The sequence below is a fragment of the Scomber scombrus genome, unplaced genomic scaffold, assembly GCF_963691925.1.
Source record: "Scomber scombrus unplaced genomic scaffold, fScoSco1.1 SCAFFOLD_164, whole genome shotgun sequence".
Classification (NCBI taxonomy): domain Eukaryota; kingdom Metazoa; phylum Chordata; class Actinopteri; order Scombriformes; family Scombridae; genus Scomber; species Scomber scombrus.
In genome coordinates, this window is record NW_026910544.1 from 1 (window position 1) to 60,000 (window position 60,000).

The following is a 60,000-nucleotide window of genomic DNA, read 5'->3' on the forward strand; positions in this document are numbered from 1 at the left end:
CCGTCGTCGCCGTCGGTAAACACTTCTGAAAAATGTGAAAACAAGAAGAAACAAACACACAGTTTAGTTAAATATTCACAAACTGTGCACGAGCCTCCGACGCCGGGACGCTCACAGGTCACAAAGGTCACGTGCACGCCGTGATTCGAGGTGGTTCGAGCCTTGAGATCGCTGTTGCTAGGCAACGGTTTGGAGGTTTCCTTCCTTCCTTTTTTATAAACAGTGAATCTTTTTTTCTTTTAAATCTTAAATCCTTCCTTGAAATATGTTGATTGTTCTTAATGCAGCTGTAATATATGTTTCTATATCAATACTGTGTGTTATGGGTGTTTATCAGAGACTCTGCAGGTTAAAGTATCTATAACATGTATTTCTATAACATGTCTTCTCTGTCAGTGAGCTTTATAGTTGAGTTACATCTCATTGTTTAGAGTCTCTGTACTCTACCTGCTCAGCACCACATCTGACCAGCTGCTGCATTAACTGGTCACAATTATCAGTTTCTAAAAGAACATTTCTGATGGTTAAACTGTGTCTTTCACTCCTGAATTCTGCTGTTTTTACGGTGTTTTACTCGTAGTGATGAACCTACAGAGAATGAGGCCCGTGGGCCAGAACCGGCCCGCCAAGGAGTCCAATCCGGCCCACTCCCCTTCCTGTCTTCTTTTCCTTCCTTCCATCTGTCCTTCATTCTTACCTTCCTTCCTTCTCTCCATCCTTCCATCCTTCCTTCCTTCTCTCCATCTGTCCTTCCTCCCTTTCTTTCTTCCTTCCCTCTATTCCTTCCTTCCTTCCTTCCTTCCGTCCTTCCTTCCTTCCATCCATCCTTCCATCCATCCTTCCTTCCTTCCTTCTTCCTTCCTTCCATCCTTCCTTCCATCCATCCATCCATCCTTCTTTCCTTCCTTCCTTCCTTCCTTCCTTCCTTCCTTCCTACCTTCCATGCATCTGTCCTTCCTCCCTTTCTTTCTTCCTTCCCTCTATTCCTTCCTTCCTTCCTTCCTTCCTTCCTTCCTTCCTTCCTTCCTTCCTTCCTTCCTTCCTTCCATCCTTCCTTCCATCCATCCATCCATCCTTCCTTCCTTCCTTCCTTCCTTCCTTCCTTCCTTCCTTCCTTCCTTCCTTCCTTCCTTCCTTCCATGCATCTGTCCCTTCCTCCCTTTCTTCCTTCCTACAAGTTGGTATAACTCAGATGTACCAACATGTGCAATTAATTCTGCAACTACTGCTCTTATTTATTACTAGCTCCTTTTTTTTATCCATAGTCTCTTTTATGTGTCTTATTGTGTGTTGTTTATTGATGATGAAGGCTGTAAATAATGATATATTTGGGAAGTATAAGTGACACAGAGGAGTTTTGACTCTTCTTCATCCCTCTCTTAGTATCTTTACCTCACCTTCAACTCTGAGGAGACTTTATTCTGCTGAATTCTGTCATCATGTTTAAAAAGCTGTGATGGGTGATAAGTTCAATTATTTCATTCCTCATCTCCCCCGTGTGATGTTCATCTGAATTTGATCTAATCTTGTAAAAACAGAGTCCAGATCACTCGGATACACCACACGCCTCAAAACTCAGCACATAAAAACAGAAACCTGGCTCAGTCTCAGCAGGGATACGTGTGAAAATGTGTTTTATTCGGGTGAAATCCTCCTTTAAAAGATTTATTACCTGTGTGAGTTTCTGCAACCTCACCAGAACTCATGACGTCATCAGCTGATTACAACACGCAGAACATCGTGTCTTTAACCCTCCTGTTGTCCTCGAGTCAAGGAAGGAAGGGAGGAAAAAGGAAGGAAAGGAGGAGGAAGGAAGGAAGGAGGGAGGACGAAGGAAGGAAAGGAGGAAGAAGGAAAGGAAAGGAGAGAGGAAGGAAGGAAGAAAGAAGGAAAGGAGGAAGGAAGGAAGGAAGGAAGGAAGGAAGGAAGGAAGGAAGGAAGAAGGAAGGAAAGGAGGGAGGAAGGGAGGAAGAAAGAAAGAAGGAAAGGAGGATGGAAGGAAGGGAGGGAGGACAGAGGAAGGAAAGGAGGAAGGAAGGAAGGAAGGAAGGAAGGAAGGAAGGAAGGAAGGAATGAAGGAAGGAAGGAAGAAAGAAGGAAGGAAAGGAGGGAGGAAGGGAGGAAGAAAGAAGGAAAGGAGGATGGAAGGAAGGAAGGAAGGAAGGAAGGAAGGAAGGAAGGAAGGACGAAGGAAGGACGAAGGAAGGAAAAAAGGGAGGAAGGGAGGAAGGGAGGACGAAGGAAGGAAAGGATGGAGGAAGGGAGGAAGAAGGAAGGAAAGGAGGGAGGAAGGAAGGAAGGAAGAAAGGACGGAAGGAAGGAAAGAAGGAAGGAAGGTAGGAGGGAGGGAGGATAGAAGGAAGGAGGGAGGAAGGGAGAAAGGAAAAGAGGAATGGAGGAAGGAAGGAAGGAAGGAAGGAAGGAAGGAAGGAAGGAAGGAAGGAAGGAAGGAAGGAAGGAAGGAAGGAAGGAAAGAGGAAAGAAGAGGAAAAGAGGAAGGACAAAGAAGGAAGAGAAGAAAGGGGGTGGAGGAAGGAAAGAAGGAAGGGAGGATAGAGAGAGGAAGTAAAGAAAGAGAGAAGGAAGGGAGGAAAGAAGGAACAGTCAAAACAAACGGGGTCAATTTGACCCGGGGAGGACGACACAAAGGTTAATGTTTCTCCGCTTGACTTTTATTGTGAAACCGATCGCTGATAAGATAGCATCATTAGATCCTCTCTTCATCGCCCTCCTCCTCCTCCTCCTCCTCCACAGAAACAATCACAGTGTTGAAACCCTCCAGTTTGTAGCAGGACACCGGATCAGCCGCAGCTTCAGCAGGAGGATTATCGAGGCCTCGGCGCTCACACTGAAGCTCTTTGTAAAAAACAGAAAAAAAGAAAGAATAAATCCAAATATCACTTTGCTTCCTCTGTTACCTGATTTCACTAATCTGCTGCTAAGTGGATAAGTAGCAGTGCTGGCTGTGGAGGCAGCGCTGGGTGTTTGTCTGCAGGTTACCGGCTGATAATCTGAAGAGTTTTTAAGAGATCAGAAGTTAGTTTCATCATTCATGGAGGATTTTCTCTCCATGTTGTTCTGCAGGATTAGTTTGTCAGAGGTTAACTTCATCAGGAATCCAGGATGTCTTACACTGGAAATGTTTATTGAAGCTAGCCGAGGAGAATCAAAGTATTGTCAATACATCCGTCTGATGCTTGATGCCACCATGATTCAGAGTACACTGTCCTCCGTAAAGAGTCTTTAAACCTTCACCGATACTTCTTAATGAACTATTTATTGGACAAGGGCCTGCAGACTTTGCACACTGATTTTGCACTTTTTGCACACAGCTGCCAACTCTTCTTCTTCTTCTTCTTCTTCTTCTTCTTCTTCTTCTTCTTCTTCTTCTTCTTCTTCTTCTTTCTGTGTTTTATCTTGTTATTTATGAGTACGAGTATGTTGTGGTGCGAGCTGTCAAATGAATTGCCCTTCAAGGGATTAATAAAGTTGTCTTGAATCTTGAATGTTGAATCAATAGAGGACCTTCCAGTTCTGGTGTTCTCTCAAGGAAGGAAAGGAAGGAAGGAATGAAGGAGGGAAGGAAAGAAGGACAGAAGGAAGGAAAAAAGAGAATGGAGGAAGGAAAGAAGGAACAGTCAAGACAGATTGGGTAAACTCACCTGTACAGTAGTTTGACTCAGAGGACTCATAACTACTTATGTCTCACCTGCACAGAGGAAAAACACACCTCACCTCTGCTGTGTGTGTGTGTGTGTGTGTGTGTGTGTGTGTGTGTGGTGTGTGTGTGTGCGTGTGTGTGTGTGTGCGTGTGTGTGTAGCTGCCTCATTAATCAGACGTGGAGCTGTCTCCTTTCTCAGACATTAGTGCTCGATTAGCTGTTAATCTAGTGGCCACTCAGCCCTAATCAGTTCTCTGCTGTAATTAGTGTTCGGTCGTACGTGTTCAGCCTCCACACGTAACAATAAAGTGATGGAAAAGAAGAAAGAAAGAAAAAAAGTACATCTAATGACTACCAGAAAAGGAATAATGTAATTAAAGTTTCAGTGTGCAGAAAGAAAGAAAAGAATAAGAAAATTCAGTTTATATTTTGGGTTTGTGCGTCTGTGTCTGGCAGCCTGTCAAAGCAGAAAGGGCTTCTTTTAAATTATTATTATTTAATTTTAAAACACTCCACACGCTGTTTCCATGTCTTAAAACACCACGAGTTTAAAAAAAAATACACACAAATCGAATGAGCTCTCAGGAAGAAAGGTTTAGTCGCTTTGCACGGACGCATTAATTAACTCCAGATTTATAAAGTTCATGATTCATGTGTAGAAACCATAGACTGTATATAAGAAATGGACGTAACATCCGTGACGTCACCCATTGGTTTGTGGACTGCTGCTCGGAGGCCAATAGTATCGGATCTGAGCAGCGCCATCTTGAAAATTCAGGTGCATGCTGGGAAAAATAAAAACAGGGATTCTACTTATATGGGCATCAGGAGGAGCATGAGGCGCCCTCCTGAACCTGTGAACCAATCAACCTGTCAATCACCACGTAGCCACGCCCTAATGCATACCCTGCTTTATCGTCACATATAAAATCAGGGAGGCCAAAATGTCCCAAATGAACATCATACTGCATTGAAGAAGGCTTTAAACTAGCGATTGAGACCATGAACACATTTTGAAAACGTTTACTGAGGTTAGAAATCAAGTGAGAAGTTGGTGAATTCTCCATTGACTTGTATAGAGACGGAAGTCCTTTTGACACCAAAACGGTCGCCCCCTGGTGGCCTTTTGATAGAATGCAGTTTTAAGTTACTTCTGCGTTGGCCTCATTTCAGAGGACCGGAACTCCCCGCTTGGTAGAAACACCTGAATCAGACTTTTCTAACTTGAACCTGATCTCTAATCGCCCCTTTTTCTTCACAGGCAAAGCAGGTGTAAATAATGACACTAACAATGTTTCTGTTACATTAATTGTCTCAGTAAGTCTTATCAGTGAGTGATCGAACACTCAGGAGTCAGTAATTAGATTCAACCATCAGCACAGAGAGAACAGCCCAGTGTGTTTTAATATATTACTGTTTGTTTGTTTGTTTGTTTGAATTCATTAAAGAATAAAATTAAAACAGTTTCAGGGTTTAGTGTTAGAAGGTAAACAGTGTGACAGCAGCTTATTTTAACACTCAAAATGACTCATAATGAATATAAAGGTTATTTTATTGTACTTTACTTGAGTGTTGTGTTTACACTCTTATCTACTGAGGACTTATGAAAAGTCATGTAGAAGATTTGATGTAATCTATAAAAGATAAAACTTTAGTTCTTTGATAAAGGGGCCAGATATTTTTGTCGGAGGGCCGGATTTGGCCCACATGCCGCTGTTTGTCTACCACTGACATACACAGAGTCCTGGTGAATCATAAACTGACATGCCAGCTAATCCAATGAAACCAAGATGATTTAAAGTATTATTGTATTTTTTAACATAAGAAAACATTTAACCCTCCTGTTGTCCTCGAGTCAAGGATGGAAGGGAGGAAGAAGTAAGGGAAGGAGGAAGGAAGGAAGGAAGGAAGGAAGGAAGGAAGGGAGGAAGAAGAAAGGAAAGGAGGAAGGAAGGGAGGAAGAAGGAAAGGAGGGAGGGAGGAAGGAAGGAAGGAAGAAGGAAGGAAAGGAGGGAGGAAGGAAGGAGGGGAGGAAGGAAAGAAGGAAGGAAGGGAGGAAGGTAGGAGGGAGAAAGGAAAAGAGAAAGGGAGGAAGGAAGGAAAGAAGGACAGAAGAAAGAAGGAAGGGAAAAAGGTAGGTGGGAGAAAGAAAGAGAGAAGGAGGGAGTAAGGGAGGAAGGAAAGGAAGGGAGGAAGGAAGGAAGAAAGGCGGATGGAGGGTGGAAAGAGAGAGGAAGGAAAGAAAAAGAGAAGGAAGGAGGGAGGAAGGACAGACGGAAGGAAGGAAGGAAGGGAGGAAAGAAGGAACAGTCAAAACAGGCGGGGTCAATTTGACCCGGGAGGACGACACAAATATTATTTTATTTTTTAACATTAGAAAACATTTGAGTAAATAATCAGGCAAACACAGCATCTCACATACTGTCAATACAGCTCAGAAATCAGCTGCACAGAAGAGGAAATGAAGCATATGACACAATAAATTACATATGAAAATAATAAAAACAAATAAGCTATAAAGAAGAAGAAAAATACATATATATCAAGGAATGGAGTTTAGAAACCAAGGTGAAAGTTTTGGGGTTTTTTTTGCATCTTTTGCATCATGGAGTTGAGACGTTGCAGCAGTTATTTCTGTTATTTAAGTAAAAGTCTCACAGATATTAAGCTTCATGTATTTTTGTGAGGTTTACTTCTATAAAAGTTGCAACTCAGATTCAATAAACTCTCCAAACCTGCCCAGAACTTGTTGTTAATTGCTCGTTTGAGCCTGATGAACGTCACCTGTTAACGATGAGGTAAATGTCCTAATTAGCATAATCAACACCCCTAAAATGTTAATATAAGGCAGGAATGTCCAAACTATTCTGCAAAGGGTTCATGTGGCTGCAGGAACCGAGCAGGAGCAGCTGATCTCAGTCTTCAGACAGCTGATTGGTCGAATCGTGTGCTCCTGATTGGTTTAAATAAAAACCTGCAGCCACACGGCCCTTAATGGAATAGTTTGTCTGATCTAAGCTGACCTGTTCCTCTTACTCTCTCTCTGTGAGTTTCATTCACAAAAAATGTTCCTAAAGAGTGAAAAAAGAAGAGTTTCACACTGCAGAGCTGAAAGTTAATATTATGAGTGTCAGCAGCAGGAGACACGAAAACAAGCAGCAGCACAGAGCAGCTGGACTGTGACAGAAATGAAGAGATGATACTAAAAAAACACATCTCTACGACGTGAGAAGCATCATGTGACCATCAGAGATATTAAAAGAGAAGATTACAACATGATGATGGACGAAAGCTGCAGAAACAACGAGGCAGCTGAACTCAAAGGTTTAATTTATACCTCAGAGAAAACTGATGAATGCCAACAAAACTTCTCTCAAATCACTTATGTGTCAGTGGTAAATAAGTGTTGGCAAGATGATCAATGGCAAATATGTTAAACTAGATTTAAAAGCAGCATCAGGTTTGTTAAAATGTACATTTAGTATTTTTGTTGGTTTTATATCATTTGAAATGACATTTGCACCATTTTTTTACCAAAAGTAAGACTGAATTCTCCTGAAAATGTCAAATGGTGTAACCACAAAAGAATGATGCATATTACATATTTTATCCATCTAGAAAGAAAGAAAGAAAAAAGAAGGAGGAGGAGGAGGAGGAAAAAGAGAAAGCAGAAGAAGAAGAGAGAAAGAAAGAAAGAAAGAAAGAAAGAAAGCTGTCCCAACCTGGCCGGTAGGACAAAAGATGGAGACCACACATGACTTTAAACTAGAAAACATACATTTATTGAATTAAACTAAAGTAACTATGTATGTCAGTTCATCAGTAATGTATTGGTGTGTGTGAATGTGTATAAATGTAAAATGAAACAAGAATATAAATAACCAAAGCTCAAACAAACCCAACAACTCAAACAGGAGAGAGAGAAAGAGTAAATGCCCAGAACTCTATTTATAAAAGAGGCATCCACACCAATCCAGGTGCTGACCATCTCTCCTGATGAGCCACTCCCCAAATCCCAGACAACCAATCAATTTAGGTTAGACGCCATGAGGCCGTCACATTCCCCTCCACAAGAGCCACGCCCCACCTCCGACCCTGCAACGAAAAATCAAAATAATAAATTTCATATACCAAACACCTATCTAATCCTCTCTAGGTCGTCCTCAGACGAGCCCTCCATCGTTGCTTCCAGTCATCCTGATTCTCCATACATCTGGCCAGTTCATTGGTACTTTGCGCTCCTGCATCCTTCTTGAGTACATCCACATATGTTATTGTAGGACGTCCTCGAGACCGATGCCCATGGGTTGGTTCCCATAGTACCAATTTGTTGGCTGGCAGCTCTTGGTGTCTTTGGCAGTGTCCCGCCAGTCTCATTCTCCTGACAGCTACTTTCTCGCTAACCCTTGGTATTCCTTCATCCTTCATAGGATACTGTTGGTAAAATGTGTACTCTTGCTGATGTTAAGTACTGCACGCAGCATTCTGGTGTAGCACCCGTCTAGAGACTTCTGCAAGGTTGGCTTCAGGGACCAGCATTCGCTGCCGTAGAGGAGAACAGACTCTACCGTTGCATAGAAGAAGCTGAGTTTTATTTGACGGGGGAGGTTGGAGTTCCATACACAGGTCATGCCGTTCAGGGCCCTCCATGCGAGTGCCTTCCCCACCTTTAGGTTCTGCTCGGTTGAGTTGACCCATGAGCCCAGATACTTGAAGTCTTCGACTTCCTTCAGCACAGAGCCACCAGTTGTTGTCAGCGGTTGATGCTCCGGTGAGATGTTGTAGGTGATGACCTCTGTTTTCTTGGCGTTTAGCCTAAGGCCAACCTTGGCGCACTCCAGCTCCACTCTGTTCAGGAGTTCCTGTGCTTGCTCCACGTTGTTGGAGAGCAGGCTGATGTCATCCGCGTAGTCCAGGTCTGTCAGGACAACTGCAGGGTGTCGCAGTTGTCCAGTATTTACCAACAACTAATGATAATTGTCCCATCACCTCCCAATACGTCCCCCACCCCCAAGGCTTGGAACCAGCAACCTTGGAACCAAAGGAAGCACTTTTAAGAGTACATAAAAATTGGGGATTAAGACATAACAGATAAATGGGCTAATCTAATTTTAATGCATCCTAAATCAAAGGGGCACGTGACAGTGCATCTGCAACCACATTTTCTTTGCCTTTTTAATATGACGCGTCCAAATGATAAGGCTGCAAAAATTAGGCCCATCGCATCAATCGAAAGAAAGAAAGCAGAGGAAGAAGGTTCCTGATCTCCATGATTCCCCAGATGAAATGTAATATTTAGAACAATTGTATTCCATTACCTTTATTTAATATAAAAAGTTATAATGTAAGATCATTATTATTATTTATATTTACATACATGGAGGAATATTTGTTTTCTGCTGACACACGTTCACACTCAGCCTCTCCGAACTGTGCGGCTCCGTCAGAAATAGAAAAAACAGGAAGTCCAGGACGACGACGACAGGAGAAACAGAAATATTTTCACCTCCTCTTCGTCTCTCTCTCTCTCTCTCTTTTTCTCTCTCTCCTCCTCTTCCTCCTCGTCTGTCAGATGAAGGTGTTGATGGGAGCAGACAGATAAAAAGACACATGAACACAATCTGTCACGCTCCTAAATATACCTCCAAACCTCCGACTCTCCCTCGCTTCCTACTTCCTTCTCTACTCTCCTTCATTCCTCCTTTCTTTCTTTCTTCTCTCCCTTTTCTTCATCCACTTATAGCTCAGAAAATACAAAATTAATACAAATACATCAAACTATCACAAACTATTTAAATACACATTTTTATCAAAGACATTGAAGTCAGCAAGCAAATATAGTTAACCCTCCTGTTGTCCTCGAGTCAAGGAAGGAAGGGAGGAAGAAGGAAGGAAGGGAGGGAGGAAGGAAGGAAGGAAGGAAGGGAGGGAGGGAGGGAGGGAGGGAGGAAGAAGGAAGGAAAGGAGGAAGGAAGGAAGGAAGCGAGGAAGGAAGGAAGGAAGCGAGGGAGGAAGGAATGATGGAAGGGAGGAAGAAGGAAGGAAAGGAGGGAGGAAGGAAGGGATGAAGAAAGGAAGGAAGAAAGGGAGGAAGAAGGAAGGAAAGGAAGAAGGAAGGAAGGAAGGGATGTAGAGGGAGGGAGGGAGGGAGGAAGGAAGGAAGGAAGGGATGAAGAAGGGAGGAAAAGAGAGGAAGGAAGGAAGAAAGGGAGGAAGAAGGAAGGAAAGGAGGGAGGGAGGGAGGAAGGAAAGGAGAGAGGAAGGAAGGAAAGGAAGAAAGGAGGGAGGAAGGAAAGAGGGAGGGAGGGATGAAGGACAGAAGGAAGGGATCAAGGAGAGAGGAAGGAAAGAAAGAGAGAAGGAGGGAAGAAAGGCAGCCGGAAGGAAGGAAGGAAGGAAGGAAGGAAGGAAGGAAGGAGGGTAGGAAGGAAGGAAGGGAGGAAAGAAGGAACAGTCAAAACAGACAGGGTCAATTTGACCCGGGAGGACGACACGAAGATTAATGATAGAAATGCAATTATTTGTAAAAAAAAAAAAAAAAAAGGAAAGAAAAGAAAAAGAGTCAACAACAGAAAACTGGTAATAATAAATAAAAAATGTCTTTAGAAATATATGTGTGAACGTTGTAAACAGGTTAACATGTCTTGTAAAGTGTATGAGAGTCACAGTAGAAGCTGAAGCACTTAAAACAATTGAAGTGTCACTTGCAGTAAAAGCAGTGGGAGGGTTGGAAGTGTCTGAAGTGTAACAGCTAGAAGAGGCTGATATTTAGTTTTGAGGCAGTTAACTATTAATGTTTTTGTGTGTAAGCAGAACCGAAAGTAACTAAAGTGTGTTTATAGTGTACGAGATGAAAGCAGCGGAAATGTTACGTGGAAAGTGATGAAAAAGCAGTTTAACTGTCAGGTGAAGTGTCATGAAAGTCAGTGAAAGTGTAACAGATGAAACTAGTTGAAGTTGAGGTGTTCGAGATGAGAGAAGTTGAAATGTTTGTAGATATTAAAGAGATGAAAACGTGGTTTAACCCTCCTGTTGTCCTCGAGTCAAGGAAGGAAGAAGGAAGGAAAGGAGGGAGGAAGGAAAGGAGGGAGGAAGGGAGGAAAGGGAGGAAGGAAAGGAAAGACGGAGGAAAGAAGGAAGGAAGGAGGGAGGGAGGGAGCAAGGAAAAGAGGAAGGAAGGAAAGAAGGACAGAGGAAAGAAGGAAGGGAGGAAGGAAAGGAAGGAAGGAAGGATGGAAGGGAGGAAGGAAGGAAGGGAAAGGAAGGAAGGAGGGAGGAAGGAAGGGAGGAAAGGAAAGAAAGAAGGAAGGAGGGATGGAAGGAAGGAAAGATGGAAGGAAGGAAGGGAAGGATGGAAGGAAGGTAAGGAAGGAGGAAGAAAGAAGAGAAGGAGGGAGGAAGGGCAGACGGAAGGAAGGAAAGAAGGAACAGTCAAAACAGACGGGGTCAATTTGACCCGGGAGGACGACACGAAGATTAACTGTTGTTAAAGAGATGAAAGTAACTGAAGTGTAACTGAGTTTTTAGATGTGGTGCGATTACACACAAATCAATGAATTCAGGAAGCGTGAATTGACACATAAACACGTCTGTGAAAGTAACTAAAGTGTGTTTATAGTGTACGAGATGAAAGCGGCGGAGATGTCACGTGGAAGTGATGAAAAAGCAGTTTAACTGTCAGGTGTTAGACTGTTATTTAAGAGAGGGAGGGAAAGCAGATGAAGTGGAAGTTGACAAGTCTGAAAGCAGTTGAAGTGTCAATAAAAATGTAAAAGATGAAACTAGTTGAATAATGAGTTGAGGTGAATGAGATGAGAGAAGTTGAACTGTCTGTAGATGTTAAAGAGGTTAAAAAAGTATTTTAAAAGTTATATGAAGTGTAAGAGATGAAAGCAGATGAAGTGTCAGTCGATGTCTAAGCCGTGAGAAAGCAGTCGAAGTGGAAGTTGACAAGTCTGAAATTAGTTGAAGTGTAAAAGAAAAACTGAGCCAAGTCGTGCTAGAACTGTATAGTGGAAAATGTAAGATAATTACTTTATTACTTAACTTCAGTAACCTTTAAAAGTAAGAGACTGAGGACAGAAGTCATCGAACAGCCAACTGGGAAAGAAGGGAGGAAGGTATGGGGGAGGAAAGAAAGAGAGAAGGATGGAGGGAGGAAAGAAGGAAGGGAGGAAGGAAGGAAAGGAGGGAGGAAAGGAAAGAAGGACGGTAGGAGGGAGGGAGAGAGAAAGGAAAGGAAGGGAGGAAGGATGGAAGGAGGGAGGAAGGAGGGAAGAAAGGATGAAAGGAAGGAAAGGAAAGAAGGACAGTAGGAGGGAGGGAGAGAGAAAGGAAAAGAGGAAGGGAGGAGGGAAGAAAAGAAAGAAGGGAGGAAAGTAGGGGGGAGGAAAGGAAAGAAGGACGGTAGGAGGGAGGGAGAGAGAAAGGAAAAGAGGAAGGGAGGAGGGGAGGAAAGAAGGAGAGAAGGAAGGAAGGAAGGAAGGAGGGAAGGAATTAATTTACTCTTCGGTATCCTTTTAAAGTAAGAGACTGAGAACAGAAGTCGTCGAACAGCCAACTGGGACTTTATTGAAGATGTAGCAAACAGATGAGACACCAACAACGAACATCCAAGAACAGCGAAGAAAACAGCCCCGACCTACCTGACCTTCGCCCCTTCACACTCTTTATACTACCGTTTGGCGTGTCGGCGTCACTTGTTATTGTGTGTTTGCCAGGTCAACCTGACCCAACGTGTTCCAGCCAAGAGTCGGTTTCCTGGAAGCTTAACTACTTTCTCGTAAGTGCTGGCTTCCTGATCTCATTTGGGATATCAATATGGTAAAAACAACTCCTTAAAAAGGCTTGTTGCAACATCCCAGACTGGTATAACTATTGACCTTTCGTCTCTCTTGTTGTTCTCACATTCTGCTTTGATGCCTCTACACATATCTGCCTCTACAAAAAGCGCCATAAAGGGCTGCAGGTGTTAAAGGTACAGGCCATTATCAACAATCCCAAACAGTTGCCAGCAGCCTTTATGGACATTTCTTTCTTTGGGGCATTTTATTGTTTTTGTGCGGATTGTGGCTGAGTGTCGACCCAACGGCAGAGCCAACGGGAGCCACAGCTGGGCCTAGAGTCACTGTACACCAGACAGTTACAGCGGACAGCCAGCTCCATTTCTAGTGATGACTCCCATCTGTTATCATGTGAGCTCCAGCCTCTGCCGTCTGGACAGAGACTCAAAGTCCCGAAGTCTGAGGCTGCGTTCAGACTGCAGGCAAATCTGATTCGTTCTCAAACCCGATCTTTAGGCCTGACTGTCCACACAGTTTTTAGCAAGTGTCCAAATGGGATTTGGCTCTGTTCAGACTGGGCCACATTAATGACCAATCTGACAGGTTGCTGTGGCAACGTCGTCGGAGCGGAGGCGTCATCTAGCGTGTATTGTGTGATGTCATGTAATTGCGACAGAGACAGCAACCACAAACCCTCGAGCTTCGTTTGAACGGAGCCATCTCCCCAAAGTTAAGAGTTTGGTTTGGTCCTCTGTCCAAGGACTGATGTTTTCCTCCATTGGCTCCATTGATATCAGCTAGCAACAACAACTGGAATAAGCTTCCATTGATATCGGCTAGCAACAACAACTGGAATAAGCCTCCATTGATATCGGCTAGCAACAACAACTGGAATAAGCCTCCATTGATATCGGCTAGCAACAACAACTGGAATAAGCCTCCATTGATATCGGCTAGCAACAACAACTGGAATAAGCCTCCATTGATATCAGCTAGCAACAGCAACTGGAATAAGCCTCCATTGATATCGGCTAGCAACAACAACTGGAATAAGCCTCCATTGATATCAGCTAGCAACAACAACTGGAATAAGCCTCCATTGATATCAGCTAGCAACAACAACTGGAATAAGCTTCCATTGATATCGGCTAGCAACAACAACTGGAATAAGCCTCCATTGATATCGGCTAGCAACAACAACTGGAATAAGCCTCCATTGATATCGGCTAGCAACAACAACTGGAATAAGCCTCCATTGATATCGGCTAGCAACAACAACTGGAATAAGCCTCCATTGATATCAGCTAGCAACAGCAACTGGAATAAGCCTCCATTGATATCGGCTAGCAACAACAACTGGAATAAGCCTCCATTGATATCAGCTAGCAACAACAACTGGAATAAGCCTCCATTGATATCAGCTAGCAACAACAACTGCAATATTTTTCCTCCTTTTTAACTGTCTCACACAATAATGCCGTAAATGTTTCTTACATCTTTATTGAGTTTTTAGGCTTTTTAATTTGCTCTTACCCTCATTTTTTAACTTCAACATCTTCGTATATATGTATGTATTTATTTATTTATTTGTGTGTGTGTGTGAGCTACTGGGTATCTGAATTTCCATCTATCCATCCATCCATCCATCCATCCATCCATCTATCTATCCATCTATCTATCCATCCATCTATCTATCTATCCATCCATCCATCCATCTATCCATCCATCCACATCTCTTACACTTTTTAAAATAACTTTTCAACCACGTTTTCATCTCTTCAACATCTTCAGACAGTTCAACTTCTCTCATCTCTTACACCTGAACTTATAATTCAACTATAGTTTCATCTTTTACACTTTAAACTGACACTTCACCTGCTTTCTCTCGTAGCTTAGACATCGACTGACAGTTCTTCTGCTTTCTCTCTCTCAGATGACAGCTCTTACTAACCCTCTTACACTTTTTTTTTTCTTCTTCTAAGAACATTTCTGGAGTCTTAAAGGAGGCAGATGATTGATTTTTAATGAATTAAATTACAGGAAATATTTGATTTGAGCCCCATAAAGAGCATAAAAACAAGGATTAGCTTTCAAAATCTGTATTCCAGCGTTTGATTTTATGTTTATTTTCAATCTTTTTTGCAATTTAACATTTATTTCCGTGTGTTTTGTCAGCTGAAGAGGAGCTAGTTTTATTTTCTTTTGCTCTTTTTGACTCCTCCTCTCTCTCTCTCTCATCCACCCTCCCCCCCTTTTTTTCTCACCCTCTCCCCCAACACCACCTCATCTCCACCTGAGCCTGGCTGTCAATCAGAGGGGGGAGAAGAGGAGGAGGAGGAGGAAGAGGAGGAGGAGGAGACAGATGGAGGTGAAGGAGAGGAGGCCTCGGTGCTGCTGGCACTCAGTCTGTGTGTGTCTATATGTGTCTATATATACTGCGTTGAATATACGATCAGACGGCTGCAGATGGAGGCGACGGGGTCACGTCTGCCGGATCGAGCTCTGTCTGTCTCTGTTTGATGCTCTATAGAAGATATACATCCTGTTTGTTAAAGAACTTATAGAAACCAGGGAAGTCGGTGGATCTTTGTGTGTTTTATCAGCGTCTCAAAAGTCTCAAAAAAACAGAAATAAATAAACAAGAAAGACGATTAATTACTGATTTATGGAGTTAATTGATGACAGGAATAAAAAGACAATTGACCCCAATAATTACGACATATTTGAGAGGAAGTCTGTCCACATATACACTCAGTGAGCACTTCATTAGGAACATAAGGGTCAGTAACAAATAAGTGTTGGTAAGATGAGCAATTAAAAATATATTAAACTAGATTTAAAAGCAGCATCAGGTTTGTCAAAATGTACATTTAGTATTTCTGTTGGTTTTATATCATTTGAAATGATATTTGCACCATTTTTTACCAAAAGTAAGACTGAATGCTCCTGAAAATGTCAAATGGTGTAACCACAAAAGAATGATACATATTGCATATTATATCACCTAGAAAGGAAGAAGAGAAAGAACAAGAAGTAGGAGGAGAAAAGAAAGGAAGAAAGGAGGAAGAGGAGGAGAAAGAAAGAAAGAAAGAAAGAGAGCAGTCAGGTTCCTGGTCTCCATGGTAACCAGAGTAAATGTAATATTTAGAACAATTGTATTCCATTACCTTTATTTAATATAAAGTTATAATGTAAGATCATGCCAAACTAGTTGATATGGTGTTTTATTGACAATTTACTGTTTTTAAGCAAGTTGAATTATTTGGTACAAAGTTTTTATGGTTACACCACTTAGACATTTTTACCATAATCCTCTATTATATTCTCTCTAAATGGATTAAAAGCACAAATTTGATGCTGGGTCCACAAAAAAAGAATGTGTGCAAGTTATTCATACGTTTATTTTCACATTTTAACCCTTTAAATTTAAACTAAACCACATGGACACTGACCCGTTTACATTTGCAAACATTGTGAACAAACAGCTGAGGTCGGTCAGTTGAAGTATTAAAATACAACAACAACAAAAAAGGAAGTAGTTAGTTTCATATTATTTAAAAACTAGTGTTAATTTTAAAAGTGGAACACAAATAAAACACCTGTCATCATGTAGAACGAGGTCAATGTGACATGAAATGTTTCTAATAAAACACATTAAGTTCAGTCGTGTGTTAACATTTCACAACATTCATTTTATCACACACACACACACACACACACACACACACACACACACACACACACACACACACACACACACACACACACACACACTTATCTGTCTCCCTCCTTCACCTTTAACTCCTCCTCCCATCCCTCTTTCTTCATCACCTCCTCCGCCTTTTCCTCCTCCTCTTCATCTCCTCTCTCACCCTGAGCTGCTTCTTTGAACACACACACACACACATACACACACATACACACATACACACACACACACACACACATACACACACACACAGGGAGAGAAGCTTCAGCTGGCAGCAGATGTCAGGTACAGAGGAAAGAAGAGATAAAGATATGAGAGTTACAGATGTATGTATGTCGGTGTGTTTTGATTTTTATTTCATGTACTTATCAGCTTTTACTTTCCTCCCTTTACTGAACCATCATATACAAGAGTTATCAGTATATTATCATTTTCTTCCCTTTTATTTGACACTTTGGGGAAATAAATGATGTGTCAACACAAACATCTTTGCTTCTATTTTCTCTCTTCCTTCATTTTTGTTCCCTGTTGCAGATTATTTTAAAATAGGTTATTAACCCTCCTGTTGTCCTCGAGTCAAGGAAGGAAGGAAAGATGGAAGGAAGGAAGGAAGGAATGATGGAAGGGAGGAAGAAGGAAGGAAGGAAGGAAAGGAGTAAGGAGGAAGTAAGGAAAGGAGTAAGGAGGAAAAGAGGAAGGAAGTAAGGAGAGAAGGAAGGGAGGAAGGAAGGAAAGATGGAAGGAAGGAAAGATGGAAGGAAGGAATGACGGAAGGGAGGAAGAAGGAAGGAAAGGAGGAAAGAGGGAGGGAAGGAAGGAAGGAAGAAAAGGAGGAAGGAAGGTAAGAGGGAGGGAGGGAGAAAGGAAGGGAGGAAGAAAGGAAAGAAGGACAGAGGAAAGAAGGAAGGGAGGAAGGTGGGGGGAGGAAAGAAAGGAGGGAAGAAGGAAGGAAGGAAGGAAGGAAGGAAGGAAGGAAGGAAGGAAGGAAGGACAGACGGAAGGAAAAAAGGAACAGTCAAAACAGACGGGGTCAATTTGACCCGGGAGGACGACACAAAGGTTAAACCTGACATATTCTTTACATCTCCAGCATCACATCATTATCGTTATAGTTATCGTTCTTTGTGTTGTTAGTAAATAAGCAAATGTTGGGATGCTAAAGAAAGATGGTGAGCATGGTCAACTTTATATCTGCCAAACATCAGCATCTTATCGAGTCATCTTTTTAACTATTGGTGTATTATATCTCTCACATCTTCTGGCTATAGGGCCCGACCACTAACTATTGCATCTAAACGTACTTTTGAGGTCCAAAAGGTGCACGAAATCTCATGAAAATTCAGACCCGGTAAAAAATGTGATAGTTTATGGTTCATAGAAATGAACAAGGCCTCGCCTCCAACACTGTTTAATACAGACATGGTTCAGTAAGGTTGAGCCTTGAGTTTTGACTTGCAGGGAGCTTTTTATTTCTCATGTTGTAGAACTTTGACTTTGTTTAATATCCAACGTCATATGTCAAAAATCAATTTCCCTCAGGAAATTAAAGTTTATTTTTTTATCTAAGAACAGTATATAGATCATAAAAAGTATGATATTTTAATAACAATTTTAATTATTACTATTTTATATCATGATTATCAGAATTAGGGCCAGGCAAAAAAAAAAAAAAAGTCCGGCACAATAAATAAAAAACACGCAAAAAAAAAAGCCAGGCAAAAAAAAAAGAAAAAAAAAGAACCAGGCAAAAAAAAAGTCCGGCACAAGAAAAAAAAAAAAGTCCGGCACAGGAAAAAAAAATTAGTAAAAATAGTCTGGTACAAGAGAAAAAAAATGTTTTTCTTTTTTTTTGCCTGGCCCTAATTTTCCGTCCTACATGACTTTCGTCCAATCCCATTCGGTTTAGATTACTATTTCTTGCACTTTTTTTTATTATAATTTTTTTTTGTCTTTTAAGGGAATCAATACTTTGTTTTCTTATGTATGGAAGAGCGAAATGAAAATTGCAATAATAAATGAATCTTGAATAAATCAACTTAAAAGAGGGAAAATAAAGTGTTGAGAGTTAACAAGCTGATGGTCAGTGATGCACATTTATAGGTCAAAGGTCACCAAAGTTGCCCCTGTGATGCTACATGTATACGTCCTATGTTGCAGCTAATATTTACGGCCCTAGTCATGCTGTTTCCTGCAGTGTGGATAGATGTTATGAGACGCTCGCTGTTAGTTTGTCTTGGTCGGACGGTTTCTCTGCAGCAGCAAAATAAAGTTAAATAAACAGTGAAAAGTGACGAGCTGTCAAAAATTACAAATATGAGAAAAAACTACAGAAAACCTGCTGAAGTCCTGAAGTTCTGCATCAGGTTCAGAGTATTTCACTTTAAATATTTATGAATATTTTTCTATCGGCTCTTTCGGCATTTAAATATAAAGTGTTGATGTGACTGTGTGCAGCTGAACCATCATGTATGATCTGAAGAGTTCACATGTTTCCAGTTTAGGTGTTTGTGTGTGTCACCATCTGTTCCTGTGTGTGTGTGTGTGTGTGTGTGTGTGTACGTTATCTCCTGAGTGTGTGTTTATTCTATAAGGCAGATTTCATCACATATGCATACACACATACACACACACACACACACACATACACACACACACACACTTTAAGTCATGTGGATGTTCGTCCAAATCTTCCTCCAGCTCAGATTGCGCTGAGAAAATAAACTCTGGGAGCGTTTATTATTCCTGACCTGCCTGCTGGGAGTGTGTGTGTGTGTGTGTGTGTGTGTGTGTGTGTGTGTGTGTGTTGCAGGTTTAAGCTGTTGAACTTGGCCGACCTCAATGAGTCAATTTATCTTCTTCTTCATCTTGTTCCTCCTCTCCGGTGTTTTTCTGTTTTTTCTCTTTATTCATCATCTTGTCACTTTCCTCCTTTTTATTGCTCATGTTTACCTGCCTTCTATTTCTCTCCTCCTCCTCTTTTTCATTCTTTTTCTCTTTTAAAAATAACAAAGTTTATTGATATAACACTTTGCTAAACCAATATTACAATGTTCTTCGTTAAAAGAAGGATTTTCCAAAGTTAAATAAAACCCAGAGAATGAAATGTCAGCCAACCGGGCCATAACATATAAATCTAAGATGAAGAGTTTATAAAACAAAATGAGACTTTAATCCATCCATCTCAGTGAGGAGGAGTGTAGCTCCTCTTTAGATATGATCACTGGGACATTGTTTAATCCTGCACGTAGTGGATTTAACATTTGATCACTTTCTTCATCTCAGAGTCCTGAACTACTCCAGCTCTATATTAATATTCTGTGTATCTACTGGAATATCTTTTCATGATTTCCAGATAAAAACTCCTTATTTATCTTCTACTGGTCCTTTATGCAGCCGCTCAGTTCAGCCTCTGTCTATTAACAGGCTGTTTAAGCTCCTGTCTCTTTAAGGCGCCGCCCCCCCCCCCCCCCCCCCTCCCCCTGATGAGCCCACTCTGCTCTGATTGGTCGGCTTCAGGAAGCTTCTACATAAACTAACTATAGTAGCAGGATTTCACTTCTTTTTCTACTTCTTTACTCCAAATGTTCAACCTCTCAAATCACATCCGTACATGTTGGAGCTGAATCACATCTGAGGTATGAGAGTGGAGACACCTTAGCAACCGCCTTAGCAACCGCCTTAGCAACCAAGGCTACAGAAACAGACAGCTGTTTATGGATATTTACAATAATCTGACATCACAAACAAAGTGTTCAGAGCAGGTTGAAGCCCTGAGTTTTGACTAAAGATGAAAATCAGAAAAAAGCAGAATATGTCCCCTTTTACTTCTCAGTAACATTTGAGACCAAAAACTCACCTTAAGAACTTTTCTTTTAGCCAGAAATTTGATGACTTTTCCCTGAAGTGACTCAGAATATACAAAAATGGAAATATTTCAACTTCAACATTCCAAAGTTCAGTTTAGTCACTTTTAATATAATTAATTGAGATCCTGTGTTATGTAACGTTGGACCATTATATAGTGTGATTGAAAATGTTTTTTCTCCATCAACAAAAAGTCTAAAAACTGAAGAATAAACTCTCCCTGCTCTCTGAAAGCGTAATAAAAGATCAATCACAAATTTATTAATGACTGATGATGTATTCATGATTGATTTGTGGTTAAGAAATTATGTAGAGAGACTAATAATGAAGGGAATATTGTGAAATGCCAGAATATGAGCAGTGTGTTAAGGTTAAGAAATGAACTGGATACTGTTAGAGGATAAAATACTTGTTGTTCCCTATCAGACTATTATAGCTGCTCCTTTTCCAATGATTGTGTGTGTGTGTGTGTGTGTGTGTGTGTGTGTGTGTGTGTGTGTGTGTGTGTGTGTGTGTGTGTGTGTGTGTGTGTGTGTGTGTGTGTGTGTGTGTGTGTGAGGACAAGTGATGGACAGGAAGTTGTAATTACACAGTTTGACCACTATCTCAAATTGGTTTCCTGGGAGTTTGGTTAAAACCTCCTGCGGCGCACACACACACACACACACACACACACACACACACACACACACACACACACACACACACACACACACACACACACACACACACACACAGAGCAGCATAAGGGAGTTGTCAGTTGTCAAATTGCAGCTTATTTTAATTTAAAGGACGAGTTCAGTGTGTTTCCAGCAGACAGCTATGATCATTCCTCCTGTTCTTACTGACCATTAAGAGTGTGTCCACACAGTCATTATAAAGTAGATGATCAGCTTCTATTGAGCTTCAACAGTCTGAGCTCGTCATATCAAGTGATATCTGACACATTTACTGTCTTTTTAGCATCATTATCTACAATTCAGGGGTGAAACAACACCAGAACCAAAGTTATCACTTCTCATACAGGACAAGCTGGGATCACTGTGTGTGTGTGCGTGTGTGACTATGTATGCTCTTATCACCTCTGCCTCTTACACACTGCACCTCAGGGCCGACACACACACACACACACACACACACACACACACACACACACACACACACACACACACACACACACACACACACACACGAACACTGTGAGAGCACAGATGGCCTCACATTCATGTATCCTGCCAAACAGATGGACCTGGCTGGATTCATTCAACGATGGACACACACACACACACACACACAAACAAATACACACACACACACACACACACACACACACACACACACACACACACACACACACACAGTCACAAGCATACATACATATACATGTGCACACTCATTTATTTCCACACACACACACATAGAGAAACCTCCTTATTAACACAAACAGTGCAGTAGTGTGTCGCTGCTTTCAAACACATTCACACTTACATGAACACACTGCTTCACACACACAGTGGCTGTTGTCCAATGATCAGTGCCCTCAGTCTGTCTCCACACACACACACACACACACACACACACACAAACACACACACACATACACACACACACAGGCAGTGGCCGTCGTCCAATCACAGTGCCCTCAGCATGTCTCTGTGAGTCGGGGATGTGAAGTCTAATTAACAGAACAGCATCAATATTGATGAGGGCCATTTTATTCCATCTATTCCCAGTCCTGCTATTAAATTCACTTAAGTTTCACTTCCTGTTCATAAACACCACGTAGCAAATCAACAGGGTCAGAGGTCGACGCGGCAACGGCGGCGGCGGACACTGTACGAATCTTCTTCTATCTTCAAACTGAACTGAAGCTGGATTCATGTCTGTATGAAAAAGAGCTGAAGTGAAACCAAACTGCTGCAGAAGTAATATAATAGAAGTGATATTATAGTAATTAAAATAACTAAACATTACAACCTCACAGAGTGATGAAACACAACTCAGTACATTCACTCAAGTACAGTTTTGAGGTATTTGTACTGATGCTACTTTATACTTCCACTCCATTACTTTTATTTTACATATAAATCACATATTTATACATTTTTCAATATGTATATTAAAGGGTAATTTCACTGAGTTGATTCCTGTGGTTCTAACATGTGAAGTACCTCCAATTTATATATGAATAACATGAAACTTTACCTCTCTATTCCCTGTATAGAGAGGTAGCTCTCAAGACGCACCCCAAAACCGTCTGTTTACCATGTTGCTTTCTTGCTAGACATAAGGGAAAAGAATACACTACAATATCAGCATATTAGGGAGAATACGAGTTTCATGATGTGATGTAAAGAGGCATAATATCGTGCTGTAGAATCAGACAATCGGAGCCTCGGTGGATTGACTTCACAGCATCGACTGGGCTCTCTGATGGCTGGTTTGGTGTCTGTTGTAGATGAGACACTACAATAGAGACTGAATTAAGAGACTGCAACAAACTTCAATGAGCTGAGTTTCTTTCGGATAAACAACATCGTTCTGTGGAATCAGACACAACAGAGACTGCAGGAGGAAGTCTCATTACAGACACAGTGGCTGAAGAGGCTCTGCAGAAAGTGACACAAACTAATGTTGACAGAACTGAAAACTCTCTGTGCTTTTTATACTGACTCTTATTCTCAGTCAGAGGGGAACTAATTTAATTTCACATTACTACAACATAGGTGACCCACTTTTAAGAAACCATTAAATGTATTCTTTAATATATGTGACCCAAATTTAGATAAAATTAACCAAGCTGTCTGTCGCGATAACTGCTTCTATTGGACTATATATTGTCTCAGAAATAATCACGATAAACGATATTATTGTCATTTGAAGATCAATTTATACCACTGATATAATGATAATATAATAGCATAATAATGTAAAGAGGGTTGGGTGGTGGGATTGGAGATATGGGGCACTACCGTCCATGATGTCTTGCTGCATTCTCATATTATTTTAGTAACTTTTTATTTTCTTTCTCTCTTTCTATTTTTATATATATGATATTATTGTCATTAGAAGATCATTTTATACCACTGATATAATGATAATATAATAGTATAATAATGTTAAGAGGGTTGGGTGGTGGGATTGGAGATATGGGGCGCTACCGTCCATGATGTCTTGCTGCATTCTCATATTATTTTAGTAACTTTTTATTTTCTTTCTCTCTTTCTATTTTTATATATACGATATTATTGTCATTTGAAGATCATTTTATAACATTGATATAATGATAATATAATAGCATAATAATGTAAAGGAAGGGGTGGGATTAGAGATATGGGGCGCTGCCCTCCATGATGTCTTGCTGCATTCTCATATTTTATGCACTATTTTAATCAGCTTTTTATTTTCTTTCTCTCTTTTTATTTTTATATATATAAGATATTATTATCATTTGAAGATCATTTTATATCACTGATATATATACGCGATGATGCTGATAATTACGTTATTGTACGATAAGTCGTAATATGGACGAGATGATATCGATATTTACGATAAGTCGATATATAGATGTGATGATGATGATTGTAGCGTTACTGTACCATAAATCATTATATAGATGCAATGATGTTGATAATTATGTTATTGTATTATAAGTTGATTATTGTGAGTGAGCAGTTAAAGTACACCGACTCCTCTGACTCCACCCGTCTGGCCTTTAGAGTAAACTAAAACAAACTGCAGATGCTGCTGCTCTCAGTTCATGACTCGTGCTGTTTGTGCTGTCGAGGTGTTGAGCTGTTGTTGAGTCTTTGGGTTTGATACCAACCAGGGGGCTTCCCATAATCCATCAGCACTACACACACACACACACACACCTTTAACACACACACACTAACACGCAGTTACCTTACAAACACAAACACACACACACACACACACACACACTTGCCGTCCATCCATCAGTGTTGTCCGTCTCGGGGGACAGATCTGAGGTAATGGAGAACGACGAGGAATTAGCAACGTTTGCTTTTTTTAACAGATTGGTTGCAGACAGAAAAACACACATACACAGATATAGACACACACACACACACACACACACACACACACACACACACACACACACACACACACACACACACACTATGACTGACCACTAAAAAAAACCCATGATGGATTTAATTAGGACATGTTGCCAGTTTAGACACATATTTAAACTTGAGCACAGACGCACTCAGTATGGAGCAAGCTGCGACACACACACACACACACACACACACACACACACACACACACACACACACACACACACACACACACACACACACACACATTCTCAGACTATGATTTAACAAGAAAACAGTTCCCAGCTGTTTGCTAACATGTTCAACTTATCAACTCAGCGCTGATAAAATGTCAGTATTGTGTTCACTCTCTGCAGCTACAGGGGGGCACATGACTGAATTTTAAGCTCATTGATTGGCTGTTTAATTACTAATAATGCACCATGGGATTCATCATTCTCCAGATGTTCAACAAGTTCAACTTAAAGCTGATGATGTGTCAGTTTTGTGTCACTGCTGAAAACTAGTGAACAAAACATCTGTTAATGCAGGTTTAAGTACATTTAGTTGCTCAAACTTCTGTACTGGGAAGTGTGAGAGGAGGGTCAGGTCGTCCAGTGACATTTCTAACTGTGTGTGTGTGTGTGTGTGTGTGTGTGTGTGTGTGTGCGTTCCTGTGTGTGTGTGCGTTCCTGTGCGTGTTTGTCCGGCTAATTGCAGCGTGTTGATTGACGTGTTGAGACTGGAGGAAAGTTGAGAGCAACCTGCAGTGCTCCCTTTCAGTTTTTGGATGTAGATGTGCGCCGGCTGATATCGGATCTTTATGGATGAGAGCGTGTTGGAGCGCCGCGTCCTTTCCCGGTGGGGGGGTCGGAGGTCACCATAAATCCTGCAGACTGAGTTTTCCTGCTGGAAATCCAAGTTTACCTCCAGCGAAACGGCTGAGTTTAGTCTGCAGCGCCGGCTGTGATTACACTGCGGAGATAATTATTTAAATTTAGATGCGAGCACAGGCGAGGTGTGTTTGAACAAAACTGGAAATAGAACAAAAGAACAAACAGTTTGAGAAGAATTTAGATTCAGTGAGTTCAAACTGAGAGAGCGTGTGTTCATTCCTCACAAAGACAGAAATATTAGTTTAATACTCCAAAATGAGGACACTTTGCTGCTCTTAAAGGATCCTGTTTATTATTATAACTGACATGAAATTATGATTAGACTAAAAGGATTATAATCAGTGGAGTTCTTCTGAGTGTTATAATAAAAACTGGAGCTGAAAACATGTATTTCTGTGATTCTGTGGATCAAGTTCAAGTTTAGTTTGAAGGAAGGAGGGAAGGAAGGAAGGAAGTAAAGAAGGAAGGAAGGAAGGAAGGAAGGAAGGAAGGAAGGGAAGAAGGACAGATGGAAGGAAAGAAGGAAGGAAGGAAAGTAAGAAGGAAGGAAGGAAGAAAGGGAGGAAGGAAAGTAAGAAGGAAGGAAGGAAGGAAGGAGGGAGGGAGGGAAGGAAGGAAGGAAAGAAAGACAGATGTAAGGAAGTTAGGGAGAAAGGGAGGAAGGAAAGATGGAAGAAATGGAAGAAAGGACAGATGGAAGGAAGGAAGGAAGGAAGGAAGGAAGGAAGGAAGGAAGGAAAGAAAGACAGATGGAAGGAAGGAAGGGAGAAAGGAAGGAAGGAAAGATGGAAGAAATGGAAGAACGGACAGATGGAAGGAAGGGAGAAAGGAAAGAAGGAAGGAAAGAAGGAAGGAAGAAGGACAGATGGAAGGAAGGAAGGAAGGGAGGGAGAAAGGAAGAGAAGACAAGACAAGAAGGAAGGAAGGAAGGAAGGAAGGAAGGAAGGAAGGAAGGAAGGAAGGAAGGAAGGAAGGAAGGAAGGAAGGAAGGAAGGAAAAAAAGACAGTCTATCTTACAGTTTTGGTTTCACAGTTTTTTATAATCTTAACTCAGTTAATCAGTTTTGCTCTTTCTATGTTTTGCTTGTTTTTATGGAAGTGGCAGTTTTCTAACATTGTTTTGAAAAGTGTGAAATAAATCAGAGTTCAGATGTTAAGAAAAATACAAAAATCTACAAATATTCAGATATAAACGTGAGACGGTTTGACTTCTGGAGGAAACCTGTGAAAATACACTAGAGTGATTTTTAATGAGGATATTTTGGATTTAATGAGGTGAAATTATTTATACTTATTTTGTACGATTGACTCTTTTTTTATTTTTCCAAAAACAGGTTATAGTTGAACAAGTTGAACATGTTTTGGAGCACAGCAGAAGATAAATCAGGCTTCAGATACAAACACAATATGAAGCTTTATTTTCTGTTTGCTGCTCGAATCGGAACGAAATGGCTCCGATCCAAACGTCTAAATTTACTCCTCGTACTGAGGAGATTAATTTAACTTCCACGTATCTGCTCCGATACATAAATAAATAAATAAATAAGTAAATAAATAAATAAATAGATAAATAAATAAATAAATAAATAAATAGATAGATAGATAGATAAAAACAAACATGCTCATCTTCTTCTCCTGGGAGGAAGAGGAGGTGGGGGAAGAGGAGGAGGTGATGGAGGAGAATGAGGTGGAGGAGGAGGAGAAAGTGGAGGAGGTGAAAGAGGTGGTGGAGGAGGAGGATGAGGAAGATGAGGAGAATGAGGATGAGGAGGAGAATGAGGAGGAGAAAGAGGTGGAGGAGGAGAATGAGGAGGTGGAGGAGGAAGAGGAGGTGGAGGTGGAGGAGGAGAAAGGGGATGAAGTGGAGGAGGATAAGGTGGTTGAGGAGGAGGATGATGAGGAGAAGGAGAATGAGGAGGTGGTGGAGAAGGTGGTGGAGAAGAATGAGGAGGAGGAGATGGAGGAGAAGAAGGTGGTGGAGGCGGAGGAGAAAGTGGTGGAGGAGAAGAATGAGGAGAAGAAGGTGGTGGAGGAGGAGGAGAATGAGGAGGAGGAGGAGGAGGAGGAGAATGAGGAGGTGAAGGAAGAGGAGAAGGTGGTTGAGGAGGAGAAAGAGGATGAGGTGGAGTCGGAGGAGGAGAAAGAAGAGGTGGAGGAGAAGAAGGATGAGGTGGAGGATAAGGAGGTGGATGAGGAGAATGAAGAGGTGGAGGAAGAGGAGAAGGTGGTTGAGGAGGAGGGGAAAGTGGAGGGCGAGGAGGAGAATGAGGAGCAGGTGAGGGCTCCCTTTCTTTCCTCCATCCTTCCTATTTCCTTCCTTTTTTCATCCTGCCCTCTCTCCTTATTTCTTTCCTCCGTCTCTTTTTTCCTTCCTTAACCTCTCCTTCTCCTTTACCTTCAGTTTTCCTCCCTCTTCTCCTTCCTTTATCTCTATCTCCATCTATAACTTTGTATTTTCATCCCTCCCTCCTTCCCCCGCTCTGTTTATATCTTTCCCTCCTTTTTCATCCCTCCTTCCTTCCTTCCTTCCTTCTTTCCTCTCTATGTACACAAACATACAACGCTTTTTATTCTATTATAACATTTTATTCCAGTGACTATGTTTTAAAGCTTTCATCATTTAAATATCTCAGATTTTATCATTAAGATGTTAAAAATCAGCTGTTTTCTTTTTCACCCTGAATGATTTCTTCTCCCTCCATATTTGTACAGAGCGTTTTTTTTTATTGTCTTTCTAATCTCCACTGACCTGATCATCTGATGCTATTTGAACTTGTCACATTTTCTCTGAACTTTACTGTTTCTGTCGGGACTCGAGTATTAAAGTAAGAACAGAAGAGAAAAAGAGAAAAGAGGATTTTGTTGAGAGGAATGTCCCACAGAGCAGAGTGTTAATCCTCTTACTGTCTGTTTTCTCCTCCGACACGTTAACCAGTCAGAGCAACACTAATCCTCCTCTGCTGGGGGGAGGAGAGGAGGGGAGGAGAGGAGGGGGGGAGCAGGAGGGGGGGAGCAGGAGAGGATAGTAGGGGAGGAGAGGAGAGTAGAGGAGAGGAGAGGAGAGGAGAGGAGGAGAGGAGGGGGGGTGGAGGAGAGGAGGGGAGGAGAGGAGAGTAGGAGAGAAGGAGAGGAGGAGGGGAGGGGAGAGGAGAGGAGAGGAGAGGAGGAGAGGAAGGGAGGGGAGGGGAGGAAGAGACGAGGAGAGAGGAAAGGAGGAGAGGAGAGGAGAGGAGAGGAGAGGAGAGGAGAGGATGAGAGGAGAGGAGGAGAGGAGAGGAGAGGAGAGGAGGAGAGGAGGAGAGGAGAGGAGGGGGGGAGCAGGAGAGGATAGTAGGGGAGGAGAGGAGAGTAGAGGAGAGGAAGAGAGGAGAGGAGGAGAGGAGAGGAAGAGACGAGGAGAGAGGAGAGGAGAGGAGAGGAGAGGAGGAGAGGAGAGGAGAGGAGAGGAGGGGGGGAGCAGGAGAGGAGAGTAGGAGAGGAGAGGAGAGGAGAGGAGAGGAGGGGAGGAGAGGAGGAGAGGAGAGGAAGAGACAAGGAGAGAGGAGAGGAGAGGATGAGAGGAGAGGAGGGGAGGAGAGGAGGGGGGGAGCAGGAGAGGATAGTAGGGGAGGAGAGGAGAGTAGAGTAGGAGAGGAGAGGAGAGGAGAGGAGAGTAGGAGAGGAGAGGAGAGGAGAGGAGAGGAGAGGAGGAGAGGAAGGGAGGGGACGAGAGGAGGAGAGGAGGAGAGGAGAGGAAGAGAGGAGAGGAAGAGACGAGGAGAGAGGAGAGGAGGAGAGGAGAGGAGAGTAGGAGAGGAGGAGAGGAGAGGAGAGAGGAGAGAGGAGAGAGAGGAGAGGAGGAGATGAAGGAAAAGAACGACATGAAGGAAAGAAAGGAAGGAAGGAAAAGAAGATGTAGGAAGGAAGGAAGGAAGGAAGGAAGGAAGGAAGGAAGGAAGGAAGGAAATAAAGAAAGAAAGATGGAAGTAAGGGGAGAAGGACAGATGGAAGGAGGTTTAAGGATGAAAGGGGCATTTAACGGACGCAGCTTCTCCAGATATTACGGTACAAAAATGGAAAATCCCTCAGAAAAACACAGACTGATAATCAGCCAATCAAATCCGTGCATTCAGACTCGACTGTCAGTAAGATAAACACGGAGAAAAGAGTTGATGTGTTGAGATGTTTGTTTTTTATTTTCTAAAACTAAGCACTTTATTTGACTAAGAAGCACAAACAAAAGCTTTCTGTAATGCACTTTAAAATGTATCATCTTATTATTTTATTTATTCTATTATTTATTTGAATGCAACCAGTTGAGTCTAAATACTAATAGATGAGTTCCACTGTATTTATGTGACTAGACACAGATGCTGAAAGAACTACAAAGAACAATAACACGAAACATTATGAAGTTCTGGTCTTTCACTTCAGGACATTTTCACTAATTGGACATCAGTGAATTTTAATTGAACACCTTAAAAAGTTAACAATAAAAGTCCTCAGAGCTGCTGAAGAAGAAAAAGAGGACTCACCTTTTCAAATCAGCTTTTAATGTTTGATTATTGAATTTCTATTTTTCTCTACATTGTTTTTTATTATTGTATTTTCATTTACTCTGTCTGCTTTTATTGTTTTAATTTGTCTTCCTTGTCTTGATGACGATGATGATGATGATGACGATGATGATGAAGGTCTTGGTATTTGGACTCATGTCAGTCGAGTGTTTTTCTGACCTCGTCAAACGTTGACAGCTCGGCCCGCCGCGCTCCACCGTTCCAGAGAAGAAGAACGGCAGGACGGCGCTTTGTCTGCCACCACAAAAGAAGAAGAGACACCCAGCGGGCTGTGGGTTTAACCCCCGGACACACACACACACACACACACACTGAAGCACACACACACACACACACACACACACACACACACACACACACACACACACACTGTGAGTTTGCACTAAAGTGAAACAAATAATGAGACAGCAGGAATGATCAGTCAGCTGTGAGAGAGGAGAGAAGGAAGGAAGGAAAGAAAGGGGGGAGGAGGGATGGAAGTAAGGGTGCAAAGAAGGACAAAAGGAGGCAGGTAAGGAAGGAGGGATGATGGAAGGAAGGATGGAAAGGAGTGAAGGAAGGAAGCAAGGAAGGAAGAAAAGAAGCAAAGAAGGATGGGAAGAAGAAAGGATGGATGGAAGGAAGGGCGGAAAGGAGTGAAGGAAGGAAGCAAGAAAAGAAGGAAGGAAAGAAGAGAATTAGAAAAGGAAGGAGGGAGGGATGGAAGGAAGGAAGGAAGGGAGGAAGGAAGGAAAAAGAAAGCAGAGAGGGAAGGAGAGAAGGAGGAAGAAAGACAGGTAGGAATGAAGTAAGGGGTAAGAAAGGAAGTAGGGAGGGAAGAAAGCTAAAAAAGGAGATAAAGATGGAGAGAAGAAGAGGGAAATAAAACAGAAGTAAGGACTGAGAGAAGGAGGAAGGAAGGAGAGAAAAAAGCAAACAAGTTAGAGAATGAAGACAGGTAGGAATGAGGCAAGGGGGTGAAGGTAAGAAAGAAATGAGGGAGGAAGGGAAGAGAGAGGAACGAAAGAGAGGAAAGATGAAAGGAAGGAAAGAGGAAGAGATTTGATCCAAAGCTATGAACAGGTGCAAACTTTGACCCTAACAGAGGGTGTGAGGAGGAGAGAAGAAGGGATGAATAAAGGACAGGAGGAGGAGGAGGAGGAGAGGGAGGAAAGAATAAAAGAACAACAGCTCACCTGCCAACACACAAACACACAAACCTCCTCCTCCTCTGTGTGTGTGTGTGTGTGTGTGTGTGTGTGTGTGTGTGTTTTCACTTCCTCCTCACCAGCAAATCAGAGGCGGAGTGTAGAGAGAGACAAAGCTGCTAATTAGTGATCAGCAGGTCACAAACACACACACACACACACACACACACATACACACACACACACACGCACACATACACACACACATCAGCAGGTCAGTGGCACGGCAGGACACAACAAACACACACACACAGAAACACACAGGAAACACAGTCCAAAGACTCAGCAGGTGTGTGTGTGTGTGTGTGTGTGTGTGTGTGTGTGTGTGTGTGTGTGTGTGTGTGTGTGTGTGTGTGTGTGTCGGGGGTTAAGAGGTGGGCCGGGCAAACAGCAGGTCAACAGGAAAAAGAGAGAAGAGGGGGAAAGAAAGGTGGAATCTTCCTTTAATCAGAGGCGGCAGGTCAGCAGAGGTTAAACAGTTTTATTCCCCTAAAAGTCTTTAAGCTGCTGTCGTCGTCTTCGTCCTTCCATCCTTCCTTCCTTCCTTTCATTCGTTTCCTTTTCTTTTGTTTCACTTTTCAAAGATTTCACGTCTTCTTTCGGAGCGCTCAGCGGGAGACCGTTGATCCTCTCAGGTCAGCAGACGGAGGAGACACATGTTCAGGCTCAAATAAAACAGCTGGAAACAACAACGATGACGATGATGATGATGATGATGATGAAGTATTTAACATGTAATTTAAACTGTTATATGTGAAGCTTTATTTTTAATATGTTGTATTAATATGAAGCAATGATGTGTTAATTTTACTTTTAAATGACTTTAAATGAGAGGATGTTGCTGTGTTTACAATGTGCACTAGAAAATAATGCACTGTAATTAATGATATATTTTATATTTTATTTATTTTTATTGTAGTGGTTTTTATTTTATTTTATTTAGGTTTTAATATAATGTGCACTAGAAAATAATGGACCTGTAATTAATTATATATTTTAAATGTTATTTATTATAGTGACCACACACATTAATTTTATTTTATTTTAATACGTTTATATCATTTTACTTGATTTTATTGTATTGTTTATTTTAATGCCATTTATGAATTACACATTAGTAAGATTTTATATTCTATTTATTTTTATTGTAGTGGCTTTTATTTTATTTAGGTTTGTATTAGTTTTGTTAAGTGTATATTTGATTGTATTTTATTTCATTTTACTGACTAACTAAAGCTGCTAACATGGTGTGAAGGCCTCTCTGCACTGAGGGCAGCTGTAGATCTTCCTCTGATCCTCTCCATCCCAGAATCCTTTAATACAGCTCATACAGTAGCTGTGTCCACAGGAAGTAGTCACCGGATCCTTCAGTAGATCCAGACAGATCACACAAGAGAAGGTTTCTCGGTCCAGCTGATCTTTCTGCGCCATTTCAGCTCTCAGAGGCAACGACTGTCTGAGCTTCACTTCCTGATAAGTTTAATACGTTTTAACTCTCATCTGATAAACATGTGATTCAGTCATGAATGCAGCCTGACAGCTCTGTGCTGCGTCACATGTTGGTTACACCCATCTACAAACTGTAGATTTAAAGGGAGGGAACAATGAAATCTGATCCCAGAGTGGAGCTTGTTGTGTTTAAAGCTTTATTGATCATTGTATCAGTAACGCTTTAATACTGTATCAATATGAAATAAAACCTGCAACAGATTTATATTTTAATCATGTTGTTTGTGTTTTAAATACAAGCAAATAAAATCAAAGTTCATCTTATCCAGAAACTCTGCTGATAAATGTCGACCTTTGACAGTCACATGATCCTCTGTAGAGACTGTCAGCAGCAGTACTGGAAGAAGTACTCAGATACTTTACTGCAGTAAAAGTACTAATACTGCAATGTACTAATACTCTATTACAAGTAAAAGTACTGCAGTATTATGAGTGATGTAGTATGCAGTATTACAGTAAAAGTACTGCAGTATTATGAGTGATGTAGTATGCAGTATTACAGTAAAAGTACTGCAGTATTATGAGTGATGTAGTATGCAGTATTACAGTAAAAGTACTGCAGTATTATGAGTGATGTAGTATGCAGTATTACAGTAAAAGTACTGCAGTATTATGAGCGATGTAGTATGCAGTATTACAGTAAAAGTACTGCAGTATTATGAGTGATGTAGTATGTAGTATTACAGTAAAAGTACTGCAGTATTGTGAGTAATGTAGTATGTAGTATTACAGTAAAAGTACTGCAGTATTATTATGTGAACTTTGTGGTGTTTCAGGAGGAAAACTGCCTCTAATAAATTCTCATTGTAGTTTCACACTTTCTCCACAAGCTTTGAATGAGAAGAAAACACTTTGATCACTGTTGATAAAAATCATCTTTATTGATTATTGAAGCTTCAGATTGTTCACAAATCCAATCAGTAAAGTGTGATCAATGATTTCATGTTCAGATTGACTTCATCCACACAGTCAGTTAGTTTAACCCAGAATGTCAGATATGTACAAGAACATCATTAATGATTATTATCATGATCATTACAGTTTGATTGAACATTTCTTTATGAATTTACAAAGTGATGAGAACAAAATATCTGTGATGAAGGAAGTTCTGCTGTTTTCTCTGTTTAAGAAACAACAGACACAAATACATCAATACAAACATGAAACTAACATTTAGAACAAAGAGAAGTTCACATTTTCATCTGAAGAAATGAAGGTTAAAAACATGGTGATGAGCAGTGAGAGCCTCCATGGATAAAAACACACAGGAAAAAGTCACATTTAAAGAAACTTATAATATCAACAACATATACATAAAGTGTAATATCACTATTAGCATGTCAGCTGATCTCTGAGCAGCTCAGAAACATGGAGACAAAAACATGAAGAATTACAACATCTGACACATGAAGTCTGAAATGACTTCTGTTTATTTCACTTTACACAACTCAGCTGTGGATCCAACATAAACAAAAAGTCCAGAATCAAAACAAAGTCCAGCATAGAGAGGCTGAGTGAATGTGGTCTGGACTCTGTGGAGGAGAGTCATGGTTTCAGAGACGCTGTAGAAGGACAGAATACCTGCTCTGTGATCCAGGTACACTCCGACTCTGGAGGAACCAGGACCTGAGACGGGAGTTTTAATGTTGTTGAAGTAAAATACATACCTGTCAGTGAAACAATGTAAAGACCAAGATTTATCATTATGTCCAAATAGAGATTCACTTCCTGCTCTGCTGATATTCTTGTATGCGACTGCTACTTGAACTCCCCATCCTCCTCTCCACTCCACCTCCCAGTAACAACATCCAGTCAGACTCTCTCTACTCAGGACCAGAGGATGATCAGTGAATCTGTCTGTGTGACTAGAATAAGACTGTGGTTGTAACGTCCATGTTACTTTTCTGTTCCCTTCAGATAATAACAGCTTTGTGTTTACTGTGTTTGGATCCAGAGTGATTTCACGTGAATATCTTAAGAACCCATCTCTGGTCTTGGGTTCTGACAGTAAAACGTCCACTTCAGTCACTGCCAGTGAGATGTTTGTCCATTCGTCCCTCAGGATGTCCTGTAGTTTATCTCTGAGCTCTGACACAGCTGCTGTCACATCCTCAAAGTATCTCAGAGGACGGATATTGATGCTGGATGAGTCTGTAGGTTCACTGAGTTGTGACACTGAGGGGTAGTTGTGTAGAAACTGGTTGTGATCCTCTGTGTGTGAGAGCTGCTTCAGTTCAGTGTCTTTCCTCTTCAGCTCAGTGATCTCCTGCTGCAGCTTCTCCTGAAGCTCTTTGACTCGTCTCGATTCAGTTTCCTGCTGGGATCTGATCTGCTGCTTCACATCAGAGCTTCTTTTCTGGAGGAGACGGATCAGCTCAGTGAAGATCTTCCCACTGTCCTTCACTGCTTTATCAGCAGAGAGACTGATGGCCTCCACCTCCTGTTGAAGCAGCTTCACATCTTTATCTCTGTCCTGGATTCTCTGCTGGATGTTTAGTCGACTCACCTCGAGCTCTCTCTGCCTCTCAGTCCTTTCTGCTGCAGCTGGGACTGTGTCGTGGCCTTTATGATCCTTCATAGTGCACAGATAACAGATACACTTCTTATCTGTACGGCAGAATATCTTCATCACCTCATCATGACGAGAGCAGATGTTCTCCTGGAGCTTCTCCGAGGGCTCCACCAGCTTGTGTTTCTTTAATTTGGTTAATTCAAAGTGAGACTGGAGGTGATTCTCACAGTAAGAGATCAGACACGTCAGACAGGACTTGAAGGCTTTCAGCTTCCTCCCAGTGCAGACATCACAGGCCACATCTTCAGGTCCAGCATAGGAGTGATCAGCAGGAGCAGCTTGGACTCCAGTCTTCTTCAGCTGCTCCACTAAAGCTGCTAACATGGTGTTTTTCTTCAGGACAGGCCTCGGTGTAAAGGCCTCTCTGCACTGAGGGCAGCTGTAGATCTTCCTCTGATCCTCTCCATCCCAGAATCCTTTAATACAGCTCATACAGTAGCTGTGTCCACAGGGAATAGCCACCGGATCCTTCAGTAGATCCAGACAGATCACACAAGAGAAGGTTTCTCGGTCCAGCTGATCTTTCTGCGCCATTTCAGCTCTCAGAGGCAACGACTGTCTGAGTTTCACTTCCTGATAAGTGAAACAGGTTTGAACAGATCTGAACAACATGTGATTCAGTCATAAATGCAGCCTGACAGCTCTGTGCTGCGTCACATGTTGGTTACACCCATCTACAAACTGTAGATTTAAAGGGAGAGAAAAATGAACTCTGATCCCAGAGTGGAGCTTGTTGTGTTTAAAGCTTTATTGATCATTGTATCAGTAAAGCTTTAATACTGTATCAATGTGAAATAAAACCTGCAGCAGATTTCATATTTTAATCATGTTGTTTGTGTTTGAAATACAAGCAAATAAAACCAAAGTTCATCTTATCCAGAAACTCTGCTGATAAATGTCGACCTTTGACAGTCACATGATCCTCTGTAGAAACTGTCAGCAGCAGTACTGGAAGAAGTACTCAGATACCTTACCTCAGTAAAAGTACTGCAGTATTATGAGTGATGTAGTATGCAGTATTACAGTAAAAGTACTGCAGTATTATGAGTGATGTAGTATGCAGTATTGCAGTAAAAGTACTGCAGTATTATGAGTGATGTAGTATGCAGTATTACAGTAAAAGTACTGCAGTATTATGAGTTATGTAGTATGCAGTATTACAGTAAAAGTACTGCAGTATTATGAGCGATGTAGTATGCAGTATTACAGTAAAAGTACTGCAGTATTATAGTGATGTAGTATGCAGTATTACAGTAAAAGTACTGCAGTATTATGAGTGATGTAGTATGCAGTATTAAAGTAAAAGTACTGCAGTATTATGAGCGATGTAGTATGCAGTATTACAGTAAAAGTACTGCAGTATTATGAGTGATGTAGTATGCAGTATTACAGTAAAAGTACTGCAGTATTATAGTGATGTAGTATGCAGTATTACAGTTAAAGTACTGCAGTATTATGAGTGATGTAGTATGCAGTATTACAGTAAAAGTACTGCAGTATTATGAGTGATGTAGTATGCAGTATTACAGTAAAAGTACTGCAGTATTATGAGCGATGTAGTATGCAGTATTACAGTAAAAGTACTGCAGTATTATAGTGATGTAGTATACAGTATTACAGTAAAAGTACTGCAGTATTATGAGTGATGTAGTATGCAGTATTAAAGTAAAAGTACTGCAGTATTATGAGCGATGTAGTATGCAGTATTACAGTAAAAGTACTGCAGTATTATGAGTGATGTAGTATGCAGTATTACAGTAAAAGTACTGCAGTATTATAGTGATGTAGTATGCAGTATTACAGTTAAAGTACTGCAGTATTATGAGTGATGTAGTATGCAGTATTACAGTAAAAGTACTGCAGTATTATGAGTGATGTAGTATGCAGTATTACAGTTAAAGTACTGCAGTATTATAGTGATGTAGTATGCAGTATTACAGTAAAAGTACTGCAGTATTATGAGCGATGTAGTATGCAGTATTACAGTAAAAGTACTGCAGTATTATGAGCGATGTAGTATGCAGTATTACAGTAAAAGTACTGCAGTATTATGAGTGATGTAGTATGCAGTATTACAGTAAAAGTACTGCAGTATTATTATGTGAACTTTGTGGTGTTTCAGGAGGAAAACTGCCTCTAATAAACTCTCATTGTAGTTTCACACTTTCTCCACAAGCTTTGAATGAGAAGAAAACACTTTGATCACTGTTGATAAAAATCCTGTTTATTGATTATTGAAGCTTCAGATTGTTCACACATCCAATCAGTAAAGTGTGATCAATGATTTCATGTTCAGATTGACTTCATCCACACAGTCAGTTAGTTTAACCCAGAATGTCAGCTATGTACAAGAACATCATTAATGATTATTATCATGATCATTACAGTTTGATTGAACATTTCTTTATGAATTTACAAAGTGATGAGAACAAAATATCTGTGATGAAGGAAGTTCTGCTGTTTTCTCTGTTTAAGAAACAACAGACACAAATACATCAATACAAACATGAAACTAACATTTAGAACAAAGAGAAGTTCACATTTTCATCTGAAGAAATGTCAGTGAAGGTTAAAAACATGGTGATGAGCAGTGAGAGCCTCCATGGATAAAAACACACAGGAAAAAGTCACATTTAAAGAAATTGATAATATCAACAACACATACATAAAGTTTAAAAAAGCTATTAGCGTGTCAGCTGATCTCTGAGCAGCTCAGAAACATGGAGACAAAAACATGAAGAATTACAACATCTGACACATGAAGTCTGAAATGACTTCTGTCTATTTCACTTTACACAACTCAGCTGTGGATCCAACATAAACAAAAAGTCCAGAATCAAAACAAAGTCCAGCATGGAGAGGCTGAGTGAATGTGGTCTGGACTCTGTGGAGGAGAGTCATGGTTTCAGAGACTCTGTAGAAGGACAGAATACCTGCTCTGTGATCCAGGTACACTCCGACTCTGGAGGAATAAGGACCTGAGACGGGAGTTTTAATGTTGTTGAACCAAAATTCATACCTGTCAGTGAAACAATGTAAAGACCAAGATTTGTCATTAAATCCAAATAGAGATTCATCTCCTGCTCTGCTGATATTCTTGTATGCGACTGCTACATGAACTCCCCATCCTCCTCTCCACTCCACCTCCCAGTAACAGCGTCCAGTCAGACTCTCTTTACTCAGGACCTGATACTCATCAGTGAATCTGTCTGTGTGACTAGAATAAGACTGTTGTTGTCTCATACATTCTACTTTTCTGTTCCCCTCAGATATTAACAGCTGTGTGTTTACTGTGTTTGGATCCAGAGTGATTTCACATGAATATTTTAAGAACCCATCTCTGGTCTTGGGCTCTGGTTCTGGTTCTGATAGTAAAACCTTCACTTCAGTCTCTCTCAGTGAGATGTTTGTCCATTTGTTCCTCAGGATGTCCTGTAGTAGATCTCTGAGCTCTGACACAGCTGCTGTCACATCCTCAAAGTATCTCAGAGGACGGATATTGATGCTGGATGAGTCTGTAGGTTCACTGAGTTGTGACACTGAGGGGTAGTTGTGTAGAAACTGGTTGTGATCCTCTGTGTGTGAGAGCTGCTTCAGTTCAGCGTCTTTCCTCTTCAGCTCAGTGATCTCCTGCTGCAGCTTCTCCTGAAGCTCTTTGACTCGACTCACTTCAGTTTCCTGCTGGGATCTGATCGGCTGCTTCACATCAGAGCTTCTTTTCTGGAGGAGACGGATCAGGTGAGTGAAGATCTTCTCACTGTCCTCCACTGCTTTATCAGCAGAGCGACTGACGGCCTCCACCTCCTGTTGAAGCAGCTTCACATCTTTCTCTCTGTCCTGGATTCTCTGCTGGATGTTTAGTCGACTCACCTCGAGCTCTCTCTGCCTCTCAGTCCTTTCTGCTGCAGCTGGGACTGTGTCGTGGCCTTTATGATCCTCCATAGTGCACAGATAACAGATACACTTCTTATCTGTACGGCAGAATATCTTCATCACCTCATCATGACGAGAGCAGATGTTCTCCTGAAGCTTCTCTGAGGGCTCCACCAGTTTATGTTTCTTTAATTTGGTTGATTCAAAGTGAGACTGGAGGTGATTCTCACAGTAAGAGATCAGACACGTCAGACAGGACTTGAAGGCTTTCAGCTTCCTCCCAGTGCAGACATCACAGGCCACATCTTCAGGTCCAGCATAGCAGTGATCAGCAGGAGCAGCTTGGAGTCCAGTCTTCTTCAGCTGCTCCACTAAAGCTGCTAACATGGTGTTTTTCTTCAGGACAGGCCTCTGTGTGAAGGTCTGTCTGCACTGAGGGCAGCTGTAGATCTTCATCTGATTCTCTCCATCCCAGAATCCTTTAATACAGCTCATACAGTAGCTGTGTCCACAGGGAATAGTCACCGGATCCTTCAGAAGATCCAGACAGATGGAACAGCTTATTGAGTCTCGGACCGGCTGATCTTGCTGTGCCATTTCAGCTCTCAGAGGCAACGACTGAGTTTAATTTCCTGATAAGTTTAATAAGTTTGAACTTTGATCTGAACAACAATGCAGCCTGACAGCTCTGTGCTGCATCACATGTTGGTTACACCCATCTACAATCTGTAGATCTGAAGAATGAAACAATGAAATCTGATCCCAAAGTGGAGATTGTTGTGTTTAAAGAACAGGGATGGTTATCAGTTTGAATCCACAGTGCGGCTCCTCGTCCTGTGTTTCCTCATTTACAGTGAAGTCTCAGTTAAAAGCTGATCACCATTTAACTTCACTGCAACACATTTCATATTTTAATCATGTCGTTTGTGTTTCAAATATAAGCATACACAGGTGCATCTCAATAAATTAGAATATTCATTTCCGTAATTCAATTTAAAAAATGAAACTAATATACTATATGGATTCATTACACACATAGTGAAATATTTCAAGCCTTTATTTGTTAAAATCTTGATGATCATGGCTTACAGCTAATGAAAACTCAAAATTCAGTATCTCAGAAAATATATTAAATATATTAATAAATAATATTACATACGACCAATAAAAAACAAGGATTTTTAATACAGAAATGTCACCCCTACACTCAGTACTTGGTTGGGGCTTCTTTTGCATGAATTACTGCATCAATGCAGCGAGGCATGGAGGATATCAGCCTGTGGCTCTGCTGAGGTGTTATAAAAAGCCCAAGTTGAGCTTCAGCTTGTCTGCATTGTTGGGTCTTGTGTCTCTCATCTTCCTCTTGACAATAACCCACAGATTCTCTACGGGGTTCAGGTCAGAAATGTTTGCTGGCCTATAAAGCATAGTTAGTCCATGTTCTTTAAACCAGGTATTGGTACTTTTGGCAGTGTGGAGAGGTGCCAAATCCAGCTGGAAAATGAAACCTATGAAGCTTGTCCGAAGAAAGAACCATTTATGCGCTTTTCCACTATACAGTTCTAGCACTACTCGAGTCAGTTTGGTACCAGGAACCTTTTCCATTATTATAGTTCCTCCTCAACATGAGCGGGGTCGTCATAGCACGGTTGCGCGAAACTGACGTGACTTTGTTTTATACGCGACACAAAACACATAAACAATGGAGGACATGGAGGCGATGGTGTACTTGCTGCTGTATGAGGCTTTCTGTCTCACACAAAGCAAGAGAAGAGAAACAAATCGCTGTAACGCTGTTGTTGGTATTTAAAAATGGCGGGTTTGATTCTTGTGTGGGACGGCTCATGACTCTTCCAGCGACAACTCTTCTGACCAATCAGTGGCCGGCAGTCTGTTGACGTCACATTTAGTATCGGCTCGGCTCGCTTGGAACCTCGGCAGAGCAGATTCTAAAGAAGTACCAGGTACCAGGTACTATCCCTGATGGAAACACAAAAAGAACCAAGGCGAGTCGAGTCGAGGCGAGGCATGCTGAAACTTTTATAGTTTATGTCATTTTATTGTATTGTTTATTTTAATGGCATTTATAAATTACACATTAGGTAGATTTTATATTGTATTTATTTTATTTTATTTTAGTTTGTATTAGTTTTGTTAAGTGTATATTTTATTGTGTTTTATTTCATTTTACTGCTCCACTAAAGCTGCTAACATGGTGTTTTTCTTCAGGACAGGCCTCGGTGTGAAGGCCTCTCTGCACTGAGGGCAGCTGTAGATCCTCCTCTGATCCTCTCCATCCCAGTGTGATTTAATACAGCTCATACAGTAGTTGTGTCCACAGGTAGTAGTCACCGGATCCTTCAGTAGATCCAGACAGATCACACAAGAGAAGGTTTCTCGGTCCAGCTGATCATTCTGCGCCATTTCAGCTCTCAGAGGCAACGACTGTCTGAGTTTCACTTCCTGATAAGTTTAATAAGTTTGAGTTCTGATCTGATAAGTGAAACAGGTTTGAACAGATCTGAACACGTGATTCTGCTGAATGCAGCCTGACAGCTCTACAAACTGTAGATCTGAAGGGAGAGAACAATGAACTATGATCCAAGAGTGGATTACAGTAAAAGTACTGCAGTATTATGAGCGATGTAGTATGCAGTATTACAGTAAAAGTACTGCAGTATTATGAGCGATGTAGTATGCAGTATTACAGTAAAAGTACTGCAGTATTATGAGTGATGTAGTATGCAGTATTACAGTAAAAGTACTGCAGTATTATAGTGATGTAGTATGCAGTATTACAGTAAAAGTACTGCAGTATTATAGTGATGTAGTATGCAGTATTACAGTAAAAGTACTGCAGTATTATGAGCGATGTAGTATGCAGTATTACAGTAAAAGTACTGCAGTATTATGAGTGATGAGTTTGAATGAGAAGAAAACACTTTGATCACTGTTGATAAAAATCATCTTTATTGATTATTGAAGCTTCAGATTGTTCACACATCCAATCAGTAAAGTGTGATCAATGATTTCATGTTCAGATTGACTTCATCCACACAGTCAGTTAGTTTAACCCAGAATGTCAGCTATGTACAAGAACATCATTAATGATTATTATCATGATCATTACAGTTTGATTGAACATTTCTTTATGAATTTACAAAGTGATGAGAACAAAATATCTGTGATGAAGGAAGTTCTGCTGTTTTCTCTGTTTAAGAAACAACAGACACAAATACATCAATACAGACATGAAACTAACATTTAGAACAAAGAGAAGTTCACATTTTCATCTGAAGAAATGTCAGTGAAGGTTAAAAACATGGCGATGAGCAGTGAGAGCCTCCATGGATAAAAACACACAGGAAAAAGTCACATTTAAAGAAACTGATAATATCAACAACATATACATGAAGTTAATTAAGTGTTGAATATCTCTATTAGCATGTCAGCTGATCTCTGAGCAGCTCAGAAACATGGAGACAAAAACATGAAGAATTACAACATCTGACACATGAAGTCTGAAATGACTTCTGTCTATTTCACTTTACACAACTCAGCTGTGGATAAAGGATAAACCCAAAGTCCAGCATAGAGAGGCTCAGTGAATGTGGTCTGGACTTTGTGGAGGAGAGTCATGGTTTTAGAGACGCTGTAGAAGGACAGAATACCTGCTCTGTGATCCAGGTACACTCCGACTCTGGAGGAACCAGGACCTGAGACGGGAGTTTCAATGTTGTTGAAGCAAAATACATACCTGTCAATGCAACAACGTAAAGACCAAGATTTCTCATTACGTCCAAATAGAGATTCACTTCCTGCTCTGCTGATATTCTTGTATGTGACTGCTACATGAACTCCTCCCCATATTCCTACTCTCCTCTCAACCTCCCAGTAACAACGTCCAGTCAGACTCTCTCTACTCAGGACCTGAGACTGATCAGTGAATCTGTCTGTGTGACTAGAATAAGACTGTGGTTGTCCCGTCTGTTCTACTTTTCTGTTCCCTTCAGATAATAACAGCTTTTTGTTTGCTGTGTTTGGATCCAGAGTGATTTCACGTGAATATTTTAAGAACTCAGCTCTGGTCTTAGGGTCTGGTTCTGACAGTAAAACCACTTCAGTCACTGCCAGTGAGATGTTTGTCCATTTGTCCCTCGGGATGTCCTGTAGTTTATCTCTGAGCTCTGACACAGCTGCTGTCACATCCTCAAAGTATCTCAGAGGACGGATATTGATGCTGGATGAGTCTGTAGGTTCACTGAGTTGTGACACTGAGGGGTAGTTGTGTAGAAACTGGTTGTGATCCTCTGTGTGTGAGAGCTGCTTCAGTTCAGCGTCTTTCCTCTTCAGCTCAGTGATCTCCTGCTGCAGCTTCTCCTGAAGCTCTTTGACTCGTCTCGATTCAGTTTCCTGCTGGGATCTGATCTGCTGCTTCACATCAGAGCTTCTTTTCTGGAGGAGACGGATCAGCTCAGTGAAGATCTTCTCGCTGTCCTCCACTGCTTTATCAGCAGAGAGACTGATGGCCTCCACCTCCTGTTGAAGCAGCTTCACATCTTTATCTCTGTCCTGGATTCTCTGCTGGATGTTTAGTCGACTCACCTCGAGCTCTCTCTGCCTCTCAGTCCTTTCTGCTGCAGCTGGGACTGTGTCGTGGCCTTTATGATCCTCCATAGTGCACAGATAACAGATATACTTCTTATCTGTACGGCAGAATATCTTCATCACCTCATCATGACGAGAGCAGATGTTCTCCTGGAGCTTCTCCGAGGGCTCCACCAGCTTGTGTTTCTTTAATTTGGTTGATTCAAAGTGAGACTGGAGGTGATTCTCACAGTAAGAGATCAGACACGTCAGACAGGACTTGAAGGCTTTCAGCTTCCTCCCAGTGCAGACATCACAGGCCACATCTTCAGGTCCAGCATAGGAGTGATCAGCAGGAGCAGCTTGGACTCCAGTCTTCTTCAGCTGCTCCACTAAAGCTGCTAACATGGTGTTTTTCTTCAGGACAGGCCTCGGTGTAAAGGCCTCTCTGCACTGAGGGCAGCTGTAGATCTTCCTCTGATCCTCTCCATCCCAGAATCCTTTAATACAGCTCATACAGTAGCTGTGTCCACAGGTAGTAGCCACCGGATCCTTCAGTAGATCCAGACAGATCACACAAGAGAAGGTTTCTCGGTCCAGCTGATCTTTCTGCGCCATTTCAGCTCTCAGAGGCAACGACTGTCTGAGTTTCACTTCCTGATAAGTGAAACAGGTTTGAACAGATCTGAACAACATGTGATTCAGTCATAAATGCAGCCTGACAGCTCTGTGCTGCGTCACATTTTGGTTACACCCATCTACAAACTGTAGATTTAAAGGGAGAGAACAATGAACTCTGATCCCAGAGTGGAGCTTGTTGTGTTTAAAGCTTTATTGATCATTGTATCAGTAAAGCTTTAATACTGTATCAATGTGAAATAAAACCTGCAGCAGATTTCATATTTTAATCATGTTGTTTGTGTTTGAAATACAAGCAAATAAAACTAAAGTTCATCTTATCCAGAAACTCTGCTGATAAATGTCGACCTTTGACAGTCACATGATCCTCTGTAGAAACTGTCAGCAGCAGTACTGGAAGAAGTACTCAGATACCTTACCTCAGTAAAAGTACTGCAGTATTATGAGTGATGTAGTATGCAGTATTACAGTAAAAGTACTGCAGTATTATGAGTGATGTAGTATGCAGTATTGCAGTAAAAGTACTGCAGTATTATGAGTGATGTAGTATGCAGTATTACAGTAAAAGTACTGCAGTATTATGAGTTATGTAGTATGCAGTATTACAGTAAAAGTACTGCAGTATTATGAGCGATGTAGTATGCAGTATTACAGTAAAAGTACTGCAGTATTATAGTGATGTAGTATGCAGTATTACAGTAAAAGTACTGCAGTATTATGAGTGATGTAGTATGCAGTATTAAAGTAAAAGTACTGCAGTATTATGAGCGATGTAGTATGCAGTATTACAGTAAAAGTACTGCAGTATTATGAGTGATGTAGTATGCAGTATTACAGTAAAAGTACTGCAGTATTATAGTGATGTAGTATGCAGTATTACAGTTAAAGTACTGCAGTATTATGAGTGATGTAGTATGCAGTATTACAGTAAAAGTACTGCAGTATTATGAGCGATGTAGTATGCAGTATTACAGTAAAAGTACTGCAGTATTATAGTGATGTAGTATACAGTATTACAGTAAAAGTACTGCAGTATTATGAGTGATGTAGTATGCAGTATTAAAGTAAAAGTACTGCAGTATTATGAGCGATGTAGTATGCAGTATTACAGTAAAAGTACTGCAGTATTATGAGTGATGTAGTATGCAGTATTACAGTAAAAGTACTGCAGTATTATAGTGATGTAGTATGCAGTATTACAGTTAAAGTACTGCAGTATTATGAGTGATGTAGTATGCAGTATTACAGTAAAAGTACTGCAGTATTATGAGTGATGTAGTATGCAGTATTACAGTTAAAGTACTGCAGTATTATAGTGATGTAGTATGCAGTATTACAGTAAAAGTACTGCAGTATTATGAGTGATGTAGTATGCAGTATTACAGTAAAAGTACACAAGCTTTGAATGAGAAGAAAACACTTTGATCACTGTTGATAAAAATCATCTTTATTGATTATTGAAGCTTCAGATTGTTCACACATCCAATCAGTAAAGTGTGATCAATGATTTCATGTTCAGATTGACTTCATCCACAAAGTCAGTTAGTTTAACCCAGAATGTCAGCTATGTACAAGAACATCATTAATGATTATTATCATGATCATTACAGTTTGATTGAACATTTCTTTGTGAATTTACAAAGTGATGAGAACAAAATATCTGTGATGAAGGAAGTTCTGCTGTTTTCTCTGTTTAAGAAACAACAGACACAAATACATCAATACACACATGAAACTAACATTTAGAACAAAGAGAAGTTCACATTTTCATCTGAAGAAATGTCAGTGAAGGTTAAAAACATGGTGATGAGCAGTGAGAGCCTCCATTGATAAAAACACACAGGAAAAAGTCACATTTAAAGAAATTGATAATATCAACAACACATACATAAAGTTTAAAAAAGCTATTAGCGTGTCAGCTGATCTCTGAGCAGCTCAGAAACATGGAGACAAAAACATGAAGAATTACAACATCTGACACATGAAGTCTGAAATGACTTCTGTCTATTTCACTTTACACAACTCAGCTGTGGATCCAACATAAACAAAAAGTCCAGAATCAAAACAAAGTCCAGCATAGAGAGGCTGATTGAATGTGGTCTGGACTCTGTGGAGGAGAGTCATGGTTTCAGAGACTCTGTAGAAGGACAGAATACCTGCTCTGTGATCCAGGTACACTCCGACTCTGGAGGAATCAGGACCTGAGACGGGAGTTTTAATGTTGTTGAACCAAAATTCATACCTGTCAGTGAAACAATGTAAAGACCAAGATTTGTCATTAAATCCAAATAGAGATTCATCTCCTGCTCTGCTGATATTCTTGTATGCGACTGCTACATGAACTCCCCATCCTCCTCTCCACTCCACCTCCCAGTAACAACGTCCAGTCAGACTCTCTCTACTCAGGACCTGATACTCATCAGTGAATCTGTCTGTGTGACTAGAATAAGACTGTTGTTGTCTCATACATTCTACTTTTCTGTTCCCCTCAGATATTAACAGCTGTGTGTTTACTGTGTTTGGATCCAGAGTGATTTCACATGAATATTTTAAGAACCCATCTCTGGTCTTGGGCTCTGGTTCTGGTTCTGATAGTAAAACCTTCACTTCAGTCTCTCTCAGTGAGATGTTTGTCCATTTGTTCCTCAGGATGTCCTGTAGTAGATCTCTGAGCTCTGACACAGCTGCTGTCACATCCTCAAAGTATCTCAGAGGACGGATATTGATGCTGGATGAGTCTGTAGGTTCACTGAGTTGTGACACTGAGGGGTAGTTGTGTAGAAACTGGTTGTGATCCTCTGTGTGTGAGAGCTGCTTCAGTTCAGCGTCTTTCCTCTTCAGCTCAGTGATCTCCTGCTGCAGCTTCTCCTGAAGCTCTTTGACTCGACTCACTTCAGTTTCCTGCTGGGATCTGATCGGCTGCTTCACATCAGAGCTTCTTTTCTGGAGGAGACGGATCAGCTCAGTGAAGATCTTCTCACTGTCCTCCACTGCTTTATCAGCAGAGCGACTGACGGCCTCCACCTCCTGTTGAAGCAGCTTCACACCTTTCTCTCTGTCCTGGATTCTCTGCTGGATGTTTAGTCGACTCACCTCGAGCTCTCTCTGCCTCTCAGTCCTTTCTGCTGCAGCTGGGACTGTGTCGTGGCCTTTATGATCCTCCATAGTGCACAGATAACAGATACACTTCTTATCTGTACGGCAGAATATCTTCATCACCTCATCATGACGAGAGCAGATGTTCTCCTGAAGCTTCTCTGAGGGCTCCACCAGTTTATGTTTCTTTAATTTGGTTGATTCAAAGTGAGACTGGAGGTGATTCTCACAGTAAGAGATCAGACACGTCAGACAGGACTTGAAGGCTTTCAGCTTCCTCCCAGTGCAGACATCACAGGCCACATCTTCAGGTCCAGCATAGCAGTGATCAGCAGGAGCAGCTTGGAGTCCAGTCTTCTTCAGCTGCTCCACTAAAGCTGCTAACATGGTGTTTTTCTTCAGGACAGGCCTCTGTGTGAAGGTCTGTCTGCACTGAGGGCAGCTGTAGATCTTCATCTGATTCTCTCCATCCCAGAATCCTTTAATACAGCTCATACAGTAGCTGTGTCCACAGGGAATAGTCACCGGATCCTTCAGAAGATCCAGACAGATGGAACAGCTTATTGAGTCTCGGACCGGCTGATCTTGCTGTGCCATTTCAGCTCTCAGAGGCAACGACTGAGTTTAATTTCCTGATAAGTTTAATAAGTTTGAACTTTGATCTGAACAACAATGCAGCCTGACAGCTCTGTGCTGCATCACATGTTGGTTACACCCATCTACAATCTGTAGATCTGAAGAATGAAACAATGAAATCTGATCCCAAAGTGGAGATTGTTGTGTTTAAAGAACAGGGATGGTTATCAGTTTGAATCCACAGTGCGGCTCCTCGTCCTGTGTTTCCTCATTTACAGTGAAGTCTCAGTTAAAAGCTGATCACCATTTAACTTCACTGCAACACATTTCATATTTTAATCATGTCGTTTGTGTTTCAAATATAAGCATACACAGGTGCATCTCAATAAATTAGAATATTCATTTCCGTAATTCAATTTAAAAAATGAAACTAATATACTATATGGATTCATTACACACATAGTGAAATATTTCAAGCCTTTATTTGTTAAAATCTTGATGATCATGGCTTACAGCTAATGAAAACTCAAAATTCAGTATCTCAGAAAATATATTAAATATATTAATAAATAATATTACATACGACCAATAAAAAACAAGGATTTTTAATACAGAAATGTCACCCCTACACTCAGTACTTGGTTGGGGCTTCTTTTGCATGAATTACTGCATCAATGCAGCGAGGCATGGAGGATATCAGCCTGTGGCTCTGCTGAGGTGTTATAAAAAGCCCAAGTTGAGCTTCAGCTTGTCTGCATTGTTGGGTCTTGTGTCTCTCATCTTCCTCTTGACAATAACCCACAGATTCTCTACGGGGTTCAGGTCAGAAATGTTTGCTGGCCTATAAAGCATAGTTAGTCCATGTTCTTTAAACCAGGTATTGGTACTTTTGGCAGTGTGGAGAGGTGCCAAATCCAGCTGGAAAATGAAACCTATGAAGCTTGTCCGAAGAAAGAACCATTTATGCGCTTTTCCACTATACAGTTCTAGCACTACTCGAGTCAGTTTGGTACCAGGAACCTTTTCCATTACTATAGTTCCTCCTCAACGTAAGCAGGGTCGTCATAGCACGGTTGCGCGAAACTGCTGTGACTTTGTTTTATACGCGACACAAAACACATAAACAATGGAGGACATGGAGGCGATGGTGTACTTGCTGCTGTATGAGGCTTTCTGTCTCACACAAAGCAAGAGAAGAGAAACAAATCGCTGTAACGCTGTTGTTGGTATTTAAAAATGCCAGGTTTGATTCTTGTGTGGGACGGCTCATGATTCTTCCAGCGACAACTCTTCTGACCAATCAGTGGCCGGCAGTCTGTTGACGTCACATTTAGTATCGGCTCGGCTCGCTTGGAACCTCGGCAGAGCAGATTCTAAAGAAGTACCAGGTACCAGGTACTATCCCTGATGGAAACGCAGAAAAAACCAAGGCGAGTCGAGTCGAGGCATGCTGAAACTTTTATAGTTTATGTAATTTTATTGTATTGTTTATTTTAATGGTATTTATAAATTACACATTAGGTAGATTTTATATTGTATTTATTTTATTTTATTTTAGTTTGTATTAGTTTTGTTAAGTGTATATTTTATTGTGTTTTATTTCATTTTACTAACTAACTAAAGCTGCTAACATGGTGTTTTTCTTCAGAACAGGCCTCGGTGTGAAGGCCTCTCTGCACTGAGGGCAGCTGTAGATCCTAATCTGATCCTCTCCATCCCAGAATCCTTTAATACAGCTCATACAGTAGCTGTGTCCACAGGAAGTAGTCACCGGATCCTTCAGTAGATCCAGACAGATCGAACAAGAGAAGGATTCTCGGTCCAGCTGATCTTTCTGCGCCATTTCAGCTCTCAGAGGCAACGACTGTCTGCGCTTCACTTCCTGATAAGTTTTATAAGTTTGAGTTCTGATCTGACAGGTGAAACAGGTTTGAACAGATCTGAACACGTGATTCTGCTGAATGCAGCCTGACAGCTCTGTGCTGCGTCACATGTTGGTTACACCCATCTACAAACTGTAGATTTAAAGGGAGAGAACAATGAACTCTGATCCCAGAGTGGAGCTTGTTGTGTTTAAAGCTTTATTGATCATTGTATCAGTAAAGCTTTAATACTGTATCAATGTGAAATAAAACCTGCAACACATTTCATATTTTAATCATGTTGTTTGTGTTTGAAATACAAGCAAATAAAACCAAAGTTCATCTTATCCAGAAACTCTGCTGATTAATGTCGACCTTTGATAGTCACATGATCCTCTGTAGAAACTGTCAGCAGCAGTACTGGAAGAAGTACTCAGATACTTTACTGCAGTAAAAGTACTAATACTGAAATGTACTAATACTCTATTATAAGTAAAAGTACTGCAGTATTATGAGTGATGTAGTTAAAATATTACAGTAAAAGTACTGCAGTATTATAGTGATGTAGTATGCAGTATTACAGTAAAAGTACTGCAGTATTATGAGTGATTTAGTATGTAGTATTACAGTAAAAGTACTGCAGTATTATTATGTGAACTTTGTGGTGTTTCAGGAGGAAAACTGTCTCTAATAAACTCTCATTGTATTTTCACATTTTCTCTACAAGCTTTGAATGAGAAGAAAACACTTTGATCACTGTTGATAAAAATCATCTTTATTGATTATTGAAGCTTCAGATTGTTCACACATCCAATCAGTAAAGTGTGATCAATGATTTCATGTTCAGATTGACTTCATCCACACAGTCAGTTAGTTTAACCCAGAATGTCAGCTATGTACAAGAACATCATTAATGATTATTATCATGATCATTACAGTTTGATTGAACATGTCTTTATGAATTTACAAAGTGGTGAGAACAAAATATCTGTCATGAAGGAAGTTCTGTTGCTTTCTCTGTTTAAGAAACAACAGACACAAATACATCAATACAAACATGAAACTAACATTTAGAACAAAGAGAAGTTCACATTTCCATCTGAAGAAATGTCAGTGAAGGTTAAAAACATGGTGATGAGCAGTGAGAGCCTCCATTGATAAAAACACACAGGAAAAAGTCACATTTAAAGAAACTGATAATATCAACAATACATACATAAAGTTAATAAAGTGCTGAATATCACTATTAGCGTGTCAGCCGAACTCTGAGCAGCTCTGAAACATGGAGACACAAACATGAAGAATTACAACATCTGACACATGAAGTCTGAAATGACTTCTTTCTATTTCAATTTACACAACTCAGCTGTGGATCCACCAAAGACAGAAAAAACCCAAAGTCCAGCATAGAGAGGCTGAGTGAATGTGGTCTGGACTCTGTGGAGGAGAGTCATGGTTTCAGAGACGCTGTAGAAGGACAGAATACCTGCTCTGTGATCCAGGTACACTCCGACTCTGGAGGAACCAGGACCTGAGACGGGAGTTTTGATGTTGTTGAACCAAAATTCATACCTGTTAGTGTCACAATCTAAAGACCAAGATTTGTCATTACGTCCAAATACAGATACATTTCCTGCTCTGCTGATATTCTTGTATGCAACTGCTACCTCAACTCCTGATAACAATCCTTCTCTCCACTCCAACTCCCAGTAACAACGTCCAGTCAGACTCTCTCTACTCAGGACCTGACGATAATCAGTGAATCTGTCTGTGTGACTAGAATAAGACTGTTGTTGATTCGTACATTTTACTTTTCTGTTCCCCTCAGATAATAACAGATCTGTGTGTGCTGTGTTTGGATCCAGAGTGATTTCACGTGAATATTTTAAGAACTCAGCTCTGGTCTTGGGCTCTGGTTCTGGTCCTGGTTCTGAAAGTAAAACATCCACTTCAGTCACTGTCAGTGAGATGTTGGTCCATTCCTCCCTCAGGATGTCCTGTAGTTTATCTCTGAGCTCTGACACAGCTGCTGTCACATCCTCAAAGTATCTCAGAGGACGGATATTGATGCTGGATGAGTCTGTAGGTTCACTGAGTTGTGACACTGAGGGGTAGTTGTGTAGAAACTGGTTGTGATCCTCTGTGTGTGAGAGCTGCTTCAGTTCAGCGTCTTTCCTCTTCAGCTCAGTGATCTCCTGCTGCAGCTTCTCCTGAAGCTCTTTGACTCGACTCACTTCAGTTTCCTGCTGGGATCTGATCTGCTGCTTCACATCAGAGCTTCTTTTCTGGAGGAGACGGATCAGCTGAGTGAAGATCTTCTCACTGTCCTCCACTGCTTTATCAGCAGAGAGACTGACGGCCTCCACCTCCTGTTGAAGCAGCTTCACATCTTTCTCTCTGTGCTGGATTCTCTGCTGGATGTTTAGTCGACTCACCTCGAGCACTCTCTGCCTCTCAGTCCTTTCTGCTGCAGCTGGGACTGTGTCGTGGCCTTTATGATCCTCCATAGCGCACAGATAACAGATACACTTCTTATCTGTACGGCAGAATATCTTCATCACCTCATCATGACGAGAGCAGATGTTCTCCTGGAATTTCTCCGAGGGCTCCACCAGCTTGTGTTTCTTTAATTTGGTTGATTCAAAGTGAGGCTGGAGGTGATTCTCACAGTAAGAAATCAGACACTGCAGACAGGACTTTAAGGCTTTCAGCTTCCTCACAGTGCAGACATCACAGGCCACATCTTCAGGTCCAGCATAGCAGTGATCAGCAGGAGCTGCTTGGAGTCCAGTCTTCTTCAGCTGCTCCACTAAAGCTGCTAACATGATGTTTTTCTTCAGGACAGGCCTCGGTGTGAAGGCCTGTCTGCACTGAGGGCAGCTGTAGATCTTGATCTGATCCTCTCCATCCCAGTGTGATTTAATACAGCTCATACAGTAGCTGTGTCCACAGGGAAGACCCACCGGATCCTTCAGTAGATCCAGACAGATCGAACAAGAGATTGTTTCTTGGTCCAACTGATCTTGCTGTGCCATTTCAGCTCTCAGAGGCAACAACTGTCTGAGTTTCACTTCCTGATAAGTTTAATAAGTTTGAGTTCTGATCTGACAGGTGAAACAGGTTTGAGCTGATCTGAACACGTGTTTCTGCTGAATGCAGCCTGACAGCTCTGTGCTGCGTCACATGTTGGTTACACCCATCTACAAACTGTAGATCTGAAGGGAGAGAACAATGAAATCTGATCCCAGAGTGGATCTTGTTGTGTTTAAGGAAGGAAAAGTACTGCAGTATTATGAGTGATGTAGTATGCAGTATTACAGTAAAAGTAGTGGTTTGGTCCCTCTGACTGATACATTATTATATATGACATCATTAGATTACTAGAAAATTCCAGGGACATTTTGAGTGCCACGGGGCTGCTGCCGGGATGAGTACATGATTTATTTCCAGTGTTCAAAAGTCACCCTGATCATATTCTGGTTTCAAGTATTAAGTACATCTTTCTAGTCAGTATCAAGTGTAATGTACTTTATTCTTAAATTAACATCCCTGAAAATATTAAGTAAATGTTAATCATATTTAAGCATAAATAATATACTTCATTTTTCACAGACAGGAACATCACTGTTATGAAATTATTAAGTAAATCTTATCATTAAGAGAGTAGATATTACTTATCATAAGAAAACTTTTTTATTTTAAATGACTTCATTGTATGAAATTATAAAAAAACAATACAATACAATAAAAATATTTATTGTGTCCACAGTAAACATGAATTAATAACTCCATTCAAATGAATTAGCTCGGTTAACTGGCAAAACAGACAGACAGGAATTAGCCAAACGCAAAAAAGTAGCTCAGTTTCTGCCCAGCAACAGGTTGCTAAGGGCAGCTAAGGTTCTACGGTTGCCACGGCGATTTGAGAATCTGCTTGGAAAAAATTCTCAAAATGCCCCAGAATTCGGCTCCTGACAAGGTCCCGAACAATTGCAAAATGTGAGAAAACCGTAACTCCTGTCCAAAAACCGAAAACACTGTGAGAGACACAGAAGCCGGCAGATTCTGCCAGTGTGCATTCTATTCAGATATTCCTTAAAATGAGCGAGTAAGCTCAGTGCGAAGACAGAGTGAGATTCTTTTGGAAAAAAAAGACGATTACATTAGGGTCAATGGGGAGCGAGACAGGTATTGCCGCCGGTCTCGACCCCCCCGTTTAAATTTTGTGTGGTCTGGACAACATCACATTTTATGAATCCCAACACCTATGTCTACATTTTGACAAGAAATTATTTGTCTCCTTTTAACGGTTTGGCCGTGAGCTCAAATTAGAAATAAAAATTAAGGTTATTTTTTACTGGTTCTCGCACTCAAGCTAACTGACGAGAAAAAGTGATTTCCACTCCTCGTTTGACTGCTCATAGTTTGAAAAGTTTACATGTTATATAAAAACAGTTTTGTGTTTTGGAGAGAGCATAAGTTTTCCTCCGTTTTAAAGTTTGAATCACATTTCTACTTGCAGGTATGAGAGAGCTAGGTGACTCCGAAAAAAGGTGAAATTAAAGTGAAATTTTGTGGGGGTTTTTGAAAATTCCCATTCATTTCCAATAGAGAATTTTCCCGTTTTTGGGGGAATAACTTTGGGAAAAATTGGAATTTCAACACCAAAAGTCATAGCACCTCATTCTCAATCGAGCCGCACGTTTTGATGCATATATTGTTGGGGTTTTCTCAAAGCTGCAGGAGGAGTTACGCGCAGAGGCCCTCCTTCTGCAGCATAGCATGCTGTAGAGGGAGTGCCTCGGAGCTGCGCACCCATGGCACTAATTAACAGTGAAGCATCAGTGTTAGAGCAGCATGTTACTGTTGTAGCTGCTGGAGGTGGAGCTAGTTTACACTACTTTATATACAGTTAGCTAGTTTAGTCCAGTGGTTCCCAACCTAGGGGTGGGGCCCCTCCAAAGGGTCAGCAGATAAATGTGAGGGGTGGTGAGATGATTAATGGGAGAGGAAAGAAGAAAAAACTAAGTGCTGATACACAAATGTGTTTTCAGTTTTTGGACTTTTCTTTTAACAACACAATGTTGAACATGTTGATGTTCAGCAGGTATAAGAAGAAGAATTCAGGGTTAAAATCAGAGTGAATTTGTTGTGAGTCTGGTAGCTTCAGATAAGTGGAGACAGAAAAAGAAACAATTTATCTGCAGTTGATTTGCTGCAACTCTCAGTAGGATGCAGGGCCTCCACACACACACACACACACACACACACACACACACACACACACACACACACACACACACACACACACACACACACACACACACTCAGGGTAAATTAATAGCACTGTGAACAGTAATTTGCAGTGAGACAAAGACGTGTTAAACTTGCTCTAATTGCTGCAGCAGGAAGCCATATTTGTCGCTCAAACGCCGAAACACCCTCCTCCTCTTCCTCATCTTCCTCCTCTTCATCACTTCCTGTTTCTAACGTCACCTGTCAATCAAACATACGTGGTGGCCGTACCTCTGTGTGTTTCAGGTGGGATGTATTCATGTATAAATTACAAAAATGCTTAGTTTGATTTGACTTTGATCTCAACTCAAAGTCAACTTACTCGCTTCTCACTGCTGGAACTTTCAGCCGCATCACTCAGCCTTCTTCAGACGGAGTTTGCTCAGTTGCCATGGAGATGTTGAACATTCCATCTGCTGATAAAGACCATGTGACAGGGATGAAAGCTCCAGAAGGACTGATTAAACAGACCTTTAGTCAGCTCAACCAGTTTAAGTCTAGTTTAGTTATTTTAGTGTAAGTTAGAGAAAATTCAGTTTAGTTTAGGTTGAGTTAAGTTTGAGTCAAGTTAGGTTTAGTTTCAGTTAAGTTTAGGTTGAATTTACTTTGAGATTAACTTTTTTTTTAGGTAATTATATTTTGAGTTGTTTAGTGTGTTTTAGTTAGTTAGTGTAGGTTAGAGACATTTGTTTTAGTGTAGGTTTGTTAAGTTACTGCATAGTTTGAGTCGACTCGAGTAAAATTTTGTTTAGTTGTTATAAAATAAGTTTAGGTTGAGTTTGAGTTGTGTTAAATTTAGTTTAGTTGCAATAAATTAATTTAATTAATTTAAGTATAGTTTGAGTTAAGTTGAGTTGAGTTTAATTTAGTTTAGTTTAGTTTAATTTAGTTTAGTTTAGTTAAGTTGAATTTAATTTAGTTTAATTGTTATAAAATTAGTTTATTTTGAGTTTGAGTTGAGTTAAATTTGGTTTACTTGCAATAAAATTAGTTTAATTAATTTAAGTATAGTTTGAGTTTAGTTTGTTTTAGATTAATTTGATTTAGTTTAGATTTAGTTTAGTTTAGTTTAGATTGAGTTGACTTCACTTGAGTTAAATGTAGTTTATTTGATGTAAACCTCGTTAACTTATCTCTTATATCTTAACTGACCTGTTTTGAGCTGAACTTTTGTTTTACAATTGAACAATTGAGTTTTTGTTAAAGTCCAGTTTAATTTAGTTCTAAGTGACATCAGTTGAGTTTTAGTCGACTTTATTTTATTTCAGTTTACTTTGTTAAAGTTTGTTTTAAGGTTGAATTGACATATTTTGACTTTAGTCTGGACTCTGCTGTGATGAGACTTCCAGGTCAGAGTTGGTCTCTTTGAGGTTGAGCCGACTCATTTGGGACGGGAAGCTTCGGGGTCGTCTGCGGGTCAAACTTTTGTTGTCTTGGTCTTTAGAGGATCTGTCCGGCTTGTCTCCTCTCTTAATGTGAAGTGTGGATCAGCTGACCAACGGGAAGTGATGATGTCACCGCGGCAGCAGAGGAGTTAATCCTCCTATTGACCCTTCAGACAGAATACAGCAGCTGTGTGTGTGTGTGTGTGTGTGTGTGTGTGTGTGTGTGTGTGTGTGTGTGTGTGTGTTTGACCCTCTTCAGCAGTACTTGTGTTCGGGGTCGAGTGCTTGACAGACTGAAGAGTCTCTCAGAGTCTCTGATCTCAGCTTCACCATGTTTTCACGCCTCAATGCTTCAGCTTCACTCAGGAAAGTCACACACTGAATATATGTCTGTATAGTTTATTTTAAACTATTATTTTGTCATTTTGAACCCTTTGAATCCCAATCAGTTTACATTTTTACTCACTGTGGTCTCATGTTTCTCTGCAGAGTGAAGTCCTGCACCTCTATATTCAGGACAACCATGGTGATAGGCGGATGTAACTCAATTATGTCTTCATGCAGTGTTACGAAATTTAAAGCTATAAATCATTAGAAAAAAGAGAAACTGATTTTTTTGCAGTTTTTGAATCGGACAAATGGTTTGTAAATGCCAGTCATTTAAAAATAAGTGCAACTTTTCATCCCACCGGCGGGATTTGGGATTCAGAGGGTTAAATCTAAGAAGATGAGAGATGAAGAAAGTAGACAAGTGAGTACAACGAGATACATGGAGGAAGGAAAAGAAAGCAAAGGACTTTTACTGCTAGACGGAGAGAAGGAGGCAGGAAGGAAGTTCATCAGGTTAAAGGGATGAAAGACAGAGATGGAAATGTGTCGACTAACGAGGAAAGTGTGTTTAGAAGGTAGAAGTGGAGGATTTGGAGGAACTGATGAATGAGGAACATGAGAGAGAGAAAGTTGGATGATGTGGGGATAGTCTATCTATCTATCTATCTATCTATCTATCTATCTATCTATCTATCTATTTATCTATCTATCTATCTATCTATCTATCTATCTACCTATCTATCTATCTATCTATCTATCCATCTATCTATCTATCTATCTATCTATCCATCTATCTATCTATCTATCTATCCATCTATCCATCTATCTATCTATCTATCTATCCATCTATCTATCTATCTATCTATCTATCTATCTATCTATCCATCTATCTATCTATCTATCTATCTATCTATCCATCTATCTATCTATCTATCTATCTATCCATCTATCTATCTATCTATCTATCTATCTATCTATCCATCTATCTATCTATCTACGCTATCTATCTATCTATCTATCTATCTATCTATCTATCTATCTATCTATCTATCTATCTATCTATCTATCTATCAGGTTATAATATCTCCAATAATATCGTTAAAAGCCTTTAAATGCCTCAGAAATCCATCATCAGAGCTTCCTGACATTCAGGTTTTAATTATTATTATGTCCATGTGAGGATGATGATGATGATGATGATGATGATGATGGTGGTGTGTTCGTGTGTTGGGTCTGATGTCATCACATTGACATTATTGACTCTGTGAGACGTTCAGAGTTGATTTAACAGTGAAGCAGCAGTTTGTCGGACTGTATTGGATTTCATTGATATTATGAGGCGTTTCTGTCGAGTGTCTCCATCCTGTCTCAGACTCCTCTGATTGGATCAGCCGGATCGAGTGTCACAGCCAAGGAACCAATTAGCCGCTGACACTGACCCCTTTGCCCCCCCACTCCCCCCCCCTCCTCCTCCTCAGCGTCTTCACCCCAACAAACGCCACAGCTGTCGGCGTATTAGCCTCACGCCGCCGCCGCTAACCGCGCAAAAAACCCCTCCACCATTAAAAATGAATGTGATGGGCCTTTTTAAAGTGGTGTGTGTGTTGAGGAGGGGGGAGGGGGGGGGGGAAGCTGCTGTTTTCCAGGGAAAATATTGTTATTGATCCGAGCCCGTCGTTTTAGACGTAAACCGATCCCGCCTCAGATTTTTCTCAAAGTGTCTCGTTATAACGTCCATCATCGCTGAATCCGATACCTCGTTAACAATTCTGGACTTTAATGCAGCGGGATGGAGATGGAGGGAAAAGGAGGGGGGGAGGGGGGGTTAGATGGGTGGAGGGGTGTGGTGGTGGTGGGGAGGGGGGGGAGGGTGCAGTTGTCCCGGGAGACAGGCCAGATCATCAGTCTGTTGTCGCGGCGACGAGGACGATGGAGTCGAGTTATGAAAATGAAGTGGGTGTAATTGATTGGGTTGGTAAAGTTTTTATTCCTGCTTATTGATTCGGAGGCAGCGAACAATATTGATACCAGCAGAGGAACAACTCGATATGAAGTGAAACATAAACACGGCGGCGGCGGCAGCGAGGGGAGGGAGAGAAGAGAAGAGAAGAGAAGAAGATGATGATGAAGGAGAAGAAAGAGAAAAGGGTGAGATGGAGAAAGAGAGGAAAAAACCAAAAAGGAAGCGAATCGGAGCAAAATGAAAAATGATTCCCATCGGTGAAGAAAAGTCAGAGACAGAAGAGAGAAAAAGATGCTGTCGTACTTAAAGATGATGACGATTATTTAGTTTTCATTTGATTTGATTTAAATATTAGATTTTAACTCCTTCAAATTAAAGTGTTTTATTATTGAGCCTCTTTAAACTTTTAGCACTTTTAAAGTTGTTGCACTAGTTTGTCAGAATAATGCAACTAAAAACAACCTTTCGCACTGGTCATTACTTGAAGATTTGAACCAAAGCTCTTTTTTAATTTTCTGTCCTTTAATTAAAATGTGTGTTAATCAGCATTTGGTGAGAAACCAGAGAAATTATGGTTTAAAATTACAGAAAACAAGATGCTTTAAAAAAAACAAAACACACAATACACAATAATACATTTTTAAAAAGTCTAATGACCTATTTTAAAAGGCGTTTATACCAGTGCTCCCACAGTGTTAACCAGTACCAAAACTAATTCATTTTCAGAATCAATTAACCGGCAAATAAACCTTTACATCACATTTCAGTAGCTTTTTAACACTAATCTCAGAGCGTCATTTAATGCCACTTGCAGTCTCTGAAGGGTCGATGTTTTATAGTTCAACCACAGATGTGCAGCATACAAAGGTCAGCTTCATATTTCTATATATATATTTCTATAATTTCTCTATTAAATGTCAGTGTGTAATGTGTTTGTGTCTCGTAGTGATGAACCTACAGAGAATAATCAGAGACTCTGCAGCTTAAAGTATCTATAACATCTACATAACGTCTTCTCTGTCAGTGAGCTTTATAGTTGAGTTTCAGCTCATTGTTTATCTGTCCGGCTGCAACTCTACTGTTTTAGGCTCTCATATCGTCTCCTCTCATTGGCTCACAGACCTGCAACAGAGCTGAAAATGCACAAACAAACACAAAGTGATAAATGCATTTGTGGTTTGAATATAATATAATATAATTACTGTACTGGTGCATATTGCCTCCAGGAAGTAGCCACATCCTTGCAATGTAAAGCCCTCGCTGTCTCTAACCAGCTGCCTGAGATAATAATAGAAGAATTACAAGCTTAAATACAGCTGATTTCTGCTTTTTTATGTATTTTTTAAAGGTTTTCATATAAGTAACTTTTTTAATACACTGTAAAATATTCCACTGTACATTTACACTATTATATATAAATTAAAAACTTACTTTATATTCTGTGTGACAACGTTAAGTTTACGTTAAGCAGTGCAGGAGATGACTGACTGATGCATTTGTCCCTCGGGTGTTACCGTAGCTGCATGTTTGCTGAAACTATTGCGTAATAATACAAACCCGTAAACTAGACTCGACCCGGCTGCTGAGAC

General features: G+C 40.7%; 4 protein-coding genes across 4 annotated transcripts; all 4 read right to left on the reverse strand.

Moving 5' to 3' along the window:
• Positions 1–33,662: 33,662 nt before the first annotated feature.
• Positions 33,663–35,347, reverse strand: LOC133977099 (tripartite motif-containing protein 16-like). The gene has a single exon (XM_062415238.1). It carries the CDS (start codon positions 35,337–35,339, stop codon positions 33,663–33,665), a length of 1,677 nt encoding a protein of 558 aa, XP_062271222.1. The 5' UTR covers positions 35,340–35,347.
• A 2,142-nt stretch (positions 35,348–37,489) lies between these two features.
• LOC133977097 (E3 ubiquitin/ISG15 ligase TRIM25-like) lies at positions 37,490–41,102 on the reverse strand. Its single transcript, XM_062415236.1, has 3 exons — positions 40,915–41,102; positions 38,586–39,087; positions 37,490–37,516 (listed from the first exon to the last, which is right to left on the reverse strand). Exons 1-3 carry the CDS (start codon positions 41,100–41,102, stop codon positions 37,490–37,492), a joined length of 717 nt encoding a protein of 238 aa, XP_062271220.1.
• A 1,113-nt stretch (positions 41,103–42,215) lies between these two features.
• Positions 42,216–43,889, reverse strand: LOC133977098 (tripartite motif-containing protein 16-like). Its single transcript, XM_062415237.1, has one exon. The coding sequence runs from the start codon at positions 43,881–43,883 to the stop codon at positions 42,216–42,218; it is 1,668 nt and encodes a 555-aa protein (XP_062271221.1). The 5' UTR covers positions 43,884–43,889.
• A 6,892-nt stretch (positions 43,890–50,781) lies between these two features.
• On the reverse strand, positions 50,782–52,473 carry LOC133977101 (tripartite motif-containing protein 16-like). The gene has a single exon (XM_062415239.1). It carries the CDS (start codon positions 52,471–52,473, stop codon positions 50,782–50,784), a length of 1,692 nt encoding a protein of 563 aa, XP_062271223.1.
• Between the last annotated feature and the right edge of the window lie 7,527 nt (positions 52,474–60,000).

Excerpts from the sequence above, each read along its gene's own strand:
- LOC133977099 (XM_062415238.1), bottom strand. The coding sequence starts at position 35,339 with ATGGCGCAGAAAGATCAGCTGGACCGAGAAACCTTCTCTTGTGTGATC.
- LOC133977097 (XM_062415236.1), bottom strand. The coding sequence starts at position 41,102 with ATGGCGCAGAATGATCAGCTGGACCGAGAAACCTTCTCTTGTGTGATC. Across the intron at positions 39,088-40,914 it reads AGAGAGGCCTTCACACCGAG|GCCTGTCCTGAAGAAAAACA; the intron begins GCCTGTCCTGAA and ends CTTCACACAGAG. Across the intron at positions 37,517-38,585 it reads TGGAGGCCGTCAGTCGCTCT|CTGCTCAGAGATCAGCTGAC; the intron begins GCTGATAAAGCA and ends CATGTTTCTGAG.
- LOC133977098 (XM_062415237.1), bottom strand. The coding sequence starts at position 43,883 with ATGGCGCAGAAAGATCAGCTGGACCGAGAAACCTTCTCTTGTGTGATC.
- LOC133977101 (XM_062415239.1), bottom strand. The coding sequence starts at position 52,473 with ATGGCACAGCAAGATCAGTTGGACCAAGAAACAATCTCTTGTTCGATC.